This window comes from Chamaea fasciata, unplaced genomic scaffold (genome assembly GCF_029207755.1).
Source record: "Chamaea fasciata isolate MVZ Bird 193981 ecotype frontalis unplaced genomic scaffold, bChaFas1.0.hap1 SCAF_29, whole genome shotgun sequence".
Classification (NCBI taxonomy): Eukaryota; Metazoa; Chordata; class Aves; order Passeriformes; family Sylviidae; genus Chamaea; species Chamaea fasciata.
The window spans coordinates 3576529-3646602 of record NW_027094114.1 but is presented as its reverse complement, the minus strand read 5'-3'; the positions used below and the strand labels follow the sequence as shown (position 1 = coordinate 3646602).

The 70074-nt window shown below is 50.8% G+C and overlaps 3 protein-coding genes and 2 pseudogenes across 3 annotated transcripts; 2 read left to right on the top strand and 3 right to left on the bottom strand.

The window, feature by feature from the left end:
* Nucleotides 1–5121: 5121 nt before the first annotated feature.
* Nucleotides 5122–6057, top strand: LOC136302480 (olfactory receptor 6F1-like; annotated as a pseudogene).
* Nucleotides 6058–14514: 8457 nt separating this feature from the next.
* LOC136302549 (olfactory receptor 14J1-like) lies at nt 14515–15447 on the bottom strand. The gene has a single exon (XM_066206023.1). It carries the CDS (start codon nt 15445–15447, stop codon nt 14515–14517), a length of 933 nt encoding a protein of 310 aa, XP_066062120.1.
* Nucleotides 15448–34371: 18924 nt separating this feature from the next.
* On the top strand, nt 34372–35304 carry LOC136302550 (olfactory receptor 14J1-like). The gene has a single exon (XM_066206025.1). It carries the CDS (start codon nt 34372–34374, stop codon nt 35302–35304), a length of 933 nt encoding a protein of 310 aa, XP_066062122.1.
* Nucleotides 35305–51783: 16479 nt separating this feature from the next.
* On the bottom strand, nt 51784–54064 carry LOC136302479 (serine/threonine-protein kinase pim-1-like). The gene is made up of 5 exons (XM_066205956.1): nt 53831–54064; nt 53611–53712; nt 53434–53484; nt 52862–53228; nt 51784–51788 (listed from the first exon to the last, which is right to left on the bottom strand). Exons 1-5 carry the CDS (start codon nt 54062–54064, stop codon nt 51784–51786), a joined length of 759 nt encoding a protein of 252 aa, XP_066062053.1.
* Nucleotides 54065–62275: 8211 nt separating this feature from the next.
* LOC136302478 (olfactory receptor 6E1-like) lies at nt 62276–63227 on the bottom strand (annotated as a pseudogene).
* Nucleotides 63228–70074: the final 6847 nt, after the last annotated feature.

The following is a 70074-nucleotide window of genomic DNA, read 5'->3' as shown; positions in this document are numbered from 1 at the left end:
CAAGCAGCCTTATGGGAGGCAATAGGCCCTGAGGGAAAAACGTTAGTTAAAATTCCTTTTTCTACAATGGATTTAGAGATCTGGGAGAAGACTGCTAAACACTACCATAGTGACCCAAGAGGTATTGCTAAAAAGTTAACGTTTATGATTAAACAACATAGACAGGACTGGGAAGACATCCAGTCTGCCTGGATATTTTAACTGAGACAGAAAAACAATTGATTTAGAAATTAGCAGGGGATTTAGCAGAAGATGTTTGTAGAGTAACACAGGATGATGTTAAAGAATGTTTTCCCTCTCCACGATTCACATTGGAATGCCAATGAAGAAAGGAATTGGGAAAAATTAGCGAGTTATCAAGACCTTATAGTGAAAGGATTAGAGAGGACAATTCCTAAAACCATAAACTGGTCAGCCTTATATGCAATTAAGCAAGGTCCCTCTGAAACACCTTCTGAATTCTGAGATCATTTGCAAGATGCAATTTGCCACTATATGTCCTCAGATCTTGACTTTGAAGAAGGGATACAACAATTAGTGAATTTATTTTTAGGACAATCCACAGGGGATATTGGGCACAAACTTCAGAAGACCTGGGGGTGGATGGGGCGGAATTTGGAGACTTTGCTAGATGAGGTGTGGAAAGCTTTCAGCAATCAAGAGGAGGGATACAAACAAGGAATAAGAAAATTGGTAGTAATAGTAAGGGAAGAAGGAAAAGGGAGATATGGACAAGGACCACCAAGGCAAGGACCACCCCGACTAGGGAAAGACCAGTCTGCATTCTGTAAGAAATTTGGAAACTGGAAGAACCGGTGCCCAGAACGAAGAAAAGGTGATGATCAAAGGAGACCGAAAAGGGGAGGGGGTGGTTGCTCACATCAAAGAAGACTGAGGAGGACCAGAGGATCTTCTCCTAGGGGAGCCTCTGGTTATAATCAAGATAGGGAACAAAGGAAAGGAAATGAAATTTTGGGGGGGACACAGGGGCAAAGTACTCGGTGTAAATAAAGCTTTAATACCTATAACAGATGATTATGGTATGGTGAAGGAGGCAACTGGCCAACCTGAAAGAGCGTACTTTTGTAGACCACTGAAATATAAACTTGGGAAACAATGGGGAATTCATAAGTTTTTATACGTGCCCAATGCCCCATCAGCACTTTTGAGTAGAGATTTATTGGAGCAACTAGAAGCAAAGATAATATTCAAAACTGGAGAGATTATTTTGAAGGTTAAGGATTGACAACATGTGAAATTGCTAAGCTTAATGTCAATTGCCAATGAGTCCAAAGCTAAAAGTGAGGAAGAGACTAGTAGAAAAGTAATGGATCAGGTATTTCCTGGGGTATGGGCTTCTGACATACCAGGGAGGGCAAAGAATGCACCCCCAGTGCAAATTAAACTTAAAGAAGGAAAACAACCAGTTAAACAGTATCCTTTTAATAAAGGAAGACAGGGAAGGGATTAGCCCAGTAATTGAAAACTTTTTGCAGATAGGGCTATTAAAAAAGTGTTGGTCTGATTTTAATACTTGTATTTTACCTGTTAAAAAGCCTGATGGATCATACCTAGTAGTACAGGATTTGCAGGCTGTTAATAAGATAACTGCGACTTTACACCCATTGGTTGCCAACTCCTACACATTGTTAACCCATTTAACACCTGAACTAATTTGACTTGCTATTTTAGATTTGAAAGATGCTTTCTTTTGCCTTCCTCTCCATGAAGCCAGCCAGAGAATTTTTGCATTTCAATGGGGAAGCCCCAAGAGTAGGTGCAAAATACAGCTCACATGGACAGTTTTAACCCAAGGATTCAAAAACTCTGTTAAGATATTTGGAGAACAACTTGCAAAAGGTTTGGAATCCTGAGAAGTCACACCAGGAAGACAGTTGTTACAGTATGTAGAAGACCTCCTGATAGCTGCTCAAACACAAGAGACATGCATTTATTGGATGGGAAGCCTCTTAAACATTTTGGGTCTACAAGGGTATCGAGTATCCCAGAAGAAAGCTCAGACAGCGAAGCAAACAGTTTTCTACCTGGGCTACGAGGGCAGGATTGCAAGGAAGCAACATGCCAGACCCCAAAACCCCAGACAGTAAAGGAACTGAGAACCTTTTTGGGCCTGACAGGCTGGTGTAGACTGTGGATTTACAATAATGGGCTGTTAGTCAACCCCCTGTATGTCTTGATTACACGAGGAAACAGAGAACTCCAATGGACAAAAGAAGCAACATGAGCCTTCAACCACCTAAGGAAGGCCCGCATGTTAGCTCCAGCCCTGGGACTTCCAGATGTGAGTAAACCATTCTTTTTGTTTTCTCACAAAAAGCAGGGAATTGCTTTGGGAATACTGGCACAAGACCTGGGCCTGTATCACAGGGCAGTCACCTACTTTTCCAAGCAGCTGGATGCAGCAGCCAAGGGATGGCCAGGGTGCCTCAGAGCCACTGCTGCAGTGGTGATGAACATTCAGAAAGCACACAAGTTCACCCTAGGCCAGAAGATGATTGTGTCCCACAGTCATGCTAGAAGATGCTAGCAGATCTAGAAGATACTAGTGTCCCACACAGTGTCCGCAGTCCTGCAGGTAAAAGGCAGACATTGTCTTTCCCCACAGAGGTTCCAGAAATACCAAGCCATAATGGTAGAGCAAGATCATGTAGAAATTGTGGTAACTAATCTTGTGAACCCAGCTTCCTTTGTCAGTGGGGATACGGGAGAACCAGTGATCCATGATTGCCTGGAGACCATCAAAGCCACCTACTCCAGTCGCCCTGATCTGAAGGACACCCCTCTCGAGGACCCTGAGACTTGATTTACTGATGGAAGCAGCTGTGTGATCAGTGGAAAAAGACATGCTGGGTATGCTGTTACCACGAGCAGAGAAGTAATAGAGTCTGGACCATTACCAGCCAACACCTCTGCACAGAAGGCTGAAATAATTGCCCTAACCTGGGCTTTAGAACAGGCAAAAGGAAAGAAAATTATTATTTATACAGACTCAAAGTATGCATTTGGGATGGCTCATGCTCATGGAGCCATCTGGAAAGAAAGAGGACTGTTGAACTCACCAGGGAAAAGTATTAAACATTCCCAGGAGATAATAAAACTATTGGGGGCAGTCCTGCTACCTGAAAAAGTAGCCATCATCCACATCAAGGAAATGAGCAGGTGGACAGAAAGGCAAAAGAAGCAGCTAAAGGTGAGGTGATTATTGAGACAGTTGAGGCAGCCTTAATTCCAGATGGACAGATTTCTACTGAAGGTAAGTCAAGGTATAGCAAAAAAGAACAAGATGCTAACTGAGCAAGAAAATGGAAGTTATAACCAAGAAGGGCGGGCAATCACAGATGAAGGGAAAGGAAGACTTGTGATTCCCTATTACATGCCATGGTCGTTGGTGAAAGAGGAACATGAGAAAACACACTGGGGAATAGACACTCTGTATAACTATTTGAAGGACAGAATCATTTCCAGAATTTTGCAAACAACAGTAATTCCAGTGACTCGCCAATGTAGCCTTTGTCTCCAAACTAATCCCCAAACTATTCCTAAACCAAAGCTTGGACAAATCGGGAAAGGTTATGGGCCTGAGCAGCAATGACAAATTGATTTTTCAGAACTACCCAGGATGGGGAGGGTATCGATATTGGTATTTACAGAAACCTCTTCAGGGTGGCCAGAAGCTTTCCCTACCAGAACTGCCAAAGCACAAGAAGTAACCAAAGCATTGTTACAGGAAATAATACCGTGTTTTGGAGTCCCAGGCACAATGTCTTCAGACAGGGGGCCACATTTTATTGCAAAACTTGAGCAGCAAATTAGCCGGCACCTAGGCATAGACTGGGAACTTCATATCCCATATCATCCTCAGTCAAGTGGCCAGGTGGAAAAAATGAACCATCTGATTAAGCAGCAAATTGTAAGACAGGACAAGAAGCAAAGTTACCTTGGCCTAAAGCTCTTACAGTAGCATTATTATGAATTCAGACAAAGCCAAGGACAAAAGAAAAATTAAGCTCTTTTGAAATATTATATAGAAGATCATATGGGGTCCAAGAAGGAACAACACCTACCCAAGTAGGGGAAGAAACCCTACACAGGTATATGGTGGTCCTAAACAAACAACTTAGAGAATCTGAGAAACATGTGGCTGGGGCTCAAAGGAGAGAACTAGATGGGCCAGTACATAACATACAGCCAGGGGATTATGTATATGTTATGTCTTTTGCAGAAAAGACTCTGGAACCCCAGTGGGAAGGACCATTCCAGGTGCTCCTCACCACCTTTACTGCAATCAAGATCAGAGAGCAAAATGCCTGCATTCATCACACTCGAGTGAAGAAGGCTCCTGAAGTGATCTGGAGAGCCACACCAGGTGACAATGAACTAAAACTGAAGCTTATTCGGGAAAGTGAATGGTGTGTGTGTAAAATGTTAGAATAGGTCAATAACTTTTGAAGAATAGAAAGATTTGTAGTTATGGAAAATCAAACAGGCATAGTTTGGAGAATTGTGGCCTTTGCAACCATCGTTATAGCCACCGCTGGGGTTAAGGCAACACCACGCACATATAATGTGACAGGTATATAGAGGTGTCAAGGAAAAGCCTATGATTTTCACTCCAGTAGGTTTTTGGGGCAGATGTTGAAGGTTACAAAGGCAATTTCTGGGAAAGGAAGAAACATTTGGGGATATGAATACATGTGCTCAGGGCAGATTCCATTAGTCTTAGCAAGAACCCATGAAACACATCCAAATTGGTCCTGAATGTTGTGACAAATATTCAGGCAATGGCAGCCTGGGCATCCCTGGGAGGGGGGGGGGGGGGGGACGGAGGGAGGGAGGGAGGGAGGGACTACTACCCAAAAAGCTACTGGGCAAGATAATACTGGGCAAGAAACTAATCCCCAAGAAACTAGTCCCCAGGAAACTACTGACCAAGAAACTACTCCCCTAGGAAGTACTGGGCAACAAAGTGTTTGAAATGCAATCACTGTGCTGTATGGCAAGACTGCAGGAAAAGAAAGAAGCAGAGAAGGAAGGATAGAAATGTTTGTCCAGACTGTGAAACTATCACCCTTGTTTTTGCCATGTTCCTGTCTCAGCAAGATGAGCAGGAATTCAGCACCAGAAAATGCAACAGCAGTTACTGAGTTCATCCTAGAGGGTTTCCCAGAGCATGATCCAAGACTGCGGATGTTTTTCTCTCAAGTCCTCCTGCTCATGTACCTGACAACAGTGATGGGGAATGAAACCATCCTTTTCCTCCTGTGTGTGGATCACCACCTGCAAACCCCCATGGACGTTTTCATCTGCAGCCTGGCCTTCCCGGAAATCTGGTTTACATCCTCCACAAGCATCAAATGGTTTGTGATGCTGAGTTCTGGTCAGAACACTCTCTCACTAAGCAGCTGCTTTGCCCAAAACTATTTTTATTTTGCCCTGGGCTGCACAGAGTTTTTCCCTGGTTGTCATGTCCTTTGACCGCTGTGTTGCCATCTGCCACCCTTTGCTCTATGCTGACATCACAAAGCCTCAGCTCTGTGTCCACCTGGGTGTTGCTGCTTGGGTCCTCGGCTTTGTCCTGCTGAGCTACCGCTGCTCTTCCTCTCTGAGCTGTCTTTCTGTGGCTCCAAGATCCCCCATTTCCTCTGGGACAACTCCCCCTTGTTCAAACTGTCCTGATCTGACACCAGCCTGCTTTGGGAAACAGACTCTGTCTTCTTACCGTGTGTCGTGCTGGGCTCCTTATGTTTGACTCTGGCATTTGACATCTGCGTCCTTTTCTGTGTTCTGCATCTTCCAGCAGCCTCTGGGAGGAAGAAAGTTTTGACCACGTGTTCTTCCCATCCCATCACCTTATCCATTGCCCGTGGGAGCTGCATTGCTCTCTGCACATGTCCTGCAGAAGTTGTTTCCTTGAGGACCAACAGAACTGGAGCTCTGCTGAACACAGTCCTGTTCCCATTCCTAAATCCATTCATCTGCAGCCTTGGGAACAAATCTGTGATCCTGGCCCTGAACAAATCCATTGCCAGGCCAAGAACAAAGCCTTTCCTCTAAGCATGGTGCATTTCTGGAAAGCCATCCCAAGGATCTGGTATCATCTGTTACACAAAACCAGTGCCTGTGTGTGCAGCCTCCAAACACGGCTGCCTCAGGAGATTGATGCTCCTGCTGGGTTGTGTCAGGTTAAGAGAGAAGAGACTCATCTGCACACCCAGATAGGGCACCAACAATGGCAGCAGGACAAACTCAGTTCATTCTCTGCCCGGGCTGCTCCCGGGCCCATCTCAGGAGAGCCACCAGCTCGTTAAGAGCCCATCTCTAGAACAGAGAAGAGCTCAGAGGAACAGCCTGGCAAGTGACAATCCAAATTACAGCTCCTGAGCGATGGACACCTTGTCCCAGCTCCTTTCCTGGGACAGCCATCAGCCCTGCTTTGAAACCCCAAAGTCTGAAACCCCAAAGTCACTGAGAGCAGGTCACCATTTGGACTAAGGGGATTCTTGCCCTGGTGTGTAGGAAACATTATGGGATGGAGGGGAAGAGCAGTTTTGGATAGCACAGGACTTGTGGGAAGGTGAGGCGAGGAGCCCAACCAGAGCAGTCTGTCCTGTGCTCTCATTAAACTTAAATTCTCCCTCCTGTGTGAGCAAATCTCTGTTCTGCCTGAGCACAGAGCCTGGGGCTGTGAGGGCAGCAGCTGGAGGACGGCACCAAACAGCCCATCTGCCCATGGTGCCGCCACGGAGTGACCGGAGGGACTGGACTGAAGGGTTTGGGGCTGTGGGGTGTGTCTGGTCTGCACCAGCACCTGCAGTGGGGCTGTGGCCTCGGGGCTCAGATGTCCAAATGCCTCAGCTGCTGAGACTGGAATCCAGGGGAAGCTGCTGAGCAGACGAGTGTCTGAGCACAGCTGCTGCAGGGATCCATGTGCAGCTGTGACCGTGGAATGGGATAGGCTGGACCAGGATAGTGCCGTTGGGAATGATCTGCAGGTCAGAGCAGAATGATAGTCTGGTCCCACTGACCGACCCCTCCAGGGCTGACCAAAACTTCAAGCAGTCATTAAGGGCACTATCCAAATGTCTCTGAAACACTGAAAGCCTGGGGCATCAACCACCTCTCCAGGGAGCCTGTTCAGTGTTTGAACACTCTCCCAGTAAAGAAACACTTTCTCCTGTGCAGTCTAAACCCTCCCTGGTACAGCTTTGAACCATTCTCACACGTTCCATCCCAGGATATCAGGGAGAAGAGAAAGGGAAATGCAGGGCAGAGCCAGGGGGGCAGCGAGATGGGAGTGTGCAGCCTGCAGGGACACAGCAGCAGCTCTGGGGCAGCGCAGGACAAGCTGTGCTGGACGTGGCCAAGGGCCTGGCAGGGCTGGCAGTGCCCAGGAGAAGCCAAGTCTTGGTGCCCTGGGGCACAGCAGGGTCTGTGCCACCAAGGGCTGGGAGGGGACACCTTGTCCTGAGGCCCTGGGGCCTCCTGGCACAGCCCCAGCAAGGCTGGGCACTGTCACCCCCTTGTCCTGCCCTCAGCATCCCCCCACATCCATCCCAGTGGCCCCAGGGATCTGCTGGGACCAGTCCCTGGGGAGCCTTGGTCAGGAATGGCCCTGGGGGGCTCCTCAGTGCTCCCAGGGACTGCAGGTTTTTCAAAGCACTTTGGGTTTTGCTTTTGCCTGGGAGTCTCTGAGGGGTTTGTGCAATCACGGCCTCCAATTATCTGCTGTCCCTTGAGATGTTTTGTCACTAACAACACTCAGTGGGGCTCATTAATGCCTCAAGTTACTCAACTGTCATTAAAGTACTACTTTTTGACACTGAATCACTCTGAGAGGTTTGTGCAGCCATGGCCTCCAATTATCTGCTGTAATTAGTCCCTAGAGAGGCTTTGTACTGACACTCAGTGGGGCTCATTAATGCTCTGAGATTCTCAATGTCTTTTAAGGTACTTTGGGTTTTCCTTCCCACACTCAGTCTCTGAGAGGTTTCTGTGCACTCCAGTTCTCTCCTCCAAGGAGTCCATGAAGAGCCTGTGTTGGGGATGGACCTCAGTGGGACCCAGGAATGCTTTGAGACACGCTGGGTTTTTCCTCTGACTTGGACTCCTGGAAAGGTTTGTGCCATCTCCTCTCAGGCCCTGAGGGCTCAGCACCAAATGCACCACGGGGCTCTTTGGGATCAAGCAAGTCCTGACAAACCACGGCTCTGCCTTGATTTCCCTCTGCTCTGGTGCAGTTCATTAGGAAGGCTTTGTACTGCAGTTATGGAGAAAGATTTCAAAGAGCTTCTAAGAAATTCACATTCCTGTTATAAAGAGTGTGTTTTATTACTGTTCCCTTTAGAGGAGAGGTGATTGCAGCATTCTGTGATTGATATTGATCCAGGGCCTCTCCTCAGAAGGCCTGGTCAGAGAAGCTGTGCCTTGAGGTCTGACCCAGTGTGGATAACATTCCCCAAGCCCCTCCTGCCTGTCCTCACTCACCTGGGACCTGCTTTGCTCAGAGAGCTGCCTGCACTCAGGCAAAAAAGGGGTTTTCTATTTTTGAAGCAATGTAAAACTCTTAATTTTCCCCACTGAAAACAGACACACTCCTCAAGTGTGTGCCAGCTCAAGGGGCCACCAAAACCACTCCAGCCCTGCAATGGGCCGGCTGTGAGGGTGGATCAGCATCCCAACCTGCTCTGGGCCACTGCAAGGGGCTGTGGCCATGGACACACTGGGACAAACTAGGGACAATGGCAACAGTGTAAGGAAGACTGGGGGATATGGGGGCGTGCTATGAAAGATATTGGGGGGAATTGGAAGGGAATGGGAATGAACTCAGGGGTATTGGGAGGGACTGGGCTGTACTGGTGATGAAATGGGCTGTAAAGGGGGGGACTGAAGGGGCACTGGGGTACAACTGGGCTGTACTGGGGATGAACTGGGCTGTACTGGGAGGGACTAGAGGGGTTGAATCGGCTGTTCCCGCCTCCGCAAACTCCCATTTGCCGAGGCTCCCGCCCGTCAACGCCAGCACCCAATCAGTGCCAGGAAACCGGGGCCTCGCGGCGGTGCCGGGTGCCGGTGCCACGTTTCGGTTTTGCCTTCAACTCCCGTCATGCACCGCGGCCCGATCGAGCCCCATTGCACCCCGGACAACAATGCCCGTCATGCCCCGCGCTCCACAGAACCCCGTCCCCGTATCCCCTCTTCCCCCCCATGTGTACCCTACGTTTCCCCCAGACCCTCCAGGATCCCTAAGTGCCCCCTCAGTATTTATTTGGAACCCCCCAAAATCGTCCCCGACTCCCCTGAATGCTCCCAACCCCAGAGATGCCCGTTAAAGCCACTTCTGGGAATTCATCTCCGATCATCCCCCGTGCTCTCAGAGCTCTGCCGAACACAGTCTCAAGCCGAAAATTCCTGCTGTGCCCCGTGTCCTAAAGCGCCCGGTTCGAGCTCCCCAAGTTCCCCCCAATTCCTCCCGAACCGCACACGTTTCCTCCGAGGGCCTCAAGTCGCGACTGGGACGCAGAAGTGTCCGCCAAGCGCCTTCCGGGACCCGCCACAGCTCCGGTTTATGCACTTCCGGGACTACAGCTCCCAGCATGCTCCGCGGCGCACACAGAGCCCTATTTCAGCCGTGACAACATCTCCCGCCATGCCCCGCGCCCCAACGACAGCCATTGGAGCTGTGCCTCGAACTCCCGTGATGCCCCTCGGCCCCGTTACACCGTGTTCTACCCGCGCCTACAACTCCCATCACCCCCCGCGCCCCAGAGAGTCCCTTCAGGGCCCCTCAAGTGCCCGCCCGGACCCCGAATTATCCGACAGAATCCTTTAGTGCCCCGCCAAGGGCCCACGCGGCTTTCCAAGTGTCCTCCAGACCCTTAAGTTCTCTAGAAATTCCTTTCCCAGCTCCAAAACATCCCCAATTGTGCCCCAGAAACGTCTCTGTGGACCCCAAAGTAGCCTCTTTTACCCTGTCTGAGAAAATGATGAATACGATTACAAAAGGACTAAAAACAGGACTAATTAGCATAAGAAGGGACAAATCAATAGCCAATAAAGGTCAATGAATTAATGAAGGGAATTGTGTTACTTAGAACAAATGACCATTATTGTTTTTAGTTGCTAAACATGTATACCTTTTTCAATATAAATCTTAAATTAGGTATGTAAAGAACAGTAATAACATTATAAATCTAAAAAATATAATTATATTTTAAAAATAATTACATTTTATTTTTTAAAAAACATAATTTTTTTATGTTTTGGGATGTCAGTCTGTAATAGTTTGAAGGCAAAACAAATGCGAGGCTCCAAGTCAGAGATACAATTTAATAGGAAAAAAAAAAGGAAAGAAAGTAAAATAAAATCGATGCAATAATACAAAAAACCACTGACAGAGTCAGAATACAACCTGAGCGTAGTGATGGAAGCAGTCCAGATGAGGTGGTCTTCCTGAAGCAGTGATCCTGTAGAAAGGTCTGGTAGCTCGGGTCCTCTGGGAATCCAGTGGGCAAGCGCCACTCTGGTGTTCAGAGTCTCAGCTTATATCCAGGCTGGAATGCTTGGTTTCTCCCTCTGGGCGGAGCATCCCACAATGGGATGGTGAGTCATGTGATAAGGCCTGATGGGCCCATTAACAGGAGGTAGTCCAGGAGGGGGCTATCTGTGAGCTGTGTAGCAAAGGTGCTGATGGGCCCATTAACAGAAGATAAGCCAGAGTGGAGGAGGCAGGGAGCACTGCCTCACCTGGTTTCAACAGTTCATGAAGATGGTGATAGAATATACTTCAACCCAGGACACAGTCCTTGGTGGGTGAGGTTAGATATGGTGAGGTTGGGGTGAGGAGCAGGTTGTCCAAACAAGGTCAGCCTGCAAGGGGCTCATTCTTCACCATGCCAGGACCTCCTAAGGAGACATTCCGAATTAAGATCACTTGGGGAATGCTTCTGTCACTTCTTCAATGAACTGAAATATTAAAAAAATGTGACCTTGATTTAAAAAAAAAAAAAAATCATGAGATGCACTTGGCAATCTCCCTCCTTAACAGAACTCCAAACTGACTCCAAGCAGCTGCACAAGCCCTGGAGACTTGAAGACAAATGAAGAGAGAGAAAGAGCTCATGAAGGTATTCTGTGTTTTCATGAGCCCCACACTGGATTTGGGGCTGAGTCCAGGACGCTTAGGCATGGAGAGAGGGTTGAAGAAGCTGCTCAAGGAGGCAGAAGCAAAACTCCAAGTCCCTTGGAGCATCCCTGGGCCCCACTGAGGGCAGGGAGTGCCAAAGGCTCCCCAGGGACTGCTGAGAGCAGATCCTTGAGGCCAGGATTGCAGGGAGCCGCAGGCTGTGAGCAGGGAACTGCAATGCTGAGCAAGGCCTGGGCTGGTTGGAGGGAGCAGAAAGGCCAAGCCCTGAGCCCAGGCCTGGCACAGCAGGGCCTTTCCCTCCCGGGTGGCTCGGGGCTGGTTGTGGGGCAGTGGGATGGGAGGGGCAGCAAGGACAAATGGCACAAAGCTGCAAGGCCTGCCAGCCTCCTCAGGGAGGGGCCGGGCAGGAGCAAAGTGCAGCCCCTGAAAGGAAAGTTCCTTCTGTGGGGCCTGCAGAGGCGCTGGCAGAGCCCAGGGGACAAAGGCCTGGGTGCCTGTGGCCCTGCCAGCCCTGCCCGGCCCTTGGCCATGTGTCCTGCAGGCTGTGCCCCCTGTGCGTGCTGCTGCTGTGCCCTGGCCGGCTGCATACGCCCATCTCACTGTCCCCCCAGCATTTCTCAGCCCAGCATTTCTGTGCCCTCCCTGGGCTCCCTGCACCCAGCGCTGCCGGCTCCTGGCACACAGAGCCAGGCCATGGCCCGGCCTCATGCTGGGACACCTCCTGCACCAAAATTCTGCCCTAGAGGGACTTTTCTTTTTGCTCAGCTCCAGACTGAACCTTTTAAGATTTGGGGAGGTTTCCTTGTCTTCCCACTGCCAAGGAAAGCTCTGTCTCTTGCTGTTCAAAACCAGAAAAGGGCTGGTGGGAGATAAATGGTGGTCAGAGGCATTTTGGGGCACAATGACCATGAAATTATTGAGTTTTAAATAGTCTGTGAAAAAAAGGAGGGGCATCAACAAAATGCTGCAATGGATTTACAGAGGGCAGACTTTGACCTATTCAGGATGCAGATTTGGGGAGTGCCAAATAAGGTACCAATTTTTTTAAGGGAAACAGCCCTTAAAAACAAAGGATTCCAAGAAGGATGGACACACTTCAAGAAAGAAATCTAGAAGGAGCAGGAACAGTGTGTCCCTTTTTGCCAAAATATGAGCTAGAAAAGAAAATTACTGACCTGGCTGGGCATAAGGTTTTTGCAAGAACTCAGGGGAAAAAAGAGGCTACATCACCTTTGGACAGACGGGGAAGAAACTCAGGAAATATTAAAGAATGTTGCTACATCATGCACAAAGAAAATTACAGAGGTGAAAGCTCAATTAAGACTTAAGCAGGTTGCTTCTGTAAATGATAATACAAATGATTTTATCAATACATTAATGGCAAAAGGATGGGTAAGGAAAATCTCCATTCCTTATTGGGGGGATGTGGTTACCAAAAATGAGGAAAAGGTTGAGGTACTTAACCCCTTCTTTGCCTCAGTTTTCAACAATCAGTCAGGTTGTCTTTAGGACAAGTGTTCTCCTGAGCTGGTAGATGGGCACAGGGAGCAGAACAGCCCCCCTGTAATCCAGGAGGAAGCAGCTGCTGACCTGCTGAGCCACTCAGATGCTCACAGGTGTCCCTGGGACCAGATGGGATCCATCCTAGGGGGATGAGGGAGCTGGTGGATGAGCTCCCCAAGCTGCTCTCCATCATTTCTCATCAGTGCTGGCTCAGCAGGGAGGTCCCAGAGGACTGGAGGTGCCAATGTGAGCCCATCCCCAAGAAGGGCTGGCAGGAGGATCTGAGGAACTCCAGGCCTGTCAGCCTGACCACGGTGCCCAGCAAGGTTATGGAACAGATCACCTTGAGTGCCATCACACGGCACCCACAGGATGGCCGAGGGATCAGACCCAGCCAGCGTGGATTTCAACATCTGCATTGATGGTCTGGATGAGGGGGTTGAGTCCACCATCAGCAAATTTGCAGCTGACACCAAGCTGGGTGTGAGTGTGGATCTGCTGCAGGGTAGGAGGGCTCTGCACAGGGCCCTGGACAGAATGGATCCAGGGCCCAAATCCCACAATGGGAGGTTTAACAAGACCAAGGGCCGGGTCCTGCACTTTGGCCACAACAACCCCTGCAGTGCTACAGGCTGGGGACAGAGCGGCTGGACAGTGGCCAGGCAGAAACGGACCTGAGGGGACTGCTGGACAGCAGGCTGGACATGAGGCAGCAGTGTGGCCAGGTGGCCAAGAAGGCCAATGGCACCTGGCCTGGATCAGGAATGGTATGGCCAGCAGGACCAGGGCACTGATTCTTCCCCTGTACTTGGCACTGGTGACGCAGCAACTCGAGTGCTGTGTCCAGTTCTGGGCCCCCAATTTAGGAAGGACATTGAAAGGCTGGAGCATGTCCATATAACGGCAACAAGGCTGGTGAAGGGTCTGGAACACAACTCCTATGAGGAATGGCTGAAGGGTCTGGGCATTTTATCTTGGAGAAGGATCAGGGGAGACAAGGTGGTGTCAGGGCACAAGTTGGACTTGATGAACTTCAAAGTCATTTCCAACCTTGCTGATTGTGTGATTCTCTGAAACCACCTTTGAAGCAGTTGCAGGATATGCCCTGGGCCTCTTCTTCAGAAGGTCCAGGAGCCCAGGTCCCTCAGCTTCCCCACACAGCCAAGGGAGGTTCCCATGGTGGGATGCTGTTTGCCCCCAACCTGCCCACGGCCACCCTGGGGCTGCTCATGGGGCTTTTCTCTGCTGAGCTTTGGCCTGGGCGTGTTCTGGAGAGAGCCTGGGCAAGGAGCCTGGAGCCCTCAGGCCCTGCCCTGAGGCGTCAGCGCTGCCCCAGCGGTGCCCATGGCCTGTCCCTGCTGCAGCCCCGGCACTGCCACCCCCAGCCCTGTGCCCGGCCCCGAGAGCCCTTAGGCCCTACAGCAACACCAGGGCCAGGAGGGCAGCGGGGCAGGGCCACGGGAGCAGCACTGCCAACACCAAGGGCTGCTGCTCCTGGGCACAGCTGCTGTGCCTGCCCTGATCTGCCCCCAGCCCTACACAGAGACATTGCTGCTGCAGCTCCAGAGAAGGGAAAAAACCTCGGGATCTCCAGTGAAAACTCTCCTGGGAGATCCTTTAGTTCCTTTAAAAGCCACTGGGAGCGCAGTTCTTCACTGACACAGTCTGTGGCCACAGAAAACTTAGAGAGAAGGAAAAGAAGAAAGGACACGATGAACATCATTGCTTTGTGAACATCACTGAAAACTAAAACAAAGGAAAAAAACTGACAATCAAACCAACGCTATCAAAGATGAAACAATCATTACAAGTTTATTACAAGTGATTTGCAGAAACTGGCCAGCAGTTTAATGTTTCTGAAATCGTCCAGTGATCAGAGTCCACACTGCAGCCTTGACCTTCTGATTCCTCAGGCTGTAGATGACGGGGTTCAGGGCTGGAGGCACCACCGAGTACAGAACTGATGGTGCCAGATCCAGGGATGGCGAGGAGACGGAGGGGGGCTTCAGGTAGGCAAATGTGCCAGTGCTGAGGAACAGGGAGAGCACGGCCAGGTGGGGGAGACAGGTGGAGAAGGCTTTGTGCCGTCCCTGCTCAGAGGAGATCCTCAGCACAGCCCTGAAGATCTGCACATACGAGAAAACCATGAACACAAAAAAGCCAAAATATAGAGAAGCACTTAAAACAACGAGCCCAAGTTCCCTGAGGTAGGATTTGGAGCAGGAAAGCTTGAGGATCTGTGGGATTTCACAGAAGAACTGGCCCACGGCATTGCCATGGCACAGGGGCAGGGAAAATGTATTGGCTGTGTGCAGCAGAGCATTGAGAAAGGCACTGGCCCAGGCAGCTGCTGCCATGTGGGCACAAGCTCTGCTGCCCAGGAGGGTCCCGTAGTGCAGGGGTTTGCAGATGGACACGTAGCGGTCGTAGCACATGATGGTCAGGAGGGAAAACTCTGCTCCCATTAAGAAGAGAAAGAAAAACACCTGTTCAGCACATCCTGCATAGGAGATGGTCCTGGTGTCCCAGAGGGAATTGTGCATGGCTTTGGGGACAGTGGTGAGGATGGAGCCCAGGTCGGTGAGGGCCAGGTTGAGCAGGAAGAAGAACATGGGGCTGTGCAGGTGGTGGCCGCAGGCTACGGCGCTGATGACGAGGCCGTTGCCCAGGAGGGCAGCCAGGGAGATGCCCAGGAAGAGGCAGAAGTGCAGGAGCTGCAGCTGCCGCGTGTCTGCCAATGCCAGCAGGAGGAAGTGGCTGATGGAGCTGCTGTTGGACATTTGCTGCATTGGGGTCTTGAAATCTGTTGAAGGAAGGAAGAAAGTGACTTTGAGGGAAGATTTCTCGCAGTAAAGTCAAAGTCCTTTCTCAGAGAACATTCTCTGTCACTAAACACCTCCCCCTTGTCTATGTCTAGGAGAACTTCCTTCACCTTGGTTGCTGGAGCCCTGATTGCTGCTGGCCAATGTTCAGTGAGGAGCCAGACTTTGACCTGCAGGACACCTGCAAGTCAGTCCTGACCCCCAGTCAGTGCAGGGGAACAGTGAGGGCAGGGGCCAGTCCTAGGGTTTGAACTTGAGTCTCCTCCTAAGGCACAGGAGACAACAAGTGAAAGGGATAGGGATTGCAGGTGGCAGAACTAGAGATTCTGCTGCATCTGGATAGAACAGAGAGTCCAGTGAGGCAGGGGCATTGTCTGAGCCTTAGTGCAGACTGAGGGGAGCTGCTCTGTCCCTCTCTCCTGTTCCCAGCAGCCCTGGATTTGCACCTTTCTGAGCTCCAATCCTGTGCTACCCTAGAAAGCCAGGTGACACTGCTGAGAGCAGAGGGATCCCTGGCACACAAAGTGGCCCCTGCCTTTCCCTAAATCAGGGAGATTCGGCTCATTCCCAGCCTGCCCTTCCCAGAGCTCCCCGGGGCAGAGGGAGCTGGGACACCCCATTGCTGTGCTCAGCCTGTACAGGAGGAGCCCAAGGGCTGGGCCTGAGCCTGCAGCTGGAACTGCCATTCCCAGAGAGCCCGTCAGCAATGCCAGCAGCACCTGGGCAAGGCAAGGAGAGAGAGAGCCGAGCCCTGAGGAAAAGCCTTTCCCTGCCCAGCCCTGCACAGCCCCTCCCAGGCAGCAGCAGTGCAGGACAGTGGCCTTTAGGCCCTGGTCAGCAGGCAATGGGCACATGGCAGGAGAGATGCCCTGCATCTCTGGGGCTGCTCTGCCGGCCCAGGAGGGTAGTGAGGGCCCCGAGCCCCCAGGCTGAGGGCTGTGCTGGCTGGGAGGGGACACAAGAGCTGTGCTGCTCAGGGCAGTGTGTGCCCTGCAGGGCAGGGCCGGCAGGTGCCACATGTCCCCTGCAGCAGGGCTTCCCTCAGCACTGCCTCCCTCCCTCCCTGCCCACGGCTCTGCTGCTGGAGCTGTCCCAGCCCGAGCTGTTCCTGTGGCCCCGGGCTCCTTCCCTGCCAGAGCTGCCGGAGCCCAGCCCAGCCCTGGGCCAGCTCTGCCCTGCAGCTGCTCGGGGCTGCAGGGATTAAAGAGCAGCTCCCCCAGGCCTGGGCACCATGGAAAGGTGATGCTGGATGGATCTGGAGGCTGGGGAAGTGCAGGCACTTGCTGAGGTTCCCAGGAATCCTCATCCTGATGCTTTAAGAGCCTCAGCCCTTGCTCTGCCCTGCACAGCTGAGTTTCCATTGCTGCCAAGTTGAGTCAGGGAAAAATGGGAGCACAGATTGAGGAAAGCAGAAACACAAGCAGGAAACTCCTGCCCTGAATGAGCTCATGAAAAGTCCCTTCAGAAATTACCTGGGCATGAGCTGGAGCTCTGAGCAGCCCTGGCACACACAGCACCCTCTCCACAGCAGCAGGACCTACCCTGGCAGGAGTCACTCACTGTACCCACAGCTCCCCTCCAGCATCCATGGGAGCTGCCAGGCAGGCTGAGAGCTGCCCCTGGCAGGTGACAGATCCCCTGGCCTGGCCAAGAGCCCTCAGGGCTGCAGCACCTGCTCTGCACGACAGCCCTGGGCACCCCTGGCTGCAGCCCCAGCTTCAGCCCCTGCAGCCGTCCCTGGCAGCAGGAGCCGTCCTGCCCTGTCCCTCTGACGGTGCCCAGGGCAGCCCCGCTCTGGAGCACATCCTCCCCCATAGCAGAAAGGGCAGCAGAGCCATCCTTACAGTGCTGTCAGTCCTGTCCAGGGTCAGCTTTAGGAGATCCCTGCAGCCACAGACTGACTGTGTCTGAAGTGGTGAACATTTCTTCACGAAGAAGCTCAGAATTTTCCTTCCAGGTGTTTAAGCCTCTGTCTGCCTCACTGCTGTCTGGTACCTGCAGGCAGTGCCCTCAGCCCTGTTGGGCTGGGAGTGGAGCTGCTCCTGAGGAGAAATGTCTTTTAAAATCTCTTCTTGGTTGCCAGGAGGTGCCTCTGTTTCAGGAGCCCGGCCCAGCTCAGCAGCACAGACACAGTACCAGGATTTTAATGACCCTCTTGGGGCTTTGGTGTTGTTTACATCAGACTCAGTCCCTAAGAGAGTGTTAAAAAAACTTTCTGAGAACTCCTAATCAGATTGAAACTCCAAAGTTTCTTGAAGTTTTAATGGGTCCCACTGACAGACATGACTGAGAAAATGTCCCCAGGTTCCAGTTAGAGCAGAATACTGTAGGCACTGATGACAGGTAGGGACAAACAAGGCAAAGGTGTCTCTGATGCTGAGCAATCCTGCATGTGTTTCAGAAATGCAAAGGCCAAGGCCTGAGCCCCAGCCCCTGCCAAGGCACATCCTGTCCCTCCCTAAGTGCTCAGGGCTCTTCCCGGCCCACTGGGATGTGGGGATGTGCAATGCCAAGGGCAGCAGCATGGGGCGGCCCCTGCCAGGCTGCTGAGCAGGGACAAGGAGGCAATGAGGCCCCAGGCCTGCAAGGGTCACTTGTCTCCTCCTCATGGCTCAGGCCCAGGCCCAGCAGCCATGGCCAAAGTGCTGCAGGAGTTGGCTCTGTCAGGGCCTTGCAGCTGCTGCCCATCCCTGTGCCCTGTTCAGCCCAGGCTGTCCTACAGTGTCCGTGCCCTGCGCCTCTGTCCCTGCAGGCTGTCGTCATTCCCCGGCTGCCCCACCTGGCTGGGCCCTTCCTTTGCTGACAGCTCTCCGTCCTGCTTCCTCTGCCTGGCCACACAGAGCCTTGGGCTGCTCCAGACTCTTTCTGGGGGACGTGTTGCAGCACATCCCTGCCCTGGGACAGAAATTCCTCTCCCTCTGTGTCCAGTCTGGTCCTCCACTGCTGCCCTTGGTACCATTCTTTATTTTTCAAGCTATTTTATGCTCTGAAGAAGAGCTCTAATATCTCTGAAACCACCTTTCAATTCCTGCCAGGCTACTCTTTTTCTATTCTGATTTTTCACACCACTGAGACCTGGGCCCTCATTCTCTATATGAGTCATGTGCTTAAGGCCTCCAAATTTCATCTTGGGTGTCTTTTGTGTCCTCCAAGGTCTTTTCAGATTAAAACATTGTAATCATACATAACCTAAGAAAGACTGTGTTTATTTTTAGGCCTTTAGTGGCAGAAAAAGGGGAATGCCTTTTCTTCGTTTTGGAAGACAGGTATCTGCCAGGTAACATTACAATCAGAGGCTCTTTGGCAAAGATTTGGGAAATAGGAATAGCAGTTCTTTACTAGTATGTAAGACAAAGCAAAACAAACACAAAAAAAAACTCCCCCCCCCGCCAAACAACTACAGCATTAATGACAAACGACAACAGTACCAAGAACCTTGAGGGCTTTGTTTCACAAAACCCAGGGCAGTTTGGTTTCGGTGCCCCTGCAGGATCCTCAGAGCACCAAGCTGAAACAGTGGAAAAGTCCCGGGCTGGTAGCTGGGATGGCAGGGTGTCCCGGCAGGCAGGGGCAGGATGTCCCGGCAGCGCGGGGGGTGCAGGGTCACGCTGTAGCAAGACGAGCAGCGCCGAAGAAAACCGAAGGAGAGGCAGGGCTTGGACCAGCTCCCCGCGGGTGGCCGGGAAAACTCCGGATTCAGGCCGAACCGGTGATAGTAGATTTCCCAGGACTGGATCCCTTTGGCCACAGTGAAACTCCTCCAGCCAGCAACAGCCGTTCTCCGCTCGGCGTGCTTTTTGGCGGCTGAGCTCCTCGAGGAGCGGCAGACACGCGTCTCCCCGAACGCCGGAAAAAAAAAAAAAAAGCACGAAGCTGCCTCAAGCTTTGTCTTTTACCTGCGTTATCTCCCCCTTCCACCTTTTGTCCACCTCTTTGTTTCGGTTAAGTACTCTCAAGTATCCAACACTTGGTCTCCTTGGTAACTTGTGGGGAAAAAATTCTTTAGAGAAAGAAGGAACAAACCTAACCCCCAACATTATCCACCCCGAATTTTTTTCCCATACCAACATATTACATTGAGTTTTAACTGTTAAAAATACATATAGATATGCAAATATGGATACAGCCACATTGTCATGGGTAGTTCACCCCAAAACAAGGTCCCCTTGAGGTATGCATCGGGTCTCTCCATCCTTTTGCATCACCCACCAGGTGCAACCTGGTCCCTGAGCGAAGACAACCCCACGGATGGGATTGTCTTTGCTGGAGGCAGGATTAATCCAAACAGTTTTTCCCAGCATACCTCTCATGTGTACCACTGGAACCTTATCTCCGTCTGTCTTTTGCAAGGGCTCAGATTGGGCAGGACCTGCTCGGTTGGTGGAACCTCGAGTGTTCACCAACCAGGTGGCCTTTGCTAAATTAATATCCCAATTCTTGAAGGTTCCCCCACCCAGTGCCTTCAAGGTAGTTTTAAGCAGGCCATTGCACCGTTCAACTTTCCCGGCTGCTGGTGCATGATAAGGAATATGGTACACCCACTCAATGCCATGTTCTCTAGCCCAGGTGCTTATAAGACTATTCTTGAAATGAGTCCCATTGTCCGACTCGATTCTCTCAGGGGTGCCATGTCTCCACAGGACTTGTTTTTCCAGGCCCAGGATGGTGTTCCGTGCAGTAGCATGAGGCACAGGGTAGGTCTCCAACCATCCAGTGGTGGCTTCCACTATGGTTAGCACATAGCGCTTGCCTTGGCGGGTTTGGGGAAGGGTGATGTAGTCAATCTGCCAGGCTTCCCCATATTTATATTTGGACCACCGCCCACCATACCATAAGGGCTTCACCCGCTTGGCTTGCTTGATTGCAGCACATGTCTCACAGTCATGGATAACCTGAGAAATACTGTCCATGGTTAAATCCACCCCTCGGTCTCGGGCCCACTTATAGGTGGCATCTCTGCCCTGATGACCCTAGGCATCATGGGCCCATCAAGCTAGGAACAACTCTCCCTTGTGTTGCCAATCTAAATCTATCTTTGATACTTCTATCTTGGCAGCCTGATCTACCTGCTTGTTGTTTTGGTGTTCCTCATTAGCCCGACTCTTGGGAACATGGGCATCTACATGGCGGACTTTTACAGGCAGCTTCTCTACACGAGTGGCAACGTCCTTCCATTCATCAGCAGCCCACATTGGTTTTCCTCTACGCTGCCAGTTGGCCTTTTTCCACCTTTCCAGCCAGCCCCACAGAGCATTGGCTACCATCCACGAATCAGTGTAGAGGTAGAGCTTTGGCCACTTCTCTCTTTCAGCAATGTCAAGGGCTAATTGAACAGCTTTGAGTTCAGCAAGCTGACTTGATCCCCCTTCTCCTTCAGTGGCTTCTGCAACCTGTCGTGTGGGGCTTCATACGGCTGCTTTCCACTTACGGTTCATTCCCACGATGCGACAGGAACCGTCAGTGAAAAGAGCGTAGTGTGTTTCTTCTGCTGGCAGTTGGTTGTACGGAGGAGCTTCTTCAGCCCGTGTCACTTGTTCCTGCTCCTCTTAGTCCGTGAGACCGAAGTTTTCTCCTTCCGGCCAGTTTGTAATTATCTCCAAAATCCCAGGGCGATTTGGGTTTCCAATACGGGCACGCTGTGTGATGAGGGCAGTCCATTTGCTCCATGTGGCATCGGTGGCATGGTGCGTGGAGGGAGCCTTTCCTTTAAACATCCACCCCAGCACTGGTAGTCGGGGTGCCAAGAGGAGTTGTGCTTCTGTGCCAATCACTTCTGAGGCGGCTTGAACTCCTTCATAGGCGGCCAAGATCTCCTTCTCTGTGGGAGTGTAGTTGGCTTCAGATCCTCTGTAACTTCGACTCCAGAATCCCAGTGGTCGGCCTCGGGTCTCCCCTGACACCTTCTGCCAAAGGCTCCAGGACAAACCGTTGTTCCCGGCTGCAGAATAAAGCACATTCTTCACATCTGGTCCCGTCCTGACTGGGCCAAGGGCCACTGCATGAGCAATCTCCTGCTTGATCTGGGCAAAGGCTTGTTGCTGTTCAGGGCCCCAGTGGAAATTGTTCTTGCGGGTAACCAGGTAGAGAGGGCTCACGATCTGACTGTACTCAGGAGTGTGCATCCTCCAAAAACCTATGGCTCCTAGGAAAGCTTGTGTTTCCTTTTTGCTGGTCGGTGGAGACATTGATGTGATCTTATCAATGACCTCAGTGGGGATCTGCCGCCATCCATCTTGCCACTTTACACCCAGGAACTGGATCTCTCTGGCAGGTCCCTTGACTTTGCTCTTCTTGATGGCAAACCCGGCTTTCAGCAAAATCTGGATGATCCTCTCTCCTTTCTCGAACACTTCAACTGCAGTCTTTCCCCACACAATGATGTCATCGATGTACTGTAGATGTTCTGGAGCCTCACCCTTCTCCAGTGCAGCCTGGATCAGCCTATGGCAGATGGTGCGGCTGTGTTTCCACCCCTGGGGCAGCCGGTTCCAGGTGTTCTGCACGCCCCTCCAGGTGAAAGCAAACTGAGGCCTGCATTCTGCAGCCAGAGGAATGGAGAAAAATGCATTGGAAATGTCAATAGTGGCATACCACCTCGCTGCCTTGGACTCCAGCTCGTACTGAAGTTCCAGCATGTCCGGCACAGCAGCGCTCAGCGGTGGAGTCACTTCATTCAATGCACGATAGTCCACAGTCAGTCTCCATTCTCCATCAGACTTGCGCACAGGCCAGATGGGGCTGTTGAAGGGTGAGTGGGTTTTGCTGACCACCCCTTGGCTCTCCAGCTCACGGATCATCTTGTGGATGGGGATCACGGCGTCCCGATTTGTCCGATACTGCCGACGGTGCACTGTCGAGGTGGCAACAGGTACTTGTTGTTCTTCTACCTTCAGGAGTCCCACTGCAGATGGGTTCTCTGATAGTCCCGGCAAGGTGTTCAACTGCTTAATGTTCTCTGTCTCCACAGCAGCTATTCCAAAAGCCCATCTGAGTCCTTTAGGGTCTTTATAATATCCATTCCTGAGGAAGTCTATGCCCAGAATACATGGAGCCTCTGGGCCGGTCACAATCGGAAGTTTCTGCCACTCCTTCCCGGTCAGGCTCACCTCAGCTTCAACCAGAGTCAATTCCTGTGATCCCCCCGTCACCCCGGCAATGGAAATCGGTTCTGCCCCCACATGTCCCGATGGCATTAGAGTACACTGCGACCCAGTATCTACCAAAGCTTCATATTTTTGTGGCTCTGATGTGCCAGGCCATCGAATCCACACAGTCCAAAAAACCCGATTTTCCCGTGCCTCTTCCTGGCTAAAGGCAGGGCCCCTCTAGCACTGGTTATTATTCCCTTCTTGGACATACATGGTAGAGGTTCCTTCGAGGGAATCTGACACAGCATTCCCACCTCCGTAATACCTGGCAGCTTGCTCATGGGAGGCTGAGGCTACCTTCATTCTAGTGGAACTCCCTCTGTTAGCGTTTCTCTCCTTGAGCTCACGTACCCGTGCTGCCAGGACAGAAGTAGGTTTCCCATGCCACGCTCCCATGTCCTCCCCATGGTCCCGCAGATAAAACCACAAGTCAGCTCGAGGGGTGTACCCTCTCTCTCTCGCTGGGGGATGTTGGGCTCTGATTCTGGGGCCTGTGACTCGCACCGGTGCTACATGGGAACTGTTCCTTCTCATCTCCTCTCTCATTTCCCTCATCTCCTCTTTGAGTTCCTTCACCACCGCAGAGACATGAGCCTGCCACTGATCATACTTTCATAATTTCTGAGCTTGTTGGCAACAGAACCCACTGTCTCTCGGTTATCCTCGGCATTAATTGTTGCGATGAATGTGGCGTATTGGGATGGTCCATGAGTTGACAGATTCCACAACATGTGCCCTGTGCATTTAACCTTGTCGGGGTCATTATCATGCTGTCTGGTCCTCCCAAAAAGTACTTCCAATACTGCCACGTCTCTCAACTGTTGGATTTCTTTTTCAAGGGTCTTCTATCACATTCTATTGTTGTGCTCTTGCATTCTGTCTCTGTGGACAAATCTCTCTCTTACACTCATTAGAAGTCGTTCTCAAAAGGGAAGGGGTCTTTGCTCTTTTACAAATATCTGATTTATACCTGAGTCCTGGGTCAAGGGTCCCAAATTCCTTGCTTCAGCACTATCCAGTTGCACACCTGTACCCATAAGGTCCCAGACTCGAAGTAGCCAGGCTGTATAAGCCTCACGTCCTTGTCGTGCAATATCTTTTTGCAGATTACGTAGACTTTCATACGTCAGGGACTCAGTGATGATCTCAACCTGTGGCTCTTCTGTGGACTGTGAGGACCCTCCTTTTTTATCCTTAATACCAGGATCTGACAATTTCACTTTACACTTCCTTGTTTCCACAGGGGCGACTGCTGCTGGCTGTGGCTGCCCTTGTGGTTCAGCTGGAACCTGGACAGTTGTAACATTTGTGGGTTCCACTGCTGCACCATCAGTCTCTGCCTTCTCGGGGCAGGGGGAGGGTTTTTCATGAGCTGGGGAAATGTACTCCCTCAGCATCTGGCCCATCTCATGCATCTCTTTTACCAGAACCTCAACCCAATCCGGGTGGGTCCTTTCTGAGGCAGGCTGTGGGGCAGAGTCAGGCTCTGGGGTATCATCCCTATTCTGTGGGGTAGGTATCAGGGTGGTTATCCAGGTCAATCTTCCCTTATCTCTGAATGCTAAATAGAATACGCCTATTAGCAGCACCAGCCATTGTATGATATCATTAGCATTCAGAGAGGATTTAAACCCTTCAAAAACTGGTGGGGCAGACCCAAAGAGATGGGTAAAGGGTTGGGAAAAAAAAAAAACTTCCCCCGGTGTAATTTCTTTACAGTAGGTACCATTGTTAAAGTAACTCCAAAAACACACAGTTAGTGTACGATAGCCCTGAATCCATGTGCCTGCCTTCCAGAGGAAATTAAAAATCCATGAGTTCTTCACCTTATTAAGCCATAAAATAAACTGGATGACAGTCACAGTAGCCTTAGTTATAGGGCCCATGTTTAGATAAGGGCCTGCAAATGGAAGGAATACAGCCACAACCACATGCCACCCAAACCAGGCTAAGTTAGACCACATGATGCAGCCTAATGAGGTTTTTATATCCAACGCACACAAAAGAAAGTACTAGGTTAGTTAAGAACTGCTATTTCTCTTCCCTTTTCTTTTCTCAGTGCCCTCAAGCCCCACACTTGGGCGCCAAAATCTGTCTTGGTTTGGCATAACAGGTATCTGCTAGGTAAAATTACAATCAGAGGCTCTTTGGCAAAGATTTGGGAAATAGGAATAGCAGTTCTTTACTAGTATGTAATACAAAGCAAAACAAACACAAAAAAAACCTCCTCCCCCCACCAAACAACTACAGCATTAATGACAAACGACAACAGTACCAAGAACCTTGAGGGCTTTGTTTCACAAAACCCAGGGCAGTTTGGTTTCGGTGCCCCTGCAGGATCCTCAGAGCACCAAGCTGAAACAGTGGAAAAGTCCCGGGCTGGTAGCTGGGATGGCAGGGTGTCCCGGCAGGCAGGGGCAGGATGTCCCGGCAGCGCGGGGGGTGCAGGGTCACGCTGTAGCAAGACGAGCAGCGCCGAAGAAAACCGAAGGAGAGGCAGGGCTTGGACCAGCTCCCCGCGGGTGGCCGGGAAAACCCCGGATTCAGGCCGAACCAGTGATAGTAGATTTCCCAGGACTGGATCCCTTTGGCCACAGTGAAACTCCTCCAGCCAGCAACAGCCGTTCTCCGCTCGGCGTGCTTTTTGGCGGCTGAGCTCCTCGAGGAGCGGCAGACACGCGTCTCCCTGAACGCCGGAAAAAAAAAAAAAGCACGCAGCTGCCTCAAGCTTTGTCTTTTACCTGCGTTATCTCCCCCTTCCACCTTTGTCCACCTCTTTGTTTCGGTTAAGTACTCTCAAGTATCCAACACTTGGTCTCCTTGGTAACTTGTGGGGAAAAAATTCTTTAGAGAAAGAAGGAACAAACCTAACCCCCAACATGCTTTTAAAATGGACAAGGATAAATTTAGATTTGATATAAGGACAAAATATTTTATGATAGGTTTACAAGACAGAAAAACAGGTTGTCAGTGGAAGTGGATGTCCCATCCCAAAGGTGTTCAAAGTCAGGAGATATTAGCATCCTGCACCCTGGTCCAGTGGTAGCTGTGCCTTCCCATAGCAGGGACAGTGCAGTAGAGGATAATTTTGGGCCATTCTAGTTAAAAAAAAAAAAAAAAAACTTACTTCAAGGAAAGTTCTGACACTTCTTCCTGAAAGACTCACCAAGGGAGTCTATGGCAGAGCTTTCCTGCATGACCTTGCCAGTTGAGCATGGGGGGGTTCTGAGACACATGATAAGCATCCACAAAGGGCATTTGGAGCCTGTGCAAGATTTCCCATGGGATGTCTGACAAAAGAACCGAAGAACGGAAAGGGTTGGAGGATCAAAGTGGTTTTATGACGAACAGGCATAAGAAAACAAAGAGAAAGAAGGATAAAAACAATATCATAATGTATAAAAAGCGTTTACACTATTTGCTGGTCAGGACAGATTTTGGCTGTGCCCTGTAGCTGATCCCCAAAGCCTGTGGAATTTTCCTAAACCCTTGATTGCCAACAACTCTCTGGGACAAGGCAGCTCTCTCTGCTGTGGTACTGAGGGATGTCCAAGTGCCAGATACTGGAGTGGGGACCACAAACCATCAGGGTCTCAGCTTATATCCAGGCTGGAATGCTTGGTTCCTCCCTCTGGGCGGATCATCTCACAATGGGATAGTGAGTCATGTGATAAGGCCTGATGGGCCCATTAGCAGGAGGTAGTCCAGGAGGGGGTCATCTGTGAGCTGTGCAGCAAAGGTGCTGATGGGCCCATTAACAGAAGATAAGACAGAGTGGAGGAGGCAGGGAGTACTGCCTCACCTGGTTTCAATAGTTCATGAAGATGGTGATAGAATATACTTCAACCCAGGACATTGCCCCTCTCCGTAGACACGTGAGCGTTGTTCGCTTTCGGGATGACCCCGGCTGTGTCAGGGGGTACTGCTACGTGGACACAAGACAGCCGGTCCTGTCCTTCTGGGTCCCAGCAGTACCTCGCAGCAGTCCTGCATCCCCGTCAGGATGCCGGCCAAGAGAGGTCCTGGAAGCTGAGGGAGCTGATTTTAAGCTTGCACGGGTGCCTACAGGTCAAGGCCAAGGGCGTTCCCTCAGGATAGAGCAGTCCTGAGAGGTCTCTAGAATTCAAAGAAATCAGTAGACAAATGCATTGTCCACCAAAAGCTCTTTGATTGGCAGGAGGTTAGGGCTCTGCACCCCACCACAAGGCTTCTTTGCCACGTCCAAATTGCAGTGGTTTTCTGTAGGAATTCTATCAAAAATACCTTCCGTCTTTAGACTGCTGAGGTGATTCCATAGGCAGGGGCTTAGAAAGAAACACATTGCGTCAGAATCCTAGACTTGAAGGTAATGTCCACCTGCTGGCCAGGAGGAGTCTCAGCGCACCAAAGCAGCTCATCTTCCTCACCCCTTCCCTGCATAGGGCTGATTCTGTAGCCGCCCTTAGGTCTTCCCCAAGGCTATGTCTAAAGCTTTTTGTCAAGTCACTCTCCTGCCAAGTTAGGCTTCCAGGTTTTTCTTATGTTAACTGGTGCTAAGTACTTCTGGATATGTGTGCTAAGTACTCTTTCCTTCTGTCAATTGCCTGTGCTTCCTTACATCAAACAAAGGCCTTGTTTCATTCCTAAATGTGCCTGAAGCTGGCCCAAGTCTTTTGGCACTGCTTGATTTCCTGTGGCATGGTCTACCTCCCCCAAGAGTATAGAGGGAGCTGGAGAAGGAGCTTGCCAGGCTGCTCTCCATCCTTTACCAGCAGTCTTGCTTAAGCGGACAAGTCCCAGCTGAGCGCAAAATGGAACAGCCGAGCATGGGAAGGGTGGGTGGGAAGGATGATCCAGGAACCGTAGGCCTGGCAGCCTGAGCTTGCTGCCGGGGAAGGCCTTGGAGCACATCCTCCTGAGTGCCATCCCACGGCATGTGCAGGGAGCCAGGGGGTTGGAAAGCTCTGCGGCGGGATGGGGACAGCTGCGGGTCCTGGCAGGGCGTTGAGCTGGGTTTGGTGTTGCTGGGCGTGTTGGGGAAGGAGTCGTCTGGAAGAGGAGAGGTCTAGGCTGGAACTGGAGTCACTTTGAAGGCACCACCTGTGGTATGGCACAGCTTTGGTTATGGAGGACAGAAGGAATAGCTGGGACTTATCAAAAGCCTGATGTCTCTGTGGAAGTGAAGAACGACTCAAGAAAAATGCAGAACACTTCCACAAGCCAAACACAGGTCCCAAATGGGAAAACAAACAAACAAAACCTTGTGACCTCCAGAAGGAGCCCATGCACCCTTGGGCTAGAGCGCTGCAGAAGCCAAGACATAGAGCTTCACTGAGCCAGATGCTCACCTGGAGCACCAGCCCTTTGGTGCCTCAACATGGCAGATCAAAGCCCATTTCCCAGCTATCACTGGCTGGGGCAAATGCTAGGTCCTGGCAGGACTGCAGCACCCAGGATCTTTAGCCAGCAGCAGCAAGTGCTGGCTGGGCAGAAACTTGCACCTCTGCCTTGCACTAAAGACAGCACCCTCCAGAATTGGCATTTACTATCTCAGGAAAATCTGACTCTGCTGTCACCACAGCTATAGGGTTGTGGTAACTTTGCTCATTTTGCTCCTCTTTGGCCTCTTCTCCAGCAGAAGAGAGAGCCATCAGCACTGCAGGTGGCTGAGGAGCTACCACTAACTATAGCAATGTATCTGCAGCAATGTATCTGCAAACCTTGGAATACAAAGTGCTCAAGCCCAACTACCACCTAGATATATTAGTTACAAGTAGCAGCTCTTTGGGAATATATCAAGGCCACAGAGACACAAACTGGTCTACAAAGAAGAGGAGCCTGGGAAATTGAATACCAGGACAAGAAAAATGAGCTAGAGGCCATGAAGGCTCGGAATTATAGCCAATCAAATTGCCTAAGAGAAAAGTGCTGAGCAAACAAAGCAGACGAACCAATCAAGAAAGGCATGAAGGTGTGAACAGTGGTCTTACAATCTATAAACATAGTGTAATGTAAATATGAAATGGCTTCTGCAGAAATCCTATTGGTTGTGTCGTTCAGAGGTACTGAGCTCCCACAAGTATCATTCAGATGTATTTGCTGGCAGCCAGAAATGAAAATTCAGGACTCAAGCTGTAGCCCTAAAGAGCAGGGAGATGCTCGAGGAGGCACCACCTTTGTTTTAGCAATTCAGCAAGCGAGCGAGTCCTTCTGTGAAAGGAACCACTACCCTCCTTGCCTTCCTTCTGGCACCTGAGAAGGACAAAGACTGTCCCAAATGCAATTTGCAGGCTGCCACAAGTCTGTGCTTCTTGTTTCTTTTCAACACAACTCTACCCAAAGCTGCAGCCACAGCTGACACCAGAGAGGAAAGCCCCTGAGAGCAGCAGAGTCTGTGGGGGCTGTTAACATTTACCTCTCCTTCTGTGGCAGTGTGGAGTGCTTTACAAACCTCTCCAAAAGTCCGAGAAACAAAAGAGCCACAAAGAAAGGAGAAAGCATTTAGATCTTGGAGTGCAAGCCAGCCCAGACTGGAGATCTCTGCTGGAAATGCCTAAAACCTGCAGGATGCAGAAGGGCTCTGTCAGAAGGCAGATGAGGCATTTTGCTCTCAAGTGCATGGCCACTGGGCCTGAAGCATTGAGGATGACTGCCTCAGCTCAGAAGGAGAGTTTCTTCTTTCTTCTCGGGCTTCAGTCTCTAAATTATGCAGTTCTAATCCTGACCATGGAGTATTTCCTTCAGCAAACTCTTGGAAAGAAAGCTATGATAGGGGGTAGGTTTCTCTTTCAGGCAAGCAAGATTCTTCTCCCTCTGTACGTGTAGCCAGCTGATTATAGATACACAAAAATGCTAAGGAAATAAACACAGAGATGTCCCATGCTTGAGAGACCAGGAGATCTACCAGGTCATTTTCCTTGCTCCAGGCAAGACCTTGGCAGTGTGACAATTTGACAATTTGACAATGCCTTCTGGCCACGCTTACAAATTCTGACTGGTACTGAGAGATGGGACAATCTATCCTCAGTGTCTGAACATTTTTGCAGCTTGCCTGACTTCAGACTTGATAGATATTCTACCAGGAAAACACCTGGCCCATGGTTTTGTGGTTGGACTCACCCGCTGCCGATATTTTTGACTTTGATGGATTTTGTCATGGGATTTTCCATGCTCACAATTGTCCCTGAGGAAAACAAAATTCAAGATGCTCGCTTTGAAGCAGAGATCCCAGCTTCCAGGAGGCACAAAAGGCAGCCCCATTGCTGGGGCTCTGAACACTTTGTGGTCAGCTGGGTAACAACAACAAAACAACCAGACAGACAGCTCTGAAGCAGAAATGGCCAGCAGAGACTGATTTTCTCCAGAAGTTCCTATGGGGAATCCTAAATGTCCCTGTGATATCAAACTGAGGAGGAACATTTGGTCCAGCTACGCTGCCACGTGCACACAATACGCTATCCTCCAGACAACAAATACACAAGACGTACTCAGTAGCTCCAGGGAGTCCCCCTCGATCTGCTGTTGCTTAGCAGCAGCTGTGTCAGCGCAGGATATGAACCGACTGCCCGGGCTCACCTTCTCAGCTTGGGGAGCAAAGGCTCCTTGACACAATGCTCCTGCTGCAGCTGGTTTGGTGCAAGAGCCTGTGTAGATCTGGGAGAAGAAATGAGTTTGGTTCAGAAAGGTGGCTGGCAGAGATGACCCTGAGATACGTTCCAAATGCCAGCCCTTAGGAAGATGCTGTCAGCCTGCCACACGCAGGGCTCTTCAAATGGATTTTTTGCACGTCCACTTCCCTTTGACTGGATGGCTCAAAGCCAAAGGCTGGTTTTCCTGGAGTTCATGGCCAGATTCATCTTCCATTTTCAGGGATTTTCTGAAGGAGGACTGCCACAAGGACCATATTCCACTTCCTCCCAAGGACCATATTCCACTTCCTCACTCTTTTCCCCCTCCGAGGGCTACAGACACACTTGCAGCTCCTTGTTCAAATGTTCTACCTCCTCCCACAGAGTGCTCTTGTCCTCCACCATGTTCAGGTCATGCTCAACCGGCTGCACTTCTGGTGGAGGCAGTTCCTGTGGCTCACACCAATCCTGGGGCTCCTCCTCCTCAGTCATTTGCAGGAGGCCTTTGCAGGCTGCCTGGCCAAATGTCAACACTTCCACCTCGAGTCAAACAGAACAAAGCAGTCAGAGACTACAGCTTGTCCCTGTCAGCCAAGAGTCATCAGCTGTGAGCAAAGGGAAAGAAGAGATTTACAAGGGCTACAGACAGCTTGTTTCCATCCTCCGTCTTGGGCACCGTGTTCCACTGTTAAAACACCACAGGATCAGGAAGGGCAGAGCCATGGGGGAGGGAAATGCACAGGGACTCCCCATGGGAGGGACCTCGGGAGGTTTCCAGGACAGGCCAAAGCACAGTCAGTGGAGAAAGGGACACAGGGAGGGGCTGTCTGTGTGCTCTGCCATGGCAGGATGAGATGCAGAGCTGCACAGACACCCAGACCATGTGGATCCCTGCAGGAGCTGATCTCACTCAGTGGCTCCCTGGCCTCTGCTGCTCTCTGGTTGCTCTGGTTTGATGTTCCCTGGTGGTCACACCCAGCCCCACACACACCAGTGCTGTGTGCACACACACCAGTCTCAACAGTGCCTGGGCCCCAAAGGACACAGGACCTGATGGTTTGTGGTCCCCACGCCAGTATCTGGCACTTGGACATCCCTCAGTACCACAGCAGAGAGAGCTCCCTTGTCCCAGAGAGTTCTTGGCAGCAGGGGGTTTAGGAAAATGGCACAGGCTGTGGGGATCAGCTGTAGGGCATGGCCAGGGATGGGCACTGACCATCACCTCTGAGCAAACCACCTTGATCCCCCATCCTTTCCCTTCCTGGGGTCCTTTCTTAGATACTCCATGGGAAATCTCGCACATTGGCCAAATGCCCTTTGTGGATTGCCATCGTAAATCTCAGACCCCAACGCTGAACCTCCCATGCTCATGTGACATCATGCTGGAAAGCTCTGCCATTGACCCCCTTGGTGAGGCTTTCATGAGGAGGTGTCAGAACTTCCCTAAAATTAAATTTTTATCTTTTGTTTTTTTTTAAAATTGGAATGGCCCTAAAATATCATGTACTGCAGCCCCCTTGCTGTGAGAAGGCACAACTACCACTGCAACAGATGGTCAAAGCTCCAGATCTTGAACACTTTTTGGGATGGGGCACTCACTTTTGTGGACAACCTGTTCCTGTCCTGTCAGCATAAACACAAAATATTTCATTCTTATATCAAGTCTGAATTTATGCTTGACAATTTTAAAGGCTTTTCCCTTTCCACTGCCAATACAGGCTTGTAAAAATATGCCAATTTTTCTGGGATTATGACCACGATGTTTTAGTCTGAAAAGACCTTGAAAAGACACAAAAATCTCCCAAGATATGATCTGGAGGCCACAAGCACAAAGCCCGTGAGACTAAGGGCCCTGGGCTCAGTGGTGTGAGTAGCCTGAGAGGGCCTGAAGGGGTGTTTCAGAGATGGTGGAGCCCTTCTTCATTGTGTGAAACTGCCTGAGGATGAAATAATGCCAAACAGATCTCCTGGGCAGTTCCAAACTGGACACAAGGAGAGAGGAATTTCTGTCCCAGGGCAGGGCTGTGGTGCAAAACATCCCCCAGAAAGAGTCTGGAGCAGCCCAAGGCTCTGTGTGGCCAGGCAGAGGCAGGCAGGACGCAGAGCTGTCAGCAAAGGAAGGGCCCAGCCAGGCGGGGCAGTCGGGGGATGACAACAGCCTGCAGGGACACAGGCGCAGGGCATGGACACCATAGGACAGCCTGGGCTGCACAGGGCACAGGGATGGACAGCAGCTGCAAGGCCCTGACAGAGCCAACTCCTGCAGCACTTTGGCCATGGCTGCTGGGCCTGGGCCTGAGCCATGAGGAGGAGACAAGTGACCCTTGCAGGCCTGGGGCCTCATTGCCTCCTTGTCCCTGCTCAGCAGCCTGGCAGGGGCCGCCCCATGGTGCTGCCCTTGGCATTGCACATCCCCACATCCCAGTGGGCTGGGAAGAGCCCTGAGCACTGAGGGTGGGACAGGATGTGCCTTGGCAGGGGCTGGGGCTCGGGCCTTGGCCCTTTGCATTTTTGGAACAAATGCAGGTTTCCACAGCATCAAAGACACCTTTGCCTTGTTTGTCCCCACCTGTCATCAGTGCCTACAATATTCTGCTCTAACTGGAACCTGGGGACATTTTCTCAGTCATGTCTGTCAGTGGGACCCATTAAAACTTCAAAAAACTTTGGAGTTTCAATCTGATTAGGAGTTCTCAGAAAGTTTTTTAAACACTCTCTTAGGGACTGAGTCTGATGTAAACAACACCAAAGCCCCAAGAGGGTCATTAAAATCCTGGTACTGTGTCTGTGCTGCTGAGCTGGGCCGGGCTCCTGAAACAGAGGCACCTCCTGGAAACCAAGAAGAGATTTTAAAAGACATTTCTCCTCAGGAGCAGCTCCACTCCCAGCCCAACAGGGCTGAGGGCACTGCTTGCAGGTACCTGAGAGCAGTGAAGCGGACAGTAGCTTAAAGCAACTGGAAGGACAATTCTGAGATAATTCACGGAGAAGTCTTCACAACTTTTAAAAATTATGAACTTCTTCATGGAGAAATCCTCACCACTTCAGACACAGTCAGTCTGTGGCTGCAGGGATCTCCTAAAGCTGACCCTGGACAGGACTGACAGCACTGTAAGGATGGCTCTGCTGCCCTTTCTGCTTTGGGGGAGGATGTGCTTCAGAGCGGAGCTGCCCGGGGCACCGTCAGAGGGACAGGGCAGGACGGCTCCTGCTGCCAGGGACGGCTGCAGGGGCTGAAGCTGGGGCTGCAGCCAGGGGTGCCCAGGGCTGTCGTGCAGAGCAGGTGCTGCAGCCCTGAGGGCTCTTGGCCAGGCCGGGGGATCTGTCACCTGCCAGGGGCAGCTCTCAGCCTGCCTGGGAGCTCCCATGGATGCGGGAGGGGAGCTGTGGGTGCAGTGAGTGACTCCTGCCAGGGCAGGTCCTGCAGTTGTGGAGAGGGTGCTGTGTGTTCCAGGGCTGCTCAGAGCTCCAGCTCACGCACAAGTCATTTCTGAGGGCAGGTTTATGAGCTCATTCAGGGCAGAAGTTCCCTGCTTGAGTCTCTACTTTCCTGAATCTGTGCGCCCACTCTTCCCTGGCTCAGCTTGGTGACAATGGAAACTCATCTGTGCAGGGTAGAGCAGGGGCTGAGGCTCTTAAAACATCACACTGAGCTTTCCTGGGAACACGTCACAGGGACAGAGCAGCTCCCCTCAGTCTGCCGTCAGCCTCAGACAATCCTCCTCCACCCTGTTCTCCCCAGGTGCAGCAGAATCTCTCATTCTGCTTCCTGCAATCTCCATCTCTTTGCCCTGGCAACTCCCGTGCCTTATCAGGATATTCTTGGTCCAAGTTCTAACACCAGGACTGGCCCCTGCCCTCACTGTTCCCCTGCACTGACTGGGGGTCAGGGCTGACTCCCAGGTGCCCTGCAGGTCAGGGTCTGGCTCCTCACTGAACATTGGCCAGCAGCAATCAGGGCTCCAGCAACCAAGGTGAAGGAAGTTCTCCTAGACATAGACAAGGGGGAGGTGTTTAGTGACAGAGAATGTTCTCTGAGAAAGGACTTTGACTCTTCTGTGAGAAATGTCCCCTCAAATGTCACTGTCTTTCTTCCATCTGCAGGTTGGGATGTCCAGACACAGCAAATGTCCAACAGCAGCTCCATCAGCCACTTCCTCCTGCTGGCATTGGCAGACACGCGGCAGCTGCAGCTCCTGCACTTCTGCCTCTTCCTGGGCATCTCCCTGGCTGCCCTCCTGGGCAACGGCCTCGTCATCAGCGCCGTAGCCTGCGGCCACCACCTGCACAGCCCCATGTTCTTCTTCCTGCTCAACCTGGCCCTCGCTGACCTGGGCTCCATCCTCACCACTGTCCCCAAAGCCATGCACAATTCCCTCTGGGACACCAGGACCATCTCCTATGCAGGATGTGCTGCACAGCTCTTTCTGTTTGTGTTTTTCATTTCAGCAGAGGTTTCCCTCCTGACCATCATGTGCTACCACCGCTACGTGTCCATCTGCAAACCCCTGCACTACGGGACCCTCCTGGGCAGCAGAGCTTGTGCCCACATGGCAGCAGCTGCCTGGGCCAGTGCCTTTCTCAATGCTCTGCTGCACACAGCCAATACATTTTCCCTGCCCCTGTGCCATGGCAATGCCCTGGGCCAGTTCTTCTGTGAAATCCCACACATCCTCAAGCTTTCCTGCTCCAAATCTTACCTCAGGGAACTTGGGCTCGTTGTTCTAAGTGCTTCTCTATATTTTGGCTGTTTTGTGTTCATGGTTTTCATGTATGTGCAGATCTTCAGGGCTGTGCTGAGGATTGCCTCTGAGCAGGGACGGCACAAAGCCTTTTCCACCTGCCTCCCTCACCTGGCTGTGGTCTCTCTGTTTCTCAGCACTGGCACATTTGCCAATCTGAAGCCCCCCTCCATCTCCTCCCCATCCCTGGATCTGGCATTGTCAGTTCTGTACTCGGTGGTGTCTCCAGCCCTGAACCCCGTCATCTACAGCCTGAGGAACCAGGAACTCAAGGCTGAAGTGTGGACACTGATCACTAGACGATTTCAGAAACATTAAACTGCTTGCTTATTTCTGCAAATCACTTGTGATAGAAGTCATCTTTGATACCACTTGTTGGTGTGGTTGTCAAGGTTTTATTCTTTCTTTGAGTTTTCAGTGGTGTTCACAAAGCAAGGCCATTGTTTGTGCCCTGTCTTGTTTTGTTTGCCTCCATATTTTCTGTGGTCAAAAGACTGTGTCAATGAGGAGCTGTGCACTCAGTGGCTTTAAACGAACTAAAGGATCTCCCAGAAAAGTTTTCACTGGAGATCCCTTGTTTTGTTCCCTTCCTTTGCAGCTGCAGCAGCAATGTCTGTGTGCAGAGCTGGGGACAGATAAGTGCTGGCACAGCAGCTCTGCCCCAGCTGGCCACCCCATTCCTGATCCAGGCAAGGAGCCATTGGCCTTCTTGGCCACCTGGGCACGCTGCTGCCTCATGTCCAGCCTGCTGTCCAGCAGTCCCCTCAGGTCCGTTTCTGCCTGGCCACTGTCCAGCCTCTCTGTCCCCAGCCTGTAGCACTGCAGGGATTGTTGTGGCCCAAGTGCAGGACTTGGCCCTTGGTCTTGTTAAACCTTCCATTGCTGGATTTGGGCCCTGGATCCAGCCTTTCCAGGGCCCTGTGCAGAGCCCTCCTACCCTCCAGAAGATCCACACTCACACCCAGCTTGGTGTCATCTGCAAATTTGTGTATGGTGGACTCAATCCCCTCATCCAGATCATCAATGCAAATATTGAAATCCACGCTGGCTGGGTCTGATCCCTCGGCCATCCTGTGGGTGCCGTGTGATGGCACTCAAGGTGATCTGTTCCATAACCTTGCTGGGCATCGAGGTCAGGCTGACAGGCCTGAAGTTCCCCAGATCCTCCTGCCAGCCCTTCTTGGGGATGGGCTCACATTGGCACCTCCAGTCCTCTGGGACCTCCCTGGGGAGCCAGAACTGATGAGAAATAATGGAGAGCAGCTTGGGGAGCTCATCCACCAGCTCCCTCATCCCTCTAGGATGGATCCCATCTGGTCCCAGAGACACCTGTGAGCATCTGAGTGGCTCAGCAGGTCAGCAGCTGCTTCCTCCTGGATTACAGGGGGGCTGTTCTGCTCCCTGTGCCCATCTACCAGCTCAGGAGAACACTTGTCCTGAGGACAATCTGTCTTAATTGTTGGAAACTGAGGCAAAGAAGGGGTTAAATACCTCAGCCTTTTCCTTATCTTTAGTTGCTATATTCCCCCCACCATATCTAATAAAGAATGGCTGTTGTCCTGACCTCTCCTTTTCTCCTTTTGCTATTAATGTATTTATAAGAACATTTTTATTATCTGTCACCGAAGTGGCCTGGTTAAGCTCAAATTGAGCTTTCACCTCTCTAATTTTTATTTTGCATGACCTAACAACATCTTTAAACATTTCCTGAGTGTCCTGCTCATCTGTCCAAAGGAGATGCACTGTCTTTTTCTCCCATGAGTTCCTGCAAAGGCCCCATGCCCAGCCAGGCCAGTCATTTTCCTTGCTAGCTCATATTTTGGCACAGAGGGACACGCTGTTCCTGCTCCTTCCAGATTTCTTTCTTGAAGTGTGTCCATCCTTCTTGGAATCCTTTGTTTTTAAGGGCTGTTTCTCTTAAAAATATCAGTACCTGATTTGGCACTCCCCAAATCTGCATCCTGATTAGACTGAAGACTGCTCTCTGTCAGGCCAGTGTACAAGTTTTTTTGATGCCCCTCCTTCTTTCACACACTATTTAAAACTCAATAATTTCATGGTCACTTTGCCCCAAAATGCCTCTTACCATCATTTATCTCCCACCAGCCCTTTTCTGTTTTTGAACAGCAAGAGACAGAGCTTTCCTTGGCAGTGGGAAGAGAAGGAAACCTCCCCAAAGCTTGAAAGGTTCAGCCTGGAGCTGAGCAAAAAGAAAAGTCCCTCTAGGGCAGAATTTTGGTGCAGGAGGTGTCCCAGTGTGAGGCCGGGCCATGGCCTGGCTCTGTGTGCCAGGAGCCGGCAGCGCTGGGTGCAGGGAGCCCAGGGAGGGCACAGAAATGCTGGGCTGAGAAATGCTGGGGGGACAGCGAGATGGGCGTGTGCAGCCGGCCAGGGAACAGCAGCAGCACGCACAGGGGGCACAGCCTGCAGGACACATGGCCAAGGGCTGGGCAGGGCTGGCAGGGCCACAGGCACCCAGGCCTTTTTCCCCTGGGCTCTGCCAGCGCCTCTGGAGGCCCCACAGAAGGAACTTTCCTTTCAGGGGCTGCACTTTGCTTCTGCCCGGCCCCTCCCTGAGGAGGCTGGCAGGGCTTGCAGTATTTTGACATTTGTCCTTGCTGCCCCTCCCATCCCACTGCCCCACAACCAGCCCCGAGCCACCCGGGAGGGACAGGCCCTGCTGTGCCAGGCCTGGGCTTAGGGCTTGGCCTTTCTGCTCCCTCCAACCAGCCCAGGCCTTGCTCAGCATTGCAGTTCCCTGCTCACAGCCTGCGGCTCCCTGCAATCCTGGCCTCAAGGATCTGCTCTCAGCAGTCCCTGGGGAGCCTTTGGCACTCCCTGCCCTCAGTGGGGCCCAGGGATGCTCCAAGGGACTTGGAGTTTTGCTTCTGCCTCCTTGAGCAGCTTCTTCAACCCTCTCTCCATGCCTAAGCGTCCTGGACTCAGCCCCAAATCCAGTGTGGGGCTCATGAAAATACAGAATACTTTCACGAGCTCTTTCTCTCTCTTCAGTTGTCTTCATGTCTCCAATGTAAGAAATAAAATACAAATTTCTTAACGCAGTTAAAGATTTCGACTGTAAGGTGCCTTCTCTCAGTTAAAATACTGGTGACCTTGTTATCTTGTACCTATTGAAAGGTCTCTTTTGTTAAATACCGTTTACCCCATACCTGCCTTCTCTCGTTAAAGGCTACTTATTGCAGTATCTAGTACCTATTGAAAGGTCTGCTTTGTTAAATACTGTTTACCCCATACCCATTGTTATTGTAATGCTTTCCGTGGTAAATGCTATTTCCCTCAAAGTCTCTTTCTTTAGAACTGTATTCTTCCCCGTCGAGTACCTGTTCCTGCCCTGCTGGCTCCCGCCCTGCTGGCTCCCGCAAGGCAACCGGTGACTCCACCCGGTATGTAAATGAAGAAGACTCCCACGGACCTCAGCGCCCAGAAGGAGCGGAAAAAAAACCTAAAAACAACGAGCCAACATGAAACCTAGGGCTAAGACAAACCACTCTGGGTCGGCAGAACCATAGAGAACCTGACAGCAAGCAGAGCCGGATTCTGCCTCGTCACCATAACTTGAACAGCACTCGACCAGACAGGCATCTCTAGACCACGAGATATGAGTGTTTTTCCTGGGGTTCTGCCCAAGGAATGAATTATTAAAAAAATATGAATATTGCCCTAATGCCGATATCCAACTATGACTGACAAAAGACTCTCTAACAGTTTAAAGTTAGAAAGTGTATGTTTAATTACGACGCCGGGCAGTGTGCGGGATAGCTCCCAAACACACGCGCCTCACAGAAGATCACAGGGCCTTTTTATGTACAGAAGTATTGAATATCCAAAACACAAATGTATATTGATGACTTTAGTACATCCCATTCCCCGCTTCGTATGGTAATTAGCCAAAAGCTATTAAGCATGCGTGCTTTGTTCTCGTATGGTAATTGGCCGAAAGCTATTAAGCATGCGTGGTTTGTTCTTTGAATGGGTCGGTGGTCTTTTTTATGGGGCGGGGTCTCAAAATGATGAAGTAAGTGAGTCTTCTTCACTTTGACTTTTTAACCTTTTAGTGTTGTGTGACAACTGAATCCTGTTTTCCCAGGAGTATTTGATTTATGAATTCATTGTCCTTCTTGAAGCCTATTGATTAGTCAGAATACACAAACATAAGTTGACAGGCCTCATGATTTATCAGTTCCTTAAATCCGGCTTCTGCTTATCAAAAGGGAAGTCTATCTGTCTTGCTTCAGCGATATCTGGTTAAACTAAAATCTTTAATTCTTCAAAATTAATGTTTCATTTCCCCACTTCCTCTTTAAAGTGAGTAAATTATTTTACTCAATATATAGAGTCTTCTTCATCTATCCAAGTTGTACAACTAGTGTCTCTCAAGACTAATCCATATGCTTCTGATAGTGAAGTTAAGGCTGTTACTCTTCGTAGCATCCTCCAATTCCAAATAAGTATCACTACAGATAAAACTAAACTTATACTAACTAAAATAAGTAACACAGCTATAGGGTGGACTAAGGTATTTAGTATACCGGTTGCTGTCGGAGACCACCCAAAAAGCTCATCCCACCAATGATGAGACACATGTTCCTCAAGCCTTTTAAAAACTCCTTTGATGGTCTCTGTGTCATGGTGTATTGTAATTAACATCTTTTTCCCCTCTTCCTTAATTTTTTTTAAGATTTCTCTCAATTCAGGATGTCTCATCAATTGAGTGACTAGAGTCAAATTCATTCTTATGGGCACAGGCAGTATCTTCTCCACGGTGGTTAGGTTAGTCTTTACATATTGACGTGATACTACAGGTGCTCGATAGGAAAAATCACATCTCCTAACAAAATTACAAACACAAAAATTAAATTGCGTCTCTTTTACAATTTGGTTATCTACCCTTATGATGGGGCATGCTGTCTTTAGACAGACGCACTCCTGTCCTGTATACACCAATGAAGTTTTCTGTTTGCCTGGATGTGTTTCAAAGTGACAAATATTTTGGTCTGTATCTAAACAAGTGTCTTTGTCACTTTCTAATGTCTTTTCACATATATATCCTAGTTGTCTCCTTGCAGTACATGGTTCTAGATTAACAGTTTGCTATTTTCCTTCAATTTCTGTGCCCACATCCTGTGTTCAGAAGGGTACAATACAGCTCCCTCATGGTTTAACCCTAAGGGCACTATTGGGTGTATTAGGTCCACTGAGGCATCGTGTATGGTTAAAACAAAGGCTGTCACTATACTAGTCTCAGGGTTATAGGTGAAATTGACTAACACCTACCAAAACTGAAGCTCCTTCTCCATATCAGAGGCATTGTCCCAAACAATTTTGCAACTTTCGGCAGGAAATGTTCCCTCTCCACCTTCTCTGATAACTGCAGCAGCCACTGATTGCATCCACAGTTGTGCTTGAGTACATCCTAGAGCTAGTGAAATGTTTTCACTAGCTGGACTTAGCGCATTAATTATTGCCTCATGATCTCGCTCTTCTGTGTTTTCCCATTCTGGTAGTATTTGGATCAATTTCCAATGATTGTTACCCAGTGCAAGTAGAGAGGATTGCAAAGGTTGCTGTAGTTGAACTAAATCATTCCCTACTGAGGCTAATTTATTCATCAGTACTTCAGAATCTATGGTATTTAGTACTCCCAACTCTGTTCCTAGCAATCCGGTGAGATCCCTCTTACTTCTAAAATTAGAAGGCATACTCTTTTGGAGCCAAGTGGTCCAGTCCATAAAGGAGTTCTTGAGAGATGGAGCACATTCTGGTTATTTACTTGTACTCCCATTTTTACTCGTTTTAAAGACCACTTTGGGTTAATTATCAGCCCAATTTTGGTCTTATTGCACACTCTTCTATTTTGAGTCTAAACTGAGGGCATTTACTCGAGTATTTGTCACAGCATTCAGGACTAATTCGGATGGGTCTCATGGGTGGGTGGTAAGCCTCATGGAACCCGTCCTGTACAAATGCATACTTACAACCCCACACATTTCTTCTTTCCCACAAGCTTGCATTCGTGACTTTTAGCATCTTATTTAAAGCCTTACGAGAGTAAGCATTGTAAGCTCTCCCTTGACACCTGTTTATCTCGGTCACATTGTACCTACGTGGTATTGCGTTGATTCTTGTTATAGTTACAGTAATTACTGCAATAATTACAATTTTCCACATAATGTCCATGATAACTATTAGTCTATCTATTCATAGTTCCGAGTGAGCTTCAGCTTCAGTTCGTTATCGCCTGGTGTGATCTTCCAGATTCCTTCTGGGGCTTTCTTCACTCAGGAGTGATGGATCCAGGCTTTCTGTTCTTTGATCTTGATTGCAGTGAAGGTAGTAAGAAGCACCTGGAATGGTCCTTCTCACTGTGGTTCCAAGGTCTTTTCTGCAAAAGACTTAACATATACATAGTGGCCCATCTAATTCTCTGTTTTGAGCTCCGACCACATATTTCTCAATTTCTCTAAGTTGTCTATTCAGGGCCTCCATATACCTATGTAGGGTCTCTTCCCCTACTTGCATAGGTGTTGTTCCTTCTTGAACTGCATATGGCCTTCCATACAGTATTTCAAGAGGGCTTAGTTTCTCTTTTGCCCTTGGTTTTGTCCGAATTTGCAATAATGCCAATGGGAAAGCCTGGGGCCAGGGCAAATTTACTTCTTGCCCCAATCTCACAGTTTGTTGTTTAATCAAGTGGTTCATTTTTTCCACTTGACCGCTAGATTGAGGGTGGTATGGGGTATGCAATTCCCAATCTATTCCCAGGTGATTACTTATTTGCTGCACAATTTTTGAAATAAAGTGTGGCCCTCTATCTGAGGATATGGTGGCTGGAACTCCAAACCTCGGTATTATTTCTTGTAACAGTGCTTTGGTTACCTTTCAGACCTTAGCTGTTCTGGCAGGAAAGGCTTCTGGCCATCCTGAAAAGGTATCGGTTAACACCAATAGGTAACGATATCCTCCCTTCCTGGGCAGCTCTCTAAAGTCAATTTGCCATTGTTGCCCAGGTCCACAGCCCTTCCCAATTTGTCCCACTTTAGGCTTTGGAGTATTTTTGGGATTAGTTTGGAGGCAAAGGCTACACTGACAAATTACTTGTATCACTGTGCCCTGCAATTTCCTGGCCATGATCCTTTCTTTTAAATAGTTATACAGGGCATCTATTCCCCAGTGTGTTTTCTCATGCTCCCTCTGTACTAATGCCCACAACAAATAGGAGGGTACTACAAGTTTCCCTTCTTCTGTTACAGCCCATCCCTCCTGGTTATAACTTGCCTTTTCTCCTTAATGAGTTTCTTATCCTTTTTATTGTATATTGGCTTACCCTCAATAGAAATTTTTCCATCTGGAATTAATGCTGCTTCAATTGTCTCATCAGGTATCTCACCTTTTGCTGCTTCTTTTGCCTCTCTATCCGCCAGCATATTCCCTTCTTCCAATTCTAAGCTCACCTTCTGGTGTGCTTTGATATGCATGATGGCTACCTTCTCAGGTAATTGTACTGCCTCCAACAGTCTCAATATTTCGTGTGCATGTTTAATATCCTTCCCTTGTGAGTTTAACAGTCCTCTCTCTCTCCAAATGGCTCCGTGGGCATGCACAACTCCAAATGCATACCTTGAGTCTGTGAAGATATTAATTCTTTTTCCTTCTGCCAGCTCTAGGGCTCGAATTAAGGCTATTATCTCAGCCTTCTGTGCAGAGGTGTTCGTTGGTAATGGTTTGGACTCTATTACCTCTCTGCTTGTGGTAACTGCATACCCAGCATGCCTCTTCCCACTGATGACATAGCTGCTCCCATCAGTAAACCAGGTTTTGGCATTTTCAAGCTGGCTATCTTTCAGATCCGGGCGACTGGAGTAGGTGGCTTCAATGCTCTCCAGGCAATCATGGATCACTGGTTCTCCCATACTTCCGCTGAGGAAGGAAGCTGGGTTCACAATGTTAGTTACCACAATCTCAACATCATCCTGTTCCACCAGTATAGCTTGGTACTTCAGGAATCTCTGTGGGGAGAGCCAATGCCCCCCTTTCGCTTCCAAGACTGTAGACACTGTGTGAGACACTAGCACTGTCATCTTCTGGCCCAGGGTGAACTTGCGTGCCTCTTGGATGTTCACTGCCACTGTTGCAATGGCTCTGAGGCACCCTGGCCACCCCTTAGCTGCCATATCTAGCTGCTTAGAGAGGTAGGCAACTACCCTTTGATACGGGCCCAGGTTTTGTGCTAGTATCCCTAAAGCGATCCTTTGCGTCTCGTGAGAAAACAAAAAAGAATGGCCTACTTACATCTGGAAGTCCCAAGGCTGGTGCTGACATGAGGGCCTTCTTTAGCTGGTCGAAGGCTCGAGCTGCTTCTTTGTTCCACTGAAGATCTCTGCTTCCTTCTGTGATCAAGGCATACAGAGGTTTAACAAGTAATCCATAATTATAAACCCACAGTCTGCACCATCCTGTGATGCCTGAGAAGGTTCTCAGTTCTTTCACTGTCTGAGGCTTTGGGGTCTGGCATATTGCCTCTTTGCAATCTTGCCCTAAGGTTCTCTGTCCAGCACTCACTTCATAGCCCAGGTAAATTACTGTTTGCCTCACCATTTGGGCTTTCTTCTGGGACACCCGATACCCCTGTAGGCCCAAAAAGTTTAGGAGGCTTACCGTCCAGTCCACACATGTTTCCTGGGTCTGGGTGGCTATTAGGAGGCTATCCACATACTGGAGCAACTGTCCTTCTCCTGGTGGAGGTTCCCAAGACTCCAAATCCTTTGCAAGCTGTTCCCCAAATATGGTGGGGGAGTTTTTGTACTTTTGAGGCAAACACACCATGTGAGCTGAGTTTTTCGTCCAGTTTTGGGGTTCTCCCACTCAAATGCAAAGATTTTCTGGCTGGCTTCATGGAGAGGGAGGCAAAAGACAGCATCTTTCAAATTTAAAACAGTAAACCAGGTTAGTTCAGGGATTAAACGAGTTAACATTATATAAGGGTTAGCAACTCCTGGATACAAGTCTTCAGTTATCTTATTAACAGCCTTTAAGTCTTGTACTAGCTTGTATGATCTGTTAGGCTTCTTCACTGGCAAGATAGGAGTGTTAAAATCAGACTGACACTCTTTTAGTAGTCCTATCTTCAAATGTTTTCAATAATTGGACTAATCCCTTCTCTGTCTTCCTTCTTTAGGGGGTATTGTTTAACTTTTACTGGCTGCCCTCTTTCCTTAAGTTTGACCTATACTGACAGTGCATTCTTCGCCCGGCTTGGTATGTCAGAAGCAAACACCCCAGGAAAAACTTGATCTAATATTTTCCTGAAATTCTCTTCTTCATTGGCAACTTCAATTTCTTTGGTTATCATTATCAAGCTTAACAGATCTACATATTGTTGATCTTTTACCTCCAAAATAATTTTCCCATTCTTAAATATTATTTTTGTCTCCAGCTGCTCTAGCAGATCTCTGCCCAAAAGTGCAGATGGAGCTTTAGGCATATAAAAAAATCAATGAATTCCCCATTGTTTTCCAATTTATACTTCAATGGTTTGCAAAAAATAAGATCTCTCAGATTGGCCAGTCGCTCCTTTTACCACAACATAGTCATTGGTCACAGGTATTAGGGCCATATTCAGCACTGAAAATGTTGCCCCTGTGTCTATTAAGAATTCTCTCTTTTTTTTTTTTTTAATGCTTTTTGATCTTATTCTAATTCTTAAGTTTCACTTGGTATTCTTCTGGTACAAAAATATGCTGGCCACACTCAACTTTAGGAATTTGTACTGGTTTCTTTAAGATCTCTGAAATCCCATTTTCCAGCAACTCAAACATTTTACCGCTGCGTAGGCTTATAGTTCCACTCTTAGGTACTAGCCACCTGTACCTTTATCGGACCCACAAGCCTTGACAGACTGCACCACGAAGCACAGTCTGCTGATTACAGTAGCAGCCCCTCCTTGGGCAGGGAACTCTTCTGAACCAGCCTCCCAATTCTTGTGCCTCCTATTTCTGGGCATATATCAAAATCAACACAAGAGAGAAAAAACAAAGAAACAAAACTAAACAAAAACTAGTTTGTTAACCTTAAACAGGAAAAAGTTAGCTGTACTTTCAGCTGTTGAGGAAAAAATTACAGTTAAAAAGCAAAAAAAGGAAAAATAAAAACAAGGCTCGAGACATAAAAAGCAAAAAAGAATTCTTTTCAAAATAAGGCTCGAAGCATTACCTGTTGTGAAAAGAACTTATGGTTAAGAAAAGGATAAACGTCTTTTTATTAAAGCAAACAGACAAAAAGCAGAAACAGACAAATGAAAACTTTTCCAATCAGTCAGGCACAGTTTTAGGCTCGCAAAGGAAGCAGCCAAGGTGGCGGGGGGGAGATCCCCCATGATTCTGAATACATTCTTAAAATCCCACAGACTTCGGCTGGGACACAGCACAGACCCTCCTGCAGGAAAGCGGGGGCGGGGCTCGATCCCACACTCCCCCTTCGCTCTTCTGCAGTCGAAGCCGAGGACTACAGCACTTTGAAGATATTATCACACACTCTGGCAATTGCAAACTTCCATTCGCCAAAAATCCCTCCGCGTTTTACAAAGAGCTGGGAAACATAGCCTTAGGCTGTGAGTTCAGCCTGTTGTCTGACTACCAAGGTGACACTAAGTACCCTTGATCACCGGCTATGTCAGGCATGGATGCGAAGAGACGGAAAAAAACCTTCTTGCCTGTTTTGTTCCCTTTTTTTTTCTTCTTTTTCTTTTTCTTTTTTTTTCCTTTTTTTTTCCTCTTTTTTTTTTCTCTCTACAAACAGTAAACAGCTTATTCACTCACGACGCTTTTCTACTGAACGACAAACTGATTGAAGTCACACTATCAGTTAAACGATCAAAGCTAGCACACAGCTTTCCCGTGAGACGCCACAGCCTTCCCAAATCCCTCCGCCTTCTCAGACAGAGGTATCCCTCTGCCAATCAGCGGGGGTTTTAAAATCTCTTACGTGTTCCAAAAACACTTACAGAGATTAGTAGCACATTCCAAAATTACACAAACCGAAACGACTACTTCACAAGCTTTCACAAACCGCAACACAAACAGTACAAAATTGATCCACAATCACAAAACCTCGGGATCACCAAACAGACACAGGTCTGTCCGCAATACACACACACACACATCCAGTGCGCGGGACCACGACTCAAGACGGGACCCTTTGCATCTCAAAACTCAGATTATGCATTACCATGCATTATGCACTAGCCCCTCAGATTATGCATTACCAAGGTGCACCTTTAAACTACAAGCCGAAACCGGAGCTAGTACTGCTTTAAAACCAACAAGACCCAAGACCGGCGGCTCTGCTGCCGCCGTTGCTGCCCCTCCACTCGGGATGCAGCCACCAACTACCAGGTTCTTTACCTGGAAAGAAAACAATCATCTACAATACTCCGCGGAGTTTTTCCAAAACTCATTCAGGCCTCGGCTTTGCATAAGACATCTCTTATGACTTACAAGCTGCCTCTATTCAAAGGTACCTGTCTTCAGTATTTGTTCTTTATTTTATTTTTTTTTTAAACATACCTTTTTGTCCGTAGTTCCAGCAGGCTCTGGTCTGTCTCCGGGGGTGTCAGGGGGGTCACAGGAGCCTTCTACCCAGAAAATCCTGGGGGGCGCCCAAAAGGGTCCTAGACGCCGATGGCCCCCTCGGCGAGAGAGAGCGTCTCCTGGCTGGCTCGCCAAAATGAATTATTAAAAAAATATGAATATCGCCCTAATGCCGATATCCAAAAGACTCTCTAACAGTTTAAAGTTAGAAAGTGTATGTTTAATTACGACGCCAGGCAGTGTGCGGGATAGCTCCGAAACACACGCGCACCTACAGAAGATCACAGGGTCTTTTTATGTATAGAAGTATTAAATACCCAAAACACAAATGTATATTCATGACTTTAGTACATCCCATTCCCCGCTTTGTATGGTAATTAGCCAAAAGCTATTAAGCATGCGTGCTTTGTTCTTTGAAATGGGTCGGTGGTCTTTTTTATGGGGCAGGGTCTCAAAATGATGAAGTAAGTGAGTCTTCTTCACTTTGACTTTTTAACCTTTTAGTGTTGTGTGACAACTGAATCCTGTTTTCCCAGGAGTATTTGATTTATGAATTCATTGTCCTTCTTGAAGCCTATTGATTAGTCAGAATACACAAACATAAGTTGACAGGCCTCATGATTTATCAGTTCCTTAAATCCGGCTTCTGCTTATCAAAAGGGAAGTCTATCTGTCTTACTTCAGCGATATCTGGTTAAACTAAAATCTTTAATTCTTGAAAATTAAAGTTTCAGTGGCCGCAGGCTACGGCGCTGATGACGAGGCTGTTGCCCAGGAGGGCAGCCAGGGAGATGCCCAGGAAGAGGCAGAAGTGCAGGAGCTGCAGCTGCCGCGTGTCTGCCAATGCCAGCAGGAGGAAGTGGCTGATGGAGCTGCTGTTGGACATTTCTTCACCCTGGGCATGGTGGACTGTTGAAAGAAGACATTGAGAAGCTGTGACAGATTTCCTTGATTCAATCCTATTTTATTAGGAATTCCCTCAAAAGTATTTCTGTTGTTCTGCAGAAAATTCAGTAAAGTTTTATTTTTGAGTTCATTTTTGTGCTGCTTAGTTACTGCCACATCTTCAGCATTGCTCTCAGCCTGAACACTGGGGAGCCCAGAGGGAAAACAGAGCCTGTACCCCAGTGCAATCAGACCAGCTGGTCCTGCACAGATACCCTTTGCTCATTACACCTCCCTCTACTTCCGGGTGATTGGACTTAAACCTTTCTTGAAAACTAAAGTGGACTATCTGTAAGCTGCAATTTCAAAATTAATTTCCCTACACTTTTCTCTCCCTTTTTTTTCTGTGTTGTTGTATAGGAAGGGATATCCAGGGCTTGTCTTGCACTCTACTACCTGGAGTTGTGCCTACTGGGAGCTGTTTCTCTCTATCCAAGCCTTGTCCCTGCCAGTGCTCCCAGAGCCCAGCCCAGCCCTGGGGGCTGAGCTCTGCCCTGCACACCCCTCCCAGCCCAGACCACTGCTCAGGGGCATCTCCCTGGCAGCAGGGCCTTAAGGGCAGCTCAGACCAACAGAGATGCTGCAAGCCAAGGTGCTGCTGCTGCTGTCTGTAGGTAGAGGAGGGTGAGGAGGCACTTTCTGAGGGAGATCTGAGACAGATCTGCTGATGCCCAGGGTGACAGTGCAGGAGTCTCAGTGACACAGGCAAAGCTGACAGCCCTTTCCCTTTCCTTTAGAACAAAGCTGAGAGCAGTCCTGGCCATGCAGCACCCTTTCCACAGCAGGAGGAGTCTGCCCTGCCGGGGTCACTCCTTCCACCTCCAACTTCACCCCACGGTCCATGAGGATCTCCAGGCAGGCTGAGAGCTGCCCGTAGCAGGTGGCAGATCCCCTGGCCTGGCCAAGAGCCCTCAGGGCTGCAGCACCTGCTCTGCACAACAGCCATATTCCTAAGGAACCAGCAGCCCATCCCAATGAATAGGGTGAGTTACACTGATGGTTGTCAATTCCATTTCCTGCCTAGAAATCCTGAAACTGCTTCTGAATGCTGCTCCCCTCAACTCTTGGACACCGACCCACACAGAGCTGGGAAAATAATCCCCTGGCCACTAGGTTACAAGTGAGTTATGTCAAAGTTAGAGCTCTGTGGGAAATCTCTATCCATCCCTATCCTTTTAAAATATCTGTATGTGGGGGTGTGCATAGATGTGTCTTGTATGGAAAGGAAGGAGTGCACAAGCAACATGACTGAAACCTTCACTCTGTGTTCATTCCATACCCAAGGGAACAAAGATGTTATGGAATCCCTTGTATAGATAGACCCTTCTGTCCATGGGTACAGAGACATCCCAGAGCCCCTGGCACACACAGACCATTCTGTCCACGGATACAGAGACATCCCAGAGCCCCTGGCACACACAGACCCTTCTGTCCATGGATACAGAGACATCCAGAGGCCCTGGCACACACAGACCATTCTGTCCATGGGTACAGAGACATCCCAGAGCCCCTGGCACACACAGACCCTTCTGTCCATGGGTACGGAGACATCCCAGAGCCCTTGGAACACACAGACCCTTTTGTCCCTGTAGGACGGAGCACAGTGGCGGGTGGGGGCAGTTGGTGGGCAGTGAGTCCCGCACAGCAGGCAAGACCCGGCTCCAGCCCTGCCAAGGCTCAGTGCCGGCTCCTCTGAAATGGGAAAGCCCTTCAGCCTTGCCCCTGCACAGAGGGGCACTGCTGGCCTGGCAACACAGGTTGTCTTCCCCACGAGCTGCAGGAGATGAGAACACAACACTTGCAAACACTGACTGCAGGCCACAGCTCTGGCTGCTCCCCATGAACCTCAGCTCTGGCACCACTGTCTGCCCCAGGCTCCAGAGGATGCAGTGGGAGCCCGGCTGGGCTCTGCCCTGGGGCCATCCTGCAGGGACAGCTGCAAACAGGGAGCAATTGGTTGCCACAAACAGCCAAGCCAGGGGTGGAGGGCAGCTGGTCCAGCCCGGACTGCACTGCTGTGTGCTGTGCTCTGGGCTCCCCGCAGAGGGGACTGCACTGGTGTGCCAGAGGAGACAAAGAAGCTTCAGCTTCAGCCTAACTGAGGTGGGTGGCTGGGCCAGGAAGAGTGGGGTGGCTCATGGGACTTCACAGAGCTCATCCTGCTGGAAGGATGAGGAAAAGGGAGTGGGAACTCAGCAGTGAGGAGAGCTGAGGGCAAGAGAGCAGCTCTGAATGACACTAAAATGCCACCAGACCTCTGAGGCATTGCTGCCCCTCAGCCAGTGACAGGATGAGTCCCTAAGCCTGGGGCTCGGTCTTCCTCATGGTGACAGGCACCAAGGATGGCAATAGTGTGATGGAGACTGCAATCAGCTGGGCACTCACTGGGGGAAAATAGGGAGCAGTTGTGAAGGAAAATGCAGGTGGGGGACAGAACTGTTCAGAGAAGGGCTGAGCTACAGCTTGAGCAAGCTGAAAAATGTCATTTGGCATCACCCCAGATTGATTTCATTTCAGAAGGTATTAAACAAGTTTATTTTGGGGAGGTGTCATGTTTTTCCTTGGAGATGCACCCTCTGCAAACTTGAGCTGCATTGCCAAAATGCTCAAGGCAAGTCTGCTGCAGGTCACACCGTTTCTTCTTTGGCTGATCCCAGCCCGGTGCTGAGCTCCAGCAGAGCCCTGGCAGAGCCCAGAGCAGCCTCAGCATCCGCAGAGCCTGGCTGCAAGGACAGAAACCAGAAACCGCCCGTCAGCTGAAGGCTCCTGTGCCCTTGTCCCAGCCGCCCGCAGTGCCCAGGCCATGCTGGCCGTGCTCAGAGCGGGGCCCAAAGCTGCCCATCATTGCTGCCTTTGGCAGCAGAGCAGGAGGGCAGGACACGTGCCCAGCCTGCAGCCAGCCAGGGCAGATCCACCTCCCCAGCAGCTGCCCAGAGCAGGATGCTTCTGTGATGGCTGCCATCTCCCAAAAGCTCTTACCCCACCCGTGCCAACAAGACAGGGACACACCTCATGCCATCCGCCGCGGGAAGAAAAGCTGCTCCCAAACCACGTCCTAAGCCTTCTCCTTCATCCACTCCACAGCTGGTCCCAAGCACTTCCCAGTCAAGACTGGACACCACCTAGAAGGCTTCCTTTAGATAAACAATCATCAAATTAACAAAAAGAGATTACAGACAAAAAAGGGAAAAAAGGGAAAAGGTAAAAGATCCTATCTCTGTCAGAGGTTGAGGAAGCCCCCATGCCCTGCATGCTAGGGAAAAACCCACCCACCAGTGAGGGAAGCCCATGCTTTCACTCTTTCCCCCCTACACTGCCCCCCAAAATAATGGTGATCCCAAAGAAAACAAAGGGAGTGGAGCAGCCCAAGTCTCTCCTTGCCGGCAAAGCAAAGCAGCCGAGCACAGGTTCTGGAGTCCCACCTCTGCTCCCACCTTGGGGCTTTGTTTGTGTCGGGCTGGCTGCCCCAGCCCCAGCCCAGGGCGTGGTGGGGAGTGGTGGCCGTTAGCAGGGCCAGGAGCCGACTCCCATTTCAGAACCACCCCAGCCCGTGCCCCCAGCCCTGCCAAAAAGCAGCTTGGCAGCCCACTGAACAATCAGTTGCATCAGCTTCAGTAAAGGGGGGAACCTTTGGTTCCTGGCCAGGCTGTGCAATGCCCAAATCTGAGAGCATCCCCCTGTGTGTGAACTCATCTGCAAATTGGCTGCGGAGCCTGGCTTTGAAGAAGGTGCCAGAATTGAAGTCCATCACCTTCAATTGCTGGTGGCCAGGTTCAGGAAGAGGTTGTCATCCTTGTTGTCGTCCTCGCTGTCTCCAGCAGCAGCAGCCCCACCTGGTCCAGCTTCTCCAGGGGCTCCTTCTCCTTCCCTGGGGGTGAGACCAGGCTGTCACTGTTCTGCCCAGGGCCCCAGCTGTCAGTGAACCAGCACAAGCCAAAACAACTCGCATGGCAGCCACCAGTGGTAGGCAGAGCAGCTCAGCTCCAGCACAAGGGCTGCCTGTGCCCACCTGATGACCCCTGTGCAGTGACACAGGCAGCACAAAAAAGTCTGGGTTTCTTTGCTTCTGATTGCCAAGGCATGTGTGCAGCTGGAACTTACCAGGGCCCTGCATCAAAATGTGCCTCTGGCTCTCTCCCTTCTTCTACTCCAGATGAATATCCTGCATCCAAGGATCACCAAAAAGGTCTTCTAATGAAGGCCTTTCCATGTCATCCACGGATAAACAGCACCTGATGAGATCCTTTCACTCTGGGAAGAGAAACCAGAAACTGCTAGTCTGTTGGAGAAGGCCCCTGGCAGCTTTGCCCCATATTCCCATGCCCAGGCCATGCTGGATGTGCTCCGAGCTGGGCCTAAACTTTCCCATCAATTCCCTGCTTTGGAGGAGAGCAGGAGAGCAGGACATGTGCCACCTCCTCAGCGGCTGCCAGAGCAGGATGCTCACGAGCCAACTGCTGTCTCCCAGCACTGGTATTCCCCCCGTGCCCAGAGATGAGGATCCAACTTGAGAGAGCCGTTGTGGCAGCGGGAGCTGGCCCCAGCTGATGTTCCAGCCACTCCTGAAAGGGTGCTGCCCGCAGACCATCTGGTGCAGGAGCATGCCCAGGGACCAGATGGTAGCTGGCTCACCGTAGTACCAGCCAAAGTCGGTCCATTCTGGGGGGCTGTATGCTGGTGTTCCTGTGGAATACAGATGGAGTTCATCAGGGGGATGCTTCTGCTCCCAGAGCCTGGCCCCAGCATCCCTGGGCATGTGGGGACTGCCCCAGTGGAACATGGTGTGACCCGCTGCCCTCCCACCAGGACCTGGGACTTGTGTGAAAAATTGTTATTGGAAAAGAAACCACTGGTGTAGGAAAAGGGTGGCAGAAGCCCTGGAAAGGCCTGACCAGAACAAGAAAAAACCCACTCAGAGCAGGAGGAAAACCATGCCTTCCTCCTCCCTGCCTGCATTGCCCCAAATAACATTATGAACACAAGACAAAGAAGGCCAGAGGAGCAGTCCAAGCCCTTTCTCACCTGCACACCAAACTGGCTGGTGCACAGGTTCTGACTCCACGCTCTCTGATACCCCCACCCACAGGTGTTTCTGTCAAGCTGGCTGCTCCAGCCCCAGTCCTGGGCAGAGTGGCTGGCAAAGGCTGCCAGCAGGGCTGGAAGCTGGGCCTCAACCCACCCCTGCTCAAAAGCAACTCACCTGAAGTCTCAGTGCCATGACTGGCAGCAAAAGGGAGAATCCCCACTGCCACACCCAGGTTGGGCTGTGAGATGTTGGGCCATCAGATGTCAGCAACTGGGAGCACATCCTTGCATGGGCTCACCTGCAAATTGAGTGTATGCCGTGTCTTGAAGGTAGGTGCCACAGCCAAAATCGATCAATTTGGCCTGCCTGGTGACCAGGTCAACCAGGACGTTCTCTGGTTTGATGTCTCTGTGCAGGACCCCGCAGCTGGTGCAGTGCCGCACGGCCTCCAGCACCTGGCGGAACAGCTCCCGCGCCACCTCCTCGGACAGGAACCTCTGTGCCCGAATGAAATGCTGGAGGTCCTGACACCGCTCTGGGTGCTCCAGCACCATCACGATTTCACTGGGGAGCTCAAGCCACTCCAGCAGCTGGACGACACCAGGGAAGCCAGTGGAGACCCTGTCCAGCAGCACGATCTCCAGTGGTGCGCTGGTGCCGTTGGGCTGTGGGAGGATCACGATGCCGTCAGTGTGGCTGAGGCCGTGCCAGGGGTGGAGAAGCCCTCACCCAGCCCGGGATGTTCTGCACCCTCCGCTGGCCCCACGCCCGCTCTCCCTCGAGGCGTCCTGGCGGCTTCCACCCTGCCGGGCCTCGGCTCGTCCCCGCACGGAACGCCTTGGCTTTTCCCGCTGGCCCCTGCTCACTCACCAGCTCTCCCCAGTGCCGAATGCGGTTCCGTGACACCCTTTTGATGGCCACCTGCAAGCCAAGGGGAGCAGCGGGCTGAGCTCGCTGCCCACGCTGCCCACGCTGCCCAGCCCCATGCTCTTCCTCCTCCGCCCTCCTCCTCCTCCCCCTGCACCCGCCACCAGCCCCGCCGCTCACCGGTGCGCCGTCCGAGAGCAACGTCCCTGCGAAGACTCTTCCGAAGCCGCCGCGCCCCAGCAGCGAACCCAGCCGGTACTGCTCCTGGAGGCCCTGCTGCGCCTTCCCTGCCGGCGAGACGTGGCTGTCAGTGCTCGGCCCGGGGTCAGGAACGGCCCCTGACCGCCCCTCAACCGCCCCGGGCCGGGAATCCCCAGGCGTTCGCTCCTGGCAACGCGACAGCGGCAGCTCGGGGACGGCGGCCACGCTGCCGAGCGGCGGAGCTCGGGCCTGGGAAGCCGCAGCGGAAGCGGCGGGAGCGGTCGCGCCACGTGTGTCCTCTGCGGGGCCCGGGAGGGGCCGGGGCCGGGGTTGGGGTCGGGGCCGGGGCCGGGGCCGGGGTCGGCACAGGCGGAGGCAAAGAACGGCGATGCCGCCGCAGCCCCAGGCACTGATCCTCCTCCGGCACCGCCATCGCCAGGACAGCCAGAGCCCGGCAGAGGCGAGACCGCGGCGGGAGGCCCGGGGCCGGGGGCGGGGACGGGGCAGCCCTGCCCGGGGCCGGGGGCAGGCCTATGGCATGGCCCGGCCCTGCAGGGGAGAGGGAGACTGCGAGAGGACGGGGACACCGGGACAGGGAGATTGGGAGAGGGTGCGGGACTGCGGGAGAGGGTGCGGGCCTGCGGGAGAGGGAGAGGAAAAGCAGGAGGAAGTCGCCAAAAGTCGCTTTTTCTGCTGCTGCTGCCGCTGCTGCTGCCGCTGCTGCCACTGCTGCCGCTGCTGTCGTAGCAACTGAAGCCCCGGGGCCGTTTTTCCTCGGGTCCGTTTGTCCGTTGCCCGCTCAGCCCCACGCCGAGCCCCGCGCTCCCCGGGGGCAGCCCCAGGCCTGTCCAAACACGGGAACTTTGCCCACAGGAGCCAAGACCCAGAGTCTTGACTCCTGCACTGTGGCAGAGCAATCCCCTTGGTTGCTGCTGTGCATTGTCCCTGATGAGGGTCAGACACTGTCAGAGCACGTTCCCTGAATGCAGAATTCGTACCTGGCCCAAGCACTGCACTTGTGTCTCCAGCATTGCTTTCCAATAAAAACAGGGGAAGGCAAATTGTGTGTAGCTCATGGTATTTTACAGCATCTCCAACTTGCCAAATCATAGATCTTAGAGGTGAGATCCATTTGTAGTTCCTGTGATGGAGAAGTAGTGCAAGATAGAAAAGGGGAGCATCAAAATCATTTGACAAGGACATCTTTGATTGCTTCTTTACATTTTCATTTCATTTCTTAAAAGCTCTTTCAGTTTTCCCAGAATCTTCTCCACACTCCTGTCTGCTCTTTCCAAGAACACTTCCTGGAGAACGAGGTGCAGCTTCTGTCACAAGACGTGCCACCAACTGCAGCTTCCCTTGGCTTTCCACACTGTGTGTGAAGTAGGAGTCTTGCAGCAAAGCAGGACAAATATTTGAAGAACTTGACAGCTTGTCTGTTCTTTTCCTTGTGGACTTGGGAGTTGTGCCCTTGGTAAGGTTTTCATTGTTACCGTTGTACCCTAAGAAAACAGGACGGGGTACCAGGGGAACCTGCTGGGAGTCTGTTATCATCCACCCAGCCAGGAAGAAGAGGTGGACAACTTAACCTATAAGCAGCTGGAGAATGTTTCAGGATCACCAGCCCTTGTTCTTGTAGGTGATTTTAAGCTGCCAGATATCTGCTGGGAACTTAATACCGCAGGAAAGAGGCAGTCCAGGAAGGTTTTGGAGTGTATGGAGGACAACTTTTTGTTGCAGCTGGTGAGTGAGCCCCACCAGGGGAGGGCCTATGTTCGACCTGTTGTTTGCAAATAGAGAAGGGCTGGTGGGAGATGTGGTGGTTGGAGGCTCCTTGGGACACAGTGATGATGAAATTATAGAGTTCTCGATATTTGGTGAAATCAGGAAGAACATCAAGAAGACTTTTACACTGGACTTCCAATCAGCAGACTTTGGCCTATTTACGAGACTTATTCAGGGAGTTGCTAGGGAAGCAGCCCTTAAAAACAAAGGAGTCCAGCAAAGGTGGGCGTGCTTCAAAGCAGAGATCTTGAGGGCAGAGTAACAGGCTTTCCCTGTTTGCCAAAAGATGAGCTGACGAGGCAAACATCCAGCCTGGATGGGCAAGGAGGTTTTGAAGGAACTTAGGAATAAAAAGAGGATGTATCATCTTTGGAAGGAGGGTCAGGTCAAGGAGTATTTAAGGGGATTGCTAGGGCATGTAGGAAAAGTGTTTGGGAGTCCAACGCTCAATTCAAACTTAATTTGGCAATTTTGTACAGGATATTAAAAAATGTTTTTCAAATATATTAACTGCAATAGGAAGGCCAACCTTTGTTTTGTACTGGATGTGGGAGGGAACTTAGTGTCTAGGAGGAGACAGTCAGAGAACTGCTGAGCTGCTTGGATGTTCATAGATCTATGGGCCCAGGTGGGATCCACCCCAGGGTGATGAGGGAGCTGGCAGATGAGCTTGTGAAGCCGCTCTCCATCATTTACCAACAGTCCTGGCCCACTGGTGAGATTCCAGATGACTGGAAGATGGGCAATGTGACACCCATTCACAAGAAGGGTGGGAAGGAGGATCCTGGTAATTATAGGCCAGTTAGCCTGACCTCAGTACCTGGTAAAGGTCATGGAGCAGTTTATATTGTGTCATGGCCAGGGTATCAGAGCCAGCCAGCATGGGTTTAGGAGGGGTAGGTCATGTTTGACCAGTTTTTACGTCTCCTTTCATGGCCAGGTGACCTGTGTGGTGGATGTGGGAAAGGCTGTGGATGTTGTCTGTTGGGACTTCAGCAAGGCCTTAGGCACTGTCTCCCACAGCACACTCCTGGAAAAGCTGGCAGCCCACAGCTTGGACACGAGCACTCTTTGCTGGGTTAACAACTGGCTGCATGGCCGGGCCCAGAGAGTGGTGGGGAAGGGTGCTGCATCTAGCTGGCAGCCAGTCACCAGGGGTGTTCCTCAGGGGTCTGTGCTGGGGCCAGCTCTGTTCAACATTTGTATTGACGACATGGATGGGGCTATTGAATCTCTTATTAGTAAATTTTTAGATGACACTAAGCTGGGAACATTTGTCGATCTGTTGGCAGGTAGGAGGGCTCTGCAGAGAGACCTGGAACAGTTGGATGGGTGGGGAGAGTGCAACAAGGTGAAGTTTATTAAGTCCAAGTGCTGAGTCCTGCATTTTGGCCACAATAACCCCTGCAGTTCTCTAGGCTGGGGACGGTGTGGCTGGACAGTGCCCAGGCAGAAAGGGCCCTGGGGGTTCTGGTTGACAGGAAACTGAACATGAGGCAGCAGTGTGCCCAGGTGGCCAAGAAGGCAAATGGCATCTGGCCTGGATCAGGAATGGTGTGGCCAGCAGGAGCAGGGAGGTCATTCTTCTCCTGTACTTGGCACTGGTGAGGCCACACCTCGAGTGCTGTGTCCAGTTCTGGGCCCTCAGTTAAGAATAACCTTGAGATGCTTAAATGTGTCCAGAAGAGGCAACAAGGCTGGTGAGGGGCTTGGAACACAACTCCTGTGAGGAACAACTGATGGAGCTGGGGTTGTTTAGCCTGGGGAAAAAAGGAGACTCAGAGGTGACCTTATCACTCTCTACAACTCACTGAAAGGTGTTTGTAGTCAGGTGGGGCTTGGTCTCTTTCTCCAGGCAGCCAAAGACAGAACGAGAGGACAGAGTCTTAAGGCTGCACAAAGGGAAATATAGGTTGGAAATTAGGAAAAAGATTTTTATGGAAAGGGTGATAAAGTTCTGGATTGATCTGACTGGAGAGGTGGTGGCATCACCATCTCTGGATGTGTTTTAAAAAAGACTGTATGTGGCACTAGGTGCCATGGCTTAGGTGAGGTGTTGGGACATGGGTTGAACTCAATGATCTTGGAGGTCTCTTCCAATCTAGTCATTTTGTCATTCTGTAATTCTGTAAAGGTTTCCAGGTCAAATGGTCTAAGTCAATGAAGCTACTGCTATGATAAGAGTTTTATTTTGAGTTGGATGTTTTATTAAATGGTTTTCCAAGTTCCTTGATTTTCTATATTTTGCCAGTAGAGCTGTGTGTTGCTTTGACCGCTTAGCTCAGTTGGTTAAAGTATGGTGCTAATATCACCGAGGTTTAGGGTTCCATCCCTCTATGGGCCATTAACTTCAGAATTGGACTTATGATCCTTGACTGTTCCTTGCAAATAAGAATATTCTGTGCATCTGTTCATCCTGAGACTATCTGGTTGGCATTTCTCCTTGTGCACCAAACTCGAGTACAAGAACCTTTGGGTACCCCCATTATTTCAGCGTTCTGGGGTGTTACAGCCCCGCAGGCTCATTATGGCCTCTTGTTTCCATGAGGCCCTGCTGTGTCACACTGGCCTTCAGTGCCATGAGGATCGGGAGTGTCACACAGGTTTGTGACATTTGTCCTTGCTGCCCCTCCCATCCCACTGCCCCACAGCCAGCCCCGAGCCACCCGGGAGGGACAGGCCCTGCGCTGCCAGGCCTGGGCTCAGGGCTTGGCCTTTCTGCTCCCTCCAACCAGCTCAGGCCTTGCTCAGCATTGCAGTTCCCTGCTCACAGCCTGCGGCTCCCTGCAATCCTGGCCTCAAGGATCTGCTCTCAGCAGTCCCTGGGGAGCCTTTGGCACTCCCTGCCCTCAGTGGGGCCCAGGGATGCTCCAAGGGTCTTGGAGTTTTGCTTCTGCTTCCTTGAGCAGCTTCTTCAACCTTCTCTCAGTGCCTGGAGCTTGTGGACTCAGCCCCAAATCCAGCATGGGGCTGATTCAAATCCAGAAAGCAGTCACGACCTCCTTTTCTCCCTTCACTTCTCTTCGTCTCCAGGGCTTGTGCAGCTGCTTGGAGCCAGTTTAGAGTTCTCTTATGGAGGAAAATTTCAAAGTGCATCTCCTGGTTTTTTTTTTCTAATCAAGGGTGCTTTTTTTTTTATTTTTCAGTCCATTGAAGAGGTGAAAGAAACATTCCCCAAGTGATCTTAATGCTGATTGTCTCCTTAGGAGGTCTGGGCATGGAGAATGAGCCCCTTGCAGGCTGACCCTGTTTGGACAACCTACTCCTCACCTCAACCTCACCGTGTCTGAAATCATCCACCAAAAACTGACATCTGAAATAATTTTTGTAAATTATGATTTTTTCTTTTTTTAAAAAAATTATAAGGGAATTATAATAATATTTATAAATATATAAAATAATATTATATATGTTTTTACTTAAGTTTTACATTTATTTAAAAAAATTGATACATTTTTAGCAACCAAAAAAATTATTGATGATTGGTTCTAAATAACACTTCCCTTCATTAATTCATTGACAACATCTGGCTATTGATTCCTCCCTCTTTATGCTAATTAGTCCTATTTTTACTCCTTTTGTCATCTTCTTTATCGTTTTCTCAGACAGGGTAAAATGGGCCACTTTGGGGTCCACGGAGACATTTCTGGGGCACATTTGGGGCAGTTCTAAACCTGGGGATGGAATCTGAAGAAAGTTTGGGGGTCTGAAGTACATCTGGGGGAGCCGGGTGGGCCCTTCTGGGTCCGGGCGGGCACTTGGGGGGCCCTGAGGGGACTCTCTGGGGCGCGGGGAATGATGGGAGTTGTAGGCGCGGGTAGAACACGGTGTAACGGGGCCGCGGAGTATCACGGGAGTTCGAGGCACAGCTCCAATGGCTGTCGGTGGGGCGCGGGGCATGACAGGAGATTGAGTCACGGCTGGAATAGGGCTCTGTGTGCGCCGCGGAGCATGCTGGGAGCTGTAGTCCTGGGAGTGCATAAAGCGGAGCTGTGGCGGGTCCGGGAAGGCGCTTGGCGGACACTTCTGCGTCTGAGTCGCGGCTTGAGGCCCTCGGGGGAAACGTGTGCGGTTCGGGAGGAATTGGGGGGAACTTGAGGAGCTCGAACCGGGCGCTTTAGGACACGGGGCACAGCAAAAATTTTCGGCGCGAAACTGTGTTCGGCAGAGCTCTGAGAGCACGGGGGATGATCGGAGATGAATTCCCAGAAGTGGCTCTAACGGGCATCTCTGGGGTTGGGAGCATTCAGGGGAGTCGGGGACGATTTTGGGGGGTTCCAAATAAATACTGAGGGGGCACTTAGGGATCCTGGAGGGTCTGGGGGAAACGTAGGGTACACATGGGGGGGAGAGGGGATACGGGGGCGGGGTTCTGTGGAGCGCGGGGCATGACGGGCAGTGTAGTCCGGGGTGCAATAGGGCTCAATTGGGCCGCGGTGCATGATGGGAGTTAAAGGCAAAACCGAAACGTGGCACCGACACCAGGCAACGCCCCGAGGCCCTGGTTTCCTGGCACTGATTGGGTGCTGGCGGTGACGGGCGGGAGCCTCGGCAAATGGGAGTTTGCAGAGGCGGAAACAGCCGATTCAACCCCTCTAGTCCTTCACAGTACAGCCCAGTTCATCCCCAGTACAGCCCCGTTCTACCCCAGTGCCCATTCAGTCCGCCCCTTTACAGCCCATTTCATCACCAGTACAGCCCAGTCCCTCCCAATACACCTGAGTTCACTCCCATTCCCTTCCAATTCCCCCCAGTATCTTCCATAGCACGCCCCAGTATTCCCCAGTCTTCCCCACACTGTTGCCATTGTCCCCAGTTTGTCCCAATGTGTCCATGGCCACAGCCCCTTGCAGTGGCCCAGGGCAGCTTGGGATGCTGATCCACCCTCACAGCCGGCCCAGGGCAGGGCTGGAGTGGTTTTGGTGGCCCCTTGGGCTGGCACACACTTGAGTAGGTGTGTTTTCAGTGGGGAAAATTAAGAGTTTTACATTGCTTCAAAAATAGAAAACCCCTTTTTTGCCTGAGTGCAGGCAGCTCTCTGAGCAAAGCAGGTCCCAGGTGAGTGAGGACAGGCAGGAGGGGCTTGGGGAATGTTATCCACACTGGGTCAGACCTCAAGGCACAGCTTCTCTGACCAGGCCTTCTGAGGAGAGGCCCTGGATCAATATCAATCACAGAATGCTGCAATCACCTCTCCTCTAAAGGGAACAGTAATAAAACACACTCTTTATAACAGGAATGTGAATTTCTTAGAAGCTTTTTGAAATCTTTCTCCATAACTGCAGTACAAAGCCTTCCTAATGAACTGCACCAGAGCAGAGGGAAATCAAGGCAGAGCCGTGGTTTGTCAGGACTTGCTTGATCCCAAAGAGCCCCGTGGTGCATTTGGTGCTGAGCCCTCAGGGCCTGAGAGGAGATGGCACAAACCTTTCCAGGAGTCCAAGTCAGAGGAAAAACCCAACGTGTCTCAAAGCATTCCTGGGTCCCACTGAGGTCCATCCCCAACACAGGCTCTTCATGGACTCCTTGGAGGAGAGAACTGGAGTGCACAGAAACCTCTCAGAGACTGAGTGTGGGAAGGAAAACCCTAAGTACCTTAAAAGACATTGAGTATCTCAGAGCATTAATGAGCCCCATGAGTGTCAGTACAAAGCCTCTCTAGGGACTAATTACAGCAGATAATTGGAGGCCATGGCTGCACAAACCTCTCAGAGTGATTCAGTGTCAAAAAGTAGTACTTTAATGACAGTTGAGTAACTTGAGGCATTAATGAGCCCCACTGAGTGTTGTTAGTGACAAAACATCTCAAGGGACAGCAGATAATTGGAGGCCGTGATTGCACAAACCCCTCAGAGACTCCCAGGCAAAAGCAAAACCCAAAGTGCTTTGAAAAACCTGCAGTCCCTGGGAGCACTGAGGAGCCCCCCAGGGCCATTCCTGACCAAGGCTCCCCAGGGACTGGTCCCAGCAGATCCCTGGGGCCACTGGGGTGTGGGGGGATGCTGAGGGCAGGACAAGGGGGTGACAGTGCCCAGCCTTGCTGGGGCTGTGCCAGGAGGCCCCAGGGCGGCAGGACAAGGTGGTGACAGTGCCCAGCCTTGCTGGGGCTGTGCCAGGAGGCCCCAGGGCCTCAGGACAAGGTGTCCCCTCCCAGCCCTTGGTGGCACAGACCCTGCTGTGCCCCAGGGCACCAAGACTTGGCTTCTCCTGGGCACTGCCAGGCCTGCCGGGCCCTTGGCCACATCCAGCACAGCTTGTCCTGCGCTGTCCCACAGCTGCTGCTGTGTCCCTGCAGGCTGCACACTCCCATCTCGCTGCCCTCCTGGCTCTGCCCTGCATTTCCCTTTCTCTTCTCCCTGATATCCTGGGATGGAATGTGTGAGAATGGTTCAAAGCTGTACCAGGGAGGGTTTAGACTGCACAGGAGAAAGTCTTTCTTTACTGGGAGGGTGACTTTGGGGTTTCAAACTTTGGGGTTTCAAAGCAGGGCTGATGGCTGTCCCAGGAAAGGAGCTGGGACAAGGTGGCCATCGCTCAGGAGCTGTAATTTGGATTGTCACTTGCCACTGTTCCCCTGAGCTCTTCTCTGTTCCAGAGATGGGCCCTTAATGAGCTGGTGGCTCTCCTGAGATGGGCCCGGGAGCAGCCCGGGCAGAGAATGAACTGAGTTTGTCCTGCTGCCATTGTTGGTGCCCTGTCTGGGAGTGCAGATGAGTCTCTTCTCTCTTAACCTGACACAACCCAGCAGGAGCATCAATCTCCTGAGGCAGCCGTGTTTGGAGGCTGCACACACAGGCACTGGTTTTGTGTAACAGATGATACCAGATCCTTGGGATGGCTTTCCAGAAATGCACCATGCTTAGAGGAAAGGCTTTGTTCTTGGCCTGGCAGTGGATTGGTTCAGGGCCAGGATCACAGATTTGTTCCCAAGGCTGCAGATGAATGGATTTAGGAATGGGAACAGGACTGTGTTCAGCAGAGCTCCAGTTCTGTTGGTCCTCAAGAAAACATCTTCTGCAGGACACGTGCAGAGAGCAATGCAGCTCCCACGGGCAATGGATAAGGTGATGGGATGGGAAGAACACGTGGTCAAAGCTTTCTTCCTCCCAGAGGCAGCTGGAAGATGCAGAACACAGAAAAGGACGCAGATGTCAAATGCCAGAGTCAAACATAAGGAGCCCAGCATGACACACGGTAAGAAGACAGAGTCTCTTTCCCAAAGCAGGCTGGTGTCAGAGCAGGACAGTTTGAACAAGGGGGAGTTGTCACAGAGGAAATGGGGGATCTTGGAGCCACAGAAAGACAGCTCAGAGAGGAAGAGCAGCGGTAGCTCAGCAGGACAAAGCCGAGGACCCAAGCAGCAACACCCAGGTGGACACAGAGCTGAGGCTTTGTGATGTCAGCTTAGAGCAAAGGGTGGCAGATGGCAACACAGCGGTCAAAGGACATGACAACCAGGGAAAAACTCTGTGCAGCCCAGGGCAAAATAAAAATAGTTTTGAGCAAACCAGCTGCCTAGTGAGAGTGTTCTGACCAGAACTCAGCATCACAAACCATTTGATGCTTGTGGAGGATGTAAACCAGATTTCCGGGAAGGCCAGGCTGCAGATGAAAACGTCCATGGGGGTTTGCAGGTGGTGATCCACACACAGGAGGAAAAGGATGGTTTCATTCCCCATCACTGTTGTCAGGTACATGAGCAGAAGGACCTGAGATAAAAACATCCGCAGTCTTGGATCATGCTCTGGGAAACCCTCTAGGATGAACTCAGTAACTGCTGTTGCATTTTCTGGTGCTGAATTCCTGCTCATCTTGCTGAGACAGGAACATGGCAAAAACAAGGGCGATAATTTCACAGTCTGGACAAACATTTCTATCCTTCCTTCTCTGCTTCTTTCTTTTCCTGCAGTCTTGCCATACAGCACAGAGATTGTGCTTCAAACAATCCTCACACCCTGATTGTTCTGTTTCCCATTTCAGGAAAAAACCTTAGAGATTTTGTTGTCTTTTGTCCACCTTTTCCAAACACTCCCAAAGAATTCTTTCACTGGAACGGATGATTCTAAAGAGGCTGTTGGCCATTTCCCCCCATTCCTGGGAAATTCCCAGCTCAGTCAGACCTACTGTAAACCCGTACTACAAATATTGCAGACCACAGAACCCTGCCTTGTATTGGAAATCTTCTAGGGACAAAGGAGGTTGGGACAGGAAGGAAAAGAAGCTGTTTGCCAACTCCACAGACACAAATGGTGAGAGAGTCATAGGTGTTTCTCGGGGTGGGGGGATGGTGTCAGCTGTGGATCAGCAATTATGGGCTGCTGGTAAAGCCTCTGTGTGAGCTCCTGAAGGCAACTCAGCAGGACTTTACAGTCTGGACTGGTGATTCCTGGGCTGCCTTTTCACAGCTCCAGGGCCCCCTCCTGCAGGCCCTGCTTTGGGGCTCCCAGACCCCCTGGACCCGTTTGATCTGTTTCCCTGGGAGAGACAAAACCCAGCACTGGCAGTGCTGTCACAGTTCCTGGGGACCAGAGCATGGCTGGGGCCAACTTTTCACAGCAACCAGACAGTGTCAGCCAGGGCCGTCTGGACTCTCGGAGGGCAGTAGCAGCTGCTCTTCTCCTGATCCAGGAAGCTCAAGAACTGATTTTGGGACAGAGTATTGTAGTTTAAAAATTTTTACAATGCACAGCTCAAGATAACACCTCCTGCGGATCTGAAGAAATCTGGACCAAACTTTCTTCATGGTTCCCCAGTTGGACTTGGTTAAAAGATCTGTTTATAATGATCACCAGAATAATTGCTGTATGGTTTTAGCTTGCATCAAGATTCACTCTTATAGTGCCCTACAGTATAAAATGAAATAGAGATATTGAGAGATCAGTGCCCATAAGGAACTGAGCCTCAAGAAAGAGGAGATTTCATGAGGACACTAGAACAGAACAGCACAACCTTGGAGAAACAGATAAAGGATGTAACTCACACAAAACACCAGCAGGATGTCTGCTCAGCTGTGCAAGGCTGTCAAAGCACAAGTTATACAAAACAATCCTATTGCCCTTACACAGGGGTCGAGGAACAGCCACCTGAAAAGGACACCAGGTGTTGGAGGTAGACTCCAAAGAACCACATAAGGACTTCAGATAAGGGTAGCAATTATGTAAAGCAATACATATCCATCAAGTAAGCAGGGATAGCTCATGAATATCTAATCAGTGTGTCTGATAAAAACTGTTCACATAACATTTGGGCACTCAATTAGAGGAAGTGTCCTCTGTGTGACCAGCACTGCAATAAAGAATGGCTGCTTTCTGAAAATCAGAGTTGTGTTAAAAAGTTCTGTCTGGCCAATTTTGGTATCAAGGCACATGCTCATATGAAGATGGGACTATTTAGGATCAACAGGCTCAGGCTCCCCTGTTTTTCTGCCTTGTAGGTACACACAGCTATCAGTAGAGACTGATGATGATGAAGCCCTGCAGTGTCAGAGGGGCATCCCTGATTCCATGTGGCTCTGAAGTGTCACAGAGGCCCCTGGGCACCAAGAGTGTCAGGAGTGTCACGTGGGGCCCTTTGCTCCACGAGGCCCTGCAGCATCGCAAGGGTCTGTTGGTTCTAAGAGGTCCCACAATGTCACAATTGCCCCTTGGTTCCGTGTGTCCCCAGTGTCACAATGGTCTTTGGGCACCACGAGGCCCTGCAGTGTCACAGGGCCACCTTGGTCTCATGTGTCATTCACACAATGGGAACAGCGCTGGTGAGTTCTCATCATCTCATTCCCCTTTCTCCAGAGAAGGTCAAGGCCATTCTTGTCTGCTCTCTCCTGGTAGGACAGCTGTGAGGAAAAACACCTCTGTCTCTCTTAGCTGCTAAAAAACCTGTCTAAGAGGTTTACAGAGTAGAAACAAGCAGGTGTATGAGCCTCTGAGTACATTTATATTTCCTAAACGTGCTCTGTGCTTTGTCAAGTAATGGTGCCATCTGCTAGAGGGCAATGGCACTCGTGCCTGCAAAACCCCTTGTGACTGCACAGGAGATGCTCCCCAGACTGGGCTGCTTTCCTGCTGTGGGGTGACAAACACAGGCAAGAAAGGCAGAGGAGAGAGAGCTGTCAGGGAGAGACATTTGCAAGGGCCCTGTCCAAGGCAGGTGAGATGAAAATCACTGTGTGTTGGGAGTTGGGTTTGTTCCTTCTTTCTCTGGGGAATTTTTTCCCCACGGGTTGCCAAGGGGACCGGGTGTTGGATACTTGAGAGTGCTTGGCTGAAACAAAGAGATGGACAAAAGGTGGAAGGGGGAGATAACGCAGGTAAAAGACACAGCTTGAGGCAGCTGCGTACTTTTCTGCTTCCGGCGTTCGGGAGACGCGTGTCTGCCGCTCCTCGAGGATCTCAGCCGCCGCAAAGCCCGCCGAGCAGAAGCTGGGCCGCTATTCTGCCTCGTCTTCAGCTTCTTCGGCGCTGCTCCTCTTGCTGCAGCGTGACCCTGCACTCCCTGCGCTGCTGGGACATCCTGCCCCTGCCTGCCGGGACACCCTGCCATCCCAGCTACCAGCCCGGGACTTTTCCACTGTTCCAGCTTGGTGCTCTGAGGATCCTGCAGGGACACCGAAACCAAACTGCCCTGGGTTTTGTGAAACAAAGCCCTCAAGGTTCTTGGTACTGTTGTCGTTTGTCATTAATGCTGTAGTTGTTTGGTGGGGGGGGAGTTTTTTTTGTGTTTGTTTGCTTTGTATTACATACTAGTAAAGAACTGCTATTCCTATTTCCCAAATCTTTGCCAAAGAGCCTCTGATTGTAATTTTACCTAGCAGATACCTGTCTTCCTAAACCAAGACAGATTTTGGCGCCCAAGTGTGGGGCTTGAGGGCACTGAGAAAAGAAAAGGGAAGAGAAATAGCAGTTCTTAACTAACCTAGTACTTTCTTTTGTGTGCGTTGGATATAAAAACCTCATTAGGCTGCATCATGTGGTCTAACTTAGCCTGGTTTGGGTGGCATGTGGTTGTGGCTGTATTCCTTCCATTTGCAGGCCCTTATCTAAACATGGGCCCTATAACTAAGGCTACTGTGACTGTCATCCAGTTTATTTTATGGCTTAATAAGGTGAAGAACTCATGGATTTTTAATTTCCTCTGGAAGGCAGGCACATGGATTCAGGGCTATCGTACACTAACTGTGTGTTTTTGGAGTTACTTTAACAATGGTACCTACTGTGAGGAAATGACACCGGGGGAAGTTTCTTTTTCCCAACCCTTTACCCATCTCTTTGGGTCTGCCCCACCAGTTTTTGAAGGGTTTAAATCCTCTCTGAATGCTAATGATATCATACAATGGCTGGTGCTGCTAATATGCGTATTCTGTTTAGCATTCAGAGATAAGGGAAGATTGACCTGGATAACCACCCTGATACCTACCCCACAGAATAGGGATGATACCCCAGAGCCTGACTCTGCCCCACAGCCTGCCTCAGAAAGGACCCACCCGGATTGGGTTGAGGCTCTGGTAAAAGAGATACATGAGATGGGCCAGATGCTGAGGGAGTACATTTCCCCAGCTCATGAAAAACCCTCCCCCTGCCCCGAGAAGGCAGAGACTGATGGTGCAGCAGTGGAACCCACAGATGTTACAACTGTCCAGGTTCCAGCTGAACCACAAGGGCAGCCACAGCCAGCAGCAGTCGCCCCTGTGGAAACAAGGAAGTGTAAAGTGAAATCGTCAGATCCTGATATTAAGGGTAAGAAAGGAGGGTCCTCACAGCCCACAGAAGAGCCACAGGTTGAGATCATCACTGAGTCCCTGACATATGAAAGTCTACGTAATCTGCAAAAAGATAATGCACGACGAGGACGTGAGGCTTATACAGCCTGGCTACTTCGAGTCTGGGACCTTATGGGTACAGGTGTGCAACTGGATAGTGCTGAAGCAAGGAATTTGGGACCCTTGACCCAGGACTCAGGTATAAATCAGGTATTTGTAAGAGAGCAAAGGCCCCTTCCCCTTTGGGAACGACTTCTAATGAGTGTGAGAGAGAGATTTGTCCACAGAGACAGAATGCAAGAGCACAACAATAGAATGCGATGGAAGACCCTTGAGGAAGGAATCCAACAGTTGAGAGAAGTGGCAGTATTGGAAGTACTTTTTGGGAGGACCGGACAGCATGATAATGACCCCGACAAGGTTAAATGCACAGGGCACATGTTGTGGAATCTGGCAACTCATGGACCATCCCAATACGCCACATTCATCGCAACAATTAATGCCGAGGATAACCGAGAGACAGTGGGTTCTGTTGCCAACAAGCTCAGAAATTATGAAAGTATGATCAGTGGCCCAATGCAGGCTCATGTCTCTGCGGTGGTGAAGGAACTCAAAGAGGAGATAAAGGAGGTGAGAGAGGAGATGAGAAGGAACAGTTCCCATGTAGCACCGGTGCGAGTCACAGGCCCCAGAATCAGAGCCCAACATCCCCCAGCGAGAGAGAGAGGGTACACCCCTCGAGCTGACCTGTGGTTTTATCTGCGGGACCATGGGGAGGACATGGGAGCGTGGCATGGGAAACCTACTTCTGTCCTGGCAGCACGGGTACGTGAGCTCAAGGAGAGAAACGCTAACAGAGGGAGTTCCACTAGAATGAAGGTAGCCTCAGCCTCCCATGAGCAAGCTGCCAGGTATTACGGAGGTGGGAATGCTGTGTCAGATTCCCTCGAAGGAACCTCTACCATGTATGTCCAAGAAGGGAATAATAACCAGTGCTAGAGGGGCCCTGCCTCTAGCCAGGAAGAGGCACGGGAAAATCGGGTTTTTTGGACTGTGTGGATTCGATGGCCTGGCACATCAGAGCCACAAAAATATGAAGCTTTAGTAGATACTGGGTCGCAGTGTACTCTAATGCCATCAGGACATGTGGGGGCAGAACCGATTTCCATTGCCGGGGTGACGGGGGGATCACAGGAACTGACTCTGGTTGAAGCCGAGGTGAGCCTGACCGGGAAGGAGTGGCAGAAACTTCCGATTGTGACCGGCCCAGAGGCTCCATGTATTCTGGGCATAGACTTCCTCAGGAATGGATATTATAAAGACCCTAAAGGACTCAGATGGGCTTTTGGAATAGCTGCTGTGGAGACAGAGAACATTAAGCAGTTGAACACCTTGCCGGGACTATCAGAGAACCCATCTGCAGTGGGACTCCTGAAGGTAGAAGAACAACAAGTACCTGTTGCCACCTCGACAGTGCACCGTCGGCAGTATCGGACAAATCGGGACGCCGTGATCCCCATCCACAAGATGATCCGTGAGCTGGAGAGCCAAGGGGTGGTCAGCAAAACCCACTCACCCTTCAACAGCCCCATCTGGCCTGTGCGCAAGTCTGATGGAGAATGGAGACTGACTGTGGACTATCGTGCATTGAATGAAGTGACTCCACCGCTGAGCGCTGCTGTGCCGGACATGCTGGAACTTCAGTACGAGCTGGAGTCCAAGGCAGCGAGGTGGTATGCCACTATTGACATTGCCAATGCATTTTTCTCCATTCCTCTGGCTGCAGAATGCAGGCCTCAGTTTGCTTTCACCTGGAGGGGCGTGCAGTACACCTGGAACCGGCTGCCCCAGGGGTGGAAACACAGCCCCACCATCTGCCATGGGCTGATCCAGGCTGCACTGGAGAAAGGTGAGGCTCCGGAACATCTACAGTACATTGATGACATCATTGTGTGGGGAAAGACTGCAGCTGAAGTGTTCGAGAAAGGAGAGAGGATCATCCAGATTTTGCTGAAAGCCGGGTTTGCCATCAAGAAGAGCAAAGTCAAGGGACCTGCCAGAGAGATCCAGTTCCTGGGAGTAAAGTGGCAAGATGGACGGCGGCAGATCCCCACGTGACACTGGGGGTTGTTCCTGGAGTCACAGCCAGAAACGTCAGGGTTGTGTCAGGTGCCCAGCCCTGAGCTGGCTCCTGCCCTGCTCACAGCCCTGGGGCTGTCAAGGAGCACGAGTCCTTCCCTTGCGCACACACACACAGGTTATTGCAGCACAGGCAGGGTCTCCCTGAGCTGTGCAGCCACTGCCAGAGCCTGGCAGGGGCCTCAGCCCTGCGGGTGTCACCCTGCCCTGCCTGGCCTGAGGTGCCCCATGGCCGGAGGGATGGACACGGGAGCTCTGAGCACAGGAGCTCATCCCAGCCCTGCACTCAGGGGTTCCCAGGGGATGTTGCTTTCTGCAAAGTCCAGGAACTGCTGAAGGTGTTTGTGCTCACTGGGTTTATGTCCCCTCACACACACAAGATGTTCAGGGCTGTGTCTTGTCTGTGCACTGCAAACACGGACTCTTGACCCGGTCGCTTGATGTCCCTCCATGGACGGAAGAACAACCTCTCTGACCTGGTGTGGGAGGCATCTGCTTTGCAAGGGCACTGCTGGGGGCCCCCACCCTGAACACTGCCACACTTCTGCTGGTCACTGCTGTTTTTGTCTCCAGGGCGCTGTGTTGGGCACATCTTTGAGAGCAAACTGGGAAGAAGATTGAAGCTTTCAGGCCGTGCACTGAGGAGATGCCCTGGCATGATGGAAATGCTTTTGCAGAGCCCAGCTCTGTCCCAGCAGTGCCCACAGCCTGTCACTGCCTGCAGTCCCTGGACAATCACACAGCAGGACTGACAGAGCTGAAGG

Bases quoted from the DNA above. Each gene is read 5' to 3' on its own strand.
- LOC136302549 (XM_066206023.1), bottom strand. From the start codon at position 15,447: ATGTCCAACAGCAGCTCCATCAGCCACTTCCTCCTGCTGGCATTGGCA.
- LOC136302550 (XM_066206025.1), top strand. From the start codon at position 34,372: ATGTCCAACAGCAGCTCCATCAGCCACTTCCTCCTGCTGGCATTGGCA.
- LOC136302479 (XM_066205956.1), bottom strand. From the start codon at position 54,064: ATGGCGGTGCCGGAGGAGGATCAGTGCCTGGGGCTGCGGCGGCATCGC. The intron at 53,713-53,830 runs GTCGCGTTGCCA...CCGGCAGGGAAG, and splicing joins GCCGTCCCCGAGCTGCCGCT to GCGCAGCAGGGCCTCCAGGA. The intron at 53,485-53,610 runs GTGAGCGGCGGG...CTTGGCTTGCAG, and splicing joins TGCTCTCGGACGGCGCACCG to GTGGCCATCAAAAGGGTGTC.